Raw genomic sequence first — 52,356 nt, forward strand, 5'->3', positions numbered from 1 at the left:
GTCTTCTGTCAGGAGACACCCAATCAGAACGGAGCCAGCTGGCGTGGTTTGGGATGCCAGAGGAACCGACAGGCAGGTTACAGGATGGTCCTCCTTCCCCCTGTGTCCGTGAGTGTGTGCATGCTTATATTAGCATATCCCACGTGTGTGTGCATGTGTTTGTGTGGATTCTCATATAGGACAATCTGGTTTATTTTACAGTCATATCTTAAAGGATTTTTCTCCTTCTTGCTAGAGAAATTAGAAATTAGAATTAGAACTAGAAGTCACTGTAAACACCACACCTTTAAGGAACCAATGATTAAACTTTCAAAGTTGGCCTTTCTTTACATTTTCCAACTGTAGACCCACCATTGATCCATCCCCTGAATCATAACACTCTTATTCAGACTACACATTATTGTATTGTACCCTAACTTAAAAAAATTGTCACAGCATTCTAAATCTGATTGATGCTGTGTACTGGGGACTGGCAGGAGGATCCAGAGGACGTAGTGAGTTTGTGTGTTTTGTTGAACTTTTTGTTTGGCCAGGCCACGTTGGCCATATGGCTAATAAGGCTGAACCGGGCCAAAGGGATGGTCTCTGTGTGCATTTTGGTTGAATATGAGTTTTATAAAATGATTAACTGTGTTGAGACGTTTCAGGAGGTATGGGGGCTCAGCGGGGCTGTCTGTACGTCTGGAGAGAGTGAATGGTTGTAATGTGGGGCTGGAGGGTGCAGTTAGCCTAGGGGTTAGAGTGTTGGGCCAGTAACTGAAAGGTTGATGGTTCAAATCCCTAATTGCTCCTGTAAGTTGCTCTGGATAAGAGCGTCTGCTAAATGTATTGTACTGTGATTTTGTGGAGGTTGTAGTGGCATGCTATGCGTTTTGATGGGGGTAGTGGTTTCAGTGTAATGAAGACAAGAAGTCAAGTCTCTCTCTCCCTTTCTCTCTGTTGTGGAGGTGAGTTCAGGATGGCAACAAGCCTCCTTCTATCCCAGCTGCACTGAAATGAGGAGCCAAACGGCCCATCAGTTCAGCCACTGTGGGAGACAGAGTTAAAAACAGCGAATGCATCGTTAATTACTTGGGTTTGGTTTGTGGGTTAAAGACTTCAGAGCTCCCCTTTGTGTACCTTGTGTGTGACCTCCCTCTTCTCTCCTCCGTCCTCTTTCCTCCCTGCTCCCTCCTCCATCCATCCATCCCAACCCATCCCCATCATGAAGAGTTCTGCAGCCAGGTGGAGGTGTGTGGGTATGGGGGAAGGAGAGCAGCATGGCTTCTGTCACTCAGACCAGACCGTGTGTGTGTGCGACCGTGTGTGTGGGTCCGGCAGGCCCCGCTAGGACCAAGTGGCAGATGGCTGCTCCAGGATAATGAACCTGTGACATCTGAAGCGCCTTAGGGCCAAGCCGCCAACGGCCCGACAGGCTAACAAACTCACCTGGATCCTCCGGGGAACCAGTCCGCTCTTCTCCTCTCTTCTTCCCCCTCTCCTCTCTTTGCCTCCTCTCCACCTCCTGTTCTCCCCCTCCTCCCACTCCACCAGCTAAAATAACTTAAGAACTAGAAGCAGAAGTGAATTGATTCTCCTCCTCCACTCGCAGGATAAGAAGTTAAAGGTCTGGAGGATAAAAGCATAGACAGAATTTAGGTGGGTGTTTTAGTGGAAGAATAGTGCTGTCTTGGATTGAATTTTCTGTCATTCACTGGAAGAGAGACAAATCAATTCTGGTGATGTCTTTATTTGTTAAGTGCTGCTGAATTGGATTAGGTTAGGTTTTTGTTTTGCGTTGGTTCATGCTATATTCGAAGTTCAGCTGCCTGCCGTAACCAATGGGCAGCATGTGAGGCAGATATAGACATATTCAGGTTCATGTTTATAGCAAGTTATAAAACATGTTAACTGCAAGCTTTAAAGGGAAATTCAGCAGTGGGCTACATCAATTTTTGGACTAAATTAATTATATGTACCCATTTGATTCGTGAAGAATAGAACTTGCCTCATGAGCTTAGTTTAAATGTCGTACCCCATCAGAACCCAATATATAAGTTTGTTTTACTCCAATGTTGTAAACAAAGTAAATGTAAACAAACACTGTATATCCTCAAAATATGGTCTTGCTTTAATGGCCATGTACTCTCTTAATCTCCACCCAGCACAACCAGAAGAGGACTGGCCACCCTTCGAAGCCTAGTTCCTCTCTAGGTTTTTCCTAGGTTCCTACCGTTCTAGAGAGTTTTTTCTAGCCACTGTGCTTCTACATCTACATTGCTTGCTCTTTGGGGGTTTAGGCTGGATATCTGTAGATGCACTTTGTGACAACTGCTGTTGTAAAAAGGACTTTATAAAATAAATGTGATTGATTGATTAAAGCCCCCATGCAGTCTTTGTAATGTTATTTTTAAATCATCACTGTATGGCTGATAGGATGGTTTAGAGCCCACCCCCTTACCCAGATGAACAGTCATTGGTCTATTATAATCAGATCACATTGTAAAAATAATGATAATGCAATTTTTCAAACAGCTCTTACACAAAAAGAGCATTATCATTATTTTCACAATTTCAGAGTGTAATTTCGACCTCATAGTGTGGAAATATCCTAAAAGAATGTTGTTTTTTTTAACCCTTTTTCTCACCAATTTTCGTGGTATCCAATTGGTAGTTACAGTCTTGTCTCATCGTTGCAATTCCCGTACAGACTCGGGAGAGCCGAAGGTCGAGAGCCGTTCGTCCTCCAAAACATAACCCAAAAAAGACGCACTGCTTCTTGACACAATGCTCGCTTAACCCAAAAGCCAGCCACACCAATGTGTCGGGGGAAACACCGTACACCTGGCAACCATGTTAGCGTGTATGCGCCATCACTAAAGCGCGATGGGACAAAGATATCCCTGCCAGCCAAACACTCCCCTAACCCGGACGACGCTGGGCCAATTGTGCGCCGCCCCATAGGTCTCCCGGTCGCGGCCGGCTGCGACAGAGCCTGGACTCAAACCAGGATCTCTAGTGACACAGCTAGCACTGCGATGCAGTGCCTTAGACCACTGCGCCACTCGGGAGGCCAGAAACCACATTTTTAACTGCACTGCCCCTTTATCAAATCAAACGTTATCGATCACATACACACGATTAGCAGATGTTATTGCGAGTGTAGTGAAAACAGTATATCCATATGAGATGAAGAAATGCAAGATATGTATGCATAAATATGCTAATGAGATACTGTAGAATAGTATAAAAAACTGTATATACACATGAGATGGGTAATGCAAGATATGTAAACATCATTAAGTAACTAAGATACCATAGAATAGTATAGAATACAGTATATACATATGAGATGAGTAATGCCAGATATGTAAACATTATTAAAGTGGTAGTGTTCCATTCCTTAAAGTGGCCAGTGATTCCTTTAAACCCCATCCCTCAGCTTTTGACCAAAACATTGTCAGGGACAGAACTTTGGTATTGTTTCAACTGTTGATTGGCCCTTTAAGTAAAGCTTACCAAACTTATTTTAGAGTTTATTTCATGATTTATTAACCTTTATCATTGTTATAGCAACTCTGAATCATCCGAGCCATAAACTGACCCATTTTAACCTTTTTTTAATGATTTTGCTCACAGATTGGCTTTCAATGCTGAGTTGTTTGAGAAGTGAGTGAGTTTTTAGAGGTTTTAACCTAGACTGCACTACATGAGATCTATTCCAAAAAGGGCATTCTCTGACAGCATAGGGATCATTGAAAGGGCAAACTCCCTGTCTGTGCCATTTGGAAGAGAAGCAGACCGATGCCAAACTGTCAATACCCAATCAGCTTTCCTCTTTTCAAGTTGAAACTCAATAACTGCACAAATTATGTATGAATCTCATTTCATTTATTGAGAATTGAATTACTAAACATTGCTAGACTAGAAGAAAACAACCTTTTACTTTTCTCTCGTATAATACATTTAACATGGTGTGAAAACATTTAAACGTCAACTAACAGAGACCATAAAGACACAATCAAGGGTGCATGGTGGGATGTTTGTAGCCTAACAGACTGGAAGGGTGAGGGGAGAAGGTTCAATCATTCAATTCCCGTCAAGATGCTTTGATAAATGTTCAATTTAAATTTGCCATGACAGGACTCCAAATTGACTGGCAAAGGTTAATTTCTATACTCACCAGTATGAAAAGATAATGAGGCAAGCCAGCTGTGAAGGAGCATCACTGTAATTTGTTTCAATGTATTTATATTGTGTTTATATATCTAGTATCCTAAAATGTCAATGTATTATCACATCCGGTTAATTTATATTTTCCAATCAGCTCAGCCTTTACCTGTTTGTTTCAATGTTAGATTGAGTGGAATGTCCCTTTAATTGTTAGAGGGCCACTTTCAAGCATTGCTAAATAGCTGATTGAACACAACTGTGGCCTTCTGCCTCAAGCGCTTCAGTTTGTTTAAATGGAGGATGGTATTCAGTGTGTGAAGGTGACTGCTGGTATGTCATGCAAGTTTTAATAAAAATATTACCTATTTATTATGATATCACCGTCTCATCAATGTGAGATGGCATCGGCCAGCTATCTCACACCCGGCTAGCATACCATCAGCACTGATTCTGTGGGAAGTCAGTGGAAGAGAAGAGAGTCCAGAGATATAAGTTGAATGGACATTTTAATCCAGAGAGGTGGAAATCTGTTGTATTAAAACACTGAATTAGATAAGGAGGCACTGCATCTTTTACCTAACTACTCATACCTACAGTGCATTTGGAAAGTATTGAGACCACTTGATTTTTTTCACATTTTGTTACGTTACAGCCTTATTCTAAAATGTATTAAATAGTTTTCGTCCCTCATCAATCTACACACAATACCCAATAATGACAAAGCAAAAACAGGTTTTTAGAAATTTTAGCAAATGTATCAAATAAAAAAACTGAAATATCACATTTAAATAAGTATTCAGACCCTTTACTCAGTACTTTGTTGAAGCACCTATGGCAGTAATTACAGAATTGAGTCTTCTTGGGTATGACACTACAAGCTTGGCACACTTGTATTTGGATAGTTTCACCCATTCTTCTCTGCAGATCCTCTCAAGCTCTGTCAGGTTAGATGGGGAGTGTTGCTGCACAGCTATTTTCAGGTCTCTCCAGAGATGTTAGATCGGGTTCAAGTCCGGGCTCTGGATGGGCCACATTCAGAGACTTGTCTCGAAGGCACTCCTGCGTTGTCTTGGCTGTGTGCTTAGGGTCGTTGTCCTGTTGGAAGTAGAACCTTCGCCCCAATGATCTCTCTGTACATTGCTCCGTTCATCTTTCCCGTGATCCAGACGAGTCTCGCCGTCCCTGCCACTGAAAAACATCCCCACAGCATGATGCTGCCACCACCATGCTTCACCATAGGGATGGTACCAGGTTTCCTCCAGACATGACGCTTGGCATTCAGGCCCAAGAGTTAAATCTTGGTTTCATCAGATCAGAGAATCTTGTTTCTCATGGTCTGAGAGTCTTTAGGTGCCTTTTGGCAAACTCCAAGTGGGCTGTCATGTGCCTTTTACTGAGGAGTGGCTTCCGTCTGGCCGCTCAACCCAAAAGGCCTGATTGGTGGAGTGCTGCAGAGATGGTTGTCCTTCTGGAAGGTTCTCCCATCTCCACAGAGCAACTCCGGAGCTCTGTCAAGAGTGACCATCAGGTTCTTGATCACCTCCCTGACCAAGGCCCTTCTCCCCAGATTGCTCAGTTTGGCCGGGCAGCCAGCTCTAGGAAGAGTCTTTGTGGTTCCAAACTTCTTCCATTTAAGAATGATGGAGGCCACTGTGTTCTTGGGGACCTTCAATGCAGAAGAAATGTTTTGATCCTGTCTCTAAACTCTGCGGACATTTCCTTCGACCTCACGGCTTCGTGTTTGCTCTGACATGCACTGTCAACTGTGGGACCTTATAGAGACAGGTGTGTGCCTTTCCAAATCAAGTCCAATCAATTGAATTTACCACAGGTGGACTCCAATCAAGTTGTAGAAACATCTCAAGAATTATCAATGGAAATAGGGGCGGCAGGTAGCCTAGTGGTTAGCGTGTTGGGCCAGTATCCGAAAGGTAGCTAGATCGCATCCCCGAGCTGACAAGGTAAAAATCTGCCGTTCTACCCCTGAACAAGGCAGTTATCCCACTGTTCCTAGGCTATCATTGTAAATAAGAATTTGTTCTTAACTGACTTGCCTAGTTAAATAAAAAAAAACAGGATACACCTGAGCTCTAATAGCAAAAGGGTCTGTATACTTATGTAAGTAAGGTATCTGTTTTTTTATATATATATACTGCTCAAAAAAATAAAGGGAACACTTAAACAACACATCCTAGATCTGAATGAAAGAAATAATCTTATTAAATACTTTTTTCTTTACATAGTTCAATGTGCTGACAACAAAATCACACAAAAATAATCAATGGAAATCCAATTTATCAACCCATGGAGGTCTAGATTTGGAGTCACACTCAAAATTAAAGTGGAAAACCACACTACAGGCTGATCCAACTTTGATGTAATGTCTTTAAAACAAGTCAAAATGAGGCTCAGTAGTGTGTGTGGCCTCCACGTGCCTGTATGACCTCCCTACAATGCCTGGGCATGCTCCTGATGAGGTGGCGGATGGTCTCCTGAGGGATCTCCTCCCAGACCTGGACTAAAGCATCCGCTAACTCAACACTGCTAGCTGCTAGCTAGCTAGTCATCACTGCTAGCTAACCAACTTCTACCGACTAGCAGCACTGTAGAAACTATTACATTACAACGTAACGACTTGATTAGTGTGGTGTTAGTGTTAGTTAGCCAGCTACATAGTTGTCTTTGCTGTCTCTGTATCTAAGATAATTGTGTAGTTTGAGTAATTATCGAGGTGAGCTAGCCAGCCGCGACGCGGCGCCAGACTTAGTCAACACACCTAGTCATCATTAACCCACTGCTAGCTAGCCAACCGTTACCGACTAGCAGCGCTGTAGATACTAATACTTTACAACGGAACGATTTGACTAGTGCAGTGTTAGCTAGCTAGCTACTTAGTTGTCTTTGTCATAGCTTGATAATTGTGTAGTCTAGTAATTACCGAGGTTAGCTAGCCAGCCATCGAGGTTAGCTAGCCAGCTATTTCCGTCCCCCGCGACGCCATTTTTCCTAACCCAGCCAACTATTACCGACGAGCAGCATTGTAGAAACTAAATACATTACAAGGAACGTCTTGATTAGTGTTATGTTAGCTAGCTAGCTACAAAGTTGCTTTGTATCATGACAAGGTGTAGTACTGAAACTATCGAGGTTACCTAGCCAGCTACACGTTCAAAGTCAACAACGCAGCCACTGCTAGCTAGCCTACTCCACCAGCCAGCAGTACTGTATCATTTTAGTCAATAAGATTTTTGCAACGTAAGCTTAACTTTCTGAACATTCGAGATGTGTAGTCCACTTGTCATTCCAATCTCCTTTGCATTAGCGTAGCCTCTTCTGTAGCTTGTCTACTATGTGTCTGTCTATCCCTGTTCTCTCCCCTCTGCACAGGCCATACAAACGCTCCACACCGCGTGGCCGCTGCCACTCTAACCTGGTGGTCCCAGTGCGCACGACCCACGTGGAGTTCCAGGTCTCCGGCAGCCTCTGGACCTGCCGGTCTGCGGCCAACAAGGCTGAGTTCATCTCAGCCTATGCTACCCTCCAGTCCCTAGACTTCCTGGCGCTGACGGAAACATGGATTACCACAGATAACACTGCTACTCCTACTGCTCTCTCCTCGTCTGACTACGTGTTCTCGCATACCCCTAGAGCGTCGAGCCAGCGGGGTGGTGGCACTGGAATCCTCATCTCTCCCAAGTGGACATTCTCTCTTTCTCCCCTGACCCATCTGTCTATCTCCTCATTTGAATTCCATGCTGTCACAGTTACCAGACCTTTCAAGCTTAACATCCTTATAATTTATCGCCCTCCAGGTTCCCTTGGAGAGTTCATCAATGAGCTTGACGCCTTGATAAGTTCCTTTCCTGAGGATGGCTCACCTCTCACAGTTCTGGGTGACTTTAACCTCCCCACGTCTACCTTTGACTCATTCCTCTCTGCCTCCTTCTTTCCACTCCTCTCCTCTTTCGACCTCACCCTCTCACCTTCCCCCCCTACTCACAAGGCAGGCAATACGCTTGACCTCATCTTTACTAGATGCTGTTCTTCCACTAATCTCATTGCAACTCCCCTCCAAGTCTCCGACCACTACCTTGTATCCTTTTCCCTCTCGCTCTCATCCAACACTTCTCACTCTGCCCCTACTCGGATGGTATTGCGCCGTCCCAACCTTCGCTCTCTCTCTCTCCCGCTACTCTCTCCTCTTCCATCCTATCATCTCTTCCCTCTGCTCAAACCTTCTCCAACCTATCTCCTGATTCTGCCTCCTCAACCCTCCTCTCCTCCCTCTCTGCATCCTTTGATTTCCTCTGTCCCCTATCCTCCAGGCCGGCTCGGTCCTCCCCTCCTGCTCCGTGGCTCGACGACTCACTGTGAGCTCACAGAACAGGGCTCCGGGCAGCCGAGCGGAAATGGAGGAAAACTCGCCTCCCTGCGGACCTGGCATCCTTTCACTCCCTCCTCTCTACATTTTCCTCTTCTGTCTCTGCTGCTAAAGCCACTTTCTACCACTCTAAACTCCAAGCATCTGCCTCTAACCCTAGGAAGCTCTTTGCTACCTTCTCCTCCCTCCTGAATCCTCCTCCCCCTCCCCCCCCCCTCCTCCCTCTCTGCGGATGACTTCGTCAACCATTTTGAAAAGAAGGTTGACGACATCCGATCCTCGTTTGCTAAGTCAAACGACACCGCTGGTCCTGCTCACACTGCCCTACCCTGTGCGTTGACCTCTTTCTCCCCTCTCTCTCCAGATGAAATCTCGCGTCTTGTGACGGCCGGCCGCCCAACAACCTGCCCACTTGACCCTATCCCCTCCTCTCTTCTCCAGACCATTTCCGGAGACCTTCTCCCCTACCTCACCTCGCTCATCAACTCATCCTTGACCGCTGGCTACGTCCCTTCCGTCTTCAAGAGAGCGAGAGTTGCACCCCTTCTGAAAAAACCTACACTCGATCCCTCCGATGTCAACAACTACAGACCAGTATCCCTTCTCTCCTTTCTCTCCAAAACTCTTCAACGTGCCGTCCTTGGCCAGCTCTCTTGCTATCTCTCTCAGAATGACCTTCTTGATCCTAATCAGTCAGGTTTCAAGACTGGGCATTCAACTGAGACTGCTCTTCTCTGTGTCACGGAGGCTCTCCGCACTGCTAAAGCTAACTCTCTCTCCTCTGCTCTCATCCTTCTAGACCTATCTGCTGCCTTTGATACCGTGAACCATCAGATCCTCCTCTCCACCCTCTCCGAGCTGGGCATCTCCGGCGCGGCCCACGCTTGGATTGCGTCCTACCTGACAGGTCGCTCCTACCAGGTGGCGTGGCGAGAATCTGTCTCCGCACCACGTGCTCTCACCACTGGTGTCCCCCAGGGCTCTGTTCTAGGCCCACTCCTATTCTCGCTATACACCAAGTCACTTGGCTCTGTCATATCCTCACATGGTCTCTCATATCATTGCTATGCAGATGACACACAATTAATCTTCTCCTTTCCCCCTTCTGACAACCAGGTGGCGAATCGCATCTCTGCATGTCTGGCAGACATATCAGTGTGGATGACGGATCACCACCTCAAGCTGAACCTCGGCAAGACGGAGCTGCTCTTCCTCCCGGGGAAGGACTGCCCGTTCCATGATCTCGCCATCACGGTTGACAACTCCCTTGTGTCCTCCTCCCAGAGTGCTAAGAGCCTCGGCGTGACCCTGGACAACACCCTGTCGTTCTCCACTAACATCAAGGCGGTGACCCGATCCTGTAGGTTCATGCTCTACAACATTCACAGAGTACGACCCTGCCTCACACAGGAAGTGGCGCAGGTCCTAATCCAGGCACTTGTCATCTCCCGTCTGGATTACTGCAACTCGTTGTTGGCTGGGCTCCCTGCCTGTGCCATTAAACCCCTATAACTCATCCAGAACGCCGCAGCCCGTCTGGTGTTCAACCTTCCCAAGTTCTCTCACGTCACCCCGCTCCTCCGCTCTCTCCACTGGCTTCCAGTCGAAGCTCGCATCCGCTACAAGACCATGGTGCTTGCCTACGGAGCTGTGAGGGGAACGGCACCTCCGTACCTTCAGGCTCTGATCAGGCCCTACACCCAAACAAGGGCTCTGCGTTCATCCACCTCTGGCCTGCTCGCCTCCCTACCTCTGAGGAAGCACAGTTCCCGCTCAGCCCAGTCAAAACTGTTCGCTGCTCTGGCACCCCAATGGTGGAACAAGCTCCCTCACGACGCCAGGACAGCGGAGTCAATCACCACCTTCCGGAGACACCTGAAACCCCACCTCTTTAAGGAATACCTGGGATAGGATAAAGTAATCCTTCTAACCCCCCCGTAAAAGATTTAGATGCACTATTGTAAAGTGGTTGTTCCACTGGATATTATAAGGTGAATGCACCAATTTGTAAGTCGCTCTGGATAAGAGCGTCTGCTAAATGACTTAAATGTAAATGTAAATGTAACTCCTGGACAGTCTGTGGTGCAACGTGGCGTTGGTGGATGGAGCGAGACATGATGTCCCAGATGTGCTCAATTGGATTCAGGTCTGGGGAACGGGCGGGCCAGTCCATAGCATCAATGCCTTCCTCTTGCAGGAACTGCTGACACACTCCAGCCACATGAGGTCTAGCATTGTCTTGCATTAGGAGGAACCCAGGGCCAACCGCACCAGCATATGGTCTCACAAGGGGTCTGAGGATCTCATCTCGGTCAGGCTACCTCTGGCGAGCACATGGAGGGCTGTGCGGCCCCCCAAAGAAATGCCACTCCACACCATGACTGACCCACCGCCAAACCGGTCATGCTGGAGGATGTTGCAGGCAGCAGAACGTTCTCCACGGCGTCTCCAGACTCTGTCACGTCTGTCACGTGCTCAGTGTGAACCTGCTTTCATTTGTGAAGAGCACAGGGCGCCAGTGGCGAATTTGCCAATCTTGGTGTTCTCTGGCAAATGCCAAACGTCCTGCACGGTGTTGGGCTGTAAGCACAACCCCCGCCTGTAGACGTCGGGCCCTCATACCACCCTCATGGAGTCTGTTTCTGACCGTTTGAGCAGACACATGCACATTTGTGGCCTGCTGGAGGTAATTTTGCAGGGCTCTGGCAGTGCTTCTCCTGCTCCTCCTTGCACAAAGGCGGAGGTAGCGGTCCTGCTGCTCCTCCACGTCTCCTGATGTACTGGCCTGTCTCCTGGTAGCGCCTCCATGCTCTGGACACTACACTGACAGACACAGCAAACCTTCTTGCCACAGCTCGCATTGATGTGCCGTCCTGGATGAGCTGCACTACCTGTGCCACTTGTGTGGGTTGTAGACTCCGTCTCATGCTACCACTAGAGTGAAAGCACCGCCAGCATTCAAAAGTGACCAAAACATCAGCCAGGAAGCATAGGAACTGAGAAGTGGTCTGTGGTTACCACCTGCAGAACCACTCCTTTATTGGGGGTGTCTTGCTAATTGCCTATAATTTCCACCTGTTGTCTATTCCATTTGCACAACAGCATGTGAAATGTATTGTCAATCAGTGTTGCTTCCTAAGTGGACAGTTTGATTTCACAGAAGTGTGATTGACTTGGAGTTACATTGTGTTGTTTAAGTGTTCCCTTTATTTTTTTGAGCAGTGTATATATATATATTTAAACAGTGCCTTGCGAAAGTATTCGGCCCCCTTGAACTTTTCGACCTTTTGCCACATTTCAGGCTTCAAACATAAAGATATAAAACTATATTTTTTTGTGAAGAATCAACAACAAGTGGGACACAATTATGAAGTGGAACGAAATTTATTGGATATTTCAAACTCTTTTAACATATAAAAAACTGAAATATTGGCCGTGCAAAATTATTCAGCCCCTTTACTTTCAGTGCAGCAAACTCTCTCCAGAAGTTCAGTGAGGATCTCTGAATGATCCAATGTTGACCTAATGACTAATGATGATAAATAGAATCCACCTGTGTGTAATCAAGTCTCCGTATAAATGCACCTGCTCTGTGATAGTCTCAGAGGTCCGTTTAAAGCGCAGAGAGCATCATGAAGAACAAGGAACACACCAGGCAGGTCCGAGATACTGTTGTGGAGAAGTTTAAAGCCGGATTTGGATACAAAAAGATTTCCCAAGCTTTAAACATCCCAAGGAGCACTGTGCAAGCGATAATATTGAAATGGAAGGAGTATCAGACCACTGCAAATCTACGAAGACCCGGCCGTCCCTCTAAACTTTCAGCTCATACAAGGAGAAGACTGATCAGAGATGCAGCCAAGAGGCTCATGATCACTCTGGATGAACTGCAGAGATCTACAGCTGAGGTGGGAGACTCTGTCCATAGGACAACAATCAGTCGTATACTGCACAAATCTGGCCTTTATGGAAGAGTGGCAAGAAGAAAGCCATTTCTTAAAGATATCCATAAAAAGTGTTGTTTAAAGTTTGCCACTAGCCACCTGGGAGACACACCAAACATGTGGAAGAAGGTGCTCTGGTCAGATGAAACCAAAATTGAACTTTTTGGCAACAATGCAAAACGTTATGTATGGCGTAAAAGCAACACAGCACATCACCCTGAACACACCATCCCCACTGTCAAACATGGTGGTGGCAGCATCATGGTTTGGGCCTGCTTTTCTTCAGCAGGGGCAGGGAAGATGGTTAAAATTGATGGGAAGATGGATGGAGCCAAATACAGGACCATTCTGGAAGAAAACCTGATGGAGTCTGCAAAAGACCTAAGACTGGGACGGAGATTTGTCTTCCAACAAGACAATGTTCAAAAACATAAAGCAAAATCTACAATGGAATGGTTCACAAATAAACATATCCAGGTGTTAGAATGGCCAAGTCAAAGTCCAGACCTGAATCCAATCGAGAATCTGTGGAAAGAACTGAAAACTGCTGTTCACAAACGCTCTCCATCCAACCTCACTGAGCTCGAGCTGTTTAGCAAGGAGGAATGGGCAAAAATTTCAGTCTCTCGATGTGCAAAACTGATAGAGACATACCCCAAGCGACTTACAGCTGTAATCGCAGCAAAAGGTGGCGCTACAAAGTATTAACTTAAGGGGGCTGAATAATTTTGCACGCCCAATTTTTCAGTTTTTTATTTGTTAAAAAAGTTTGAAATATCCAATAAATTTCGTTCCACTTCATGATTGTGTCCCACTTGTTGTTGATTCTTCACAAACAATTACAATTTTATATCTTTATGTTTGAAGCCTGAAATGTGGCAAAAGGTCGAAAAGTTCAAGGGGGCCGAATACTTTCGCAAGGCACTGTATATATTAGCAAAAATGTCAAAATAATTATTTTTTCGCTTTGTCATTATGGGGTATAGTGTGTAGATTAATGAGGGAAACAAATATAGAATCAATTTTGGAATAAGGCTGTAATGTAACAAAATGTGGAAAAGTGAAGGGGTCTGATTACTTTCCAAATGCACTGTAATTGAATATAGCCTCTGCAGTTTTATAATACTGTATGCTATTAAATGTAAATAGAAAAACGGACAAAAAAATCTAACCATATTGATAAGGCATTGCTGCTGGTCAGTCGATAACCAGGGACGGGTGGAGAAGAGGGAGACAATGTGGGACTACCTGGAGATGAACTGCACCTACCTGTATAATATATGTATTGTACATACTTCAGTAAAGTTTCTTCTCTGCATTATACAGGCCTCTTCTTTTGTCTCCTTTGACCACTGGAGACTTGGCTGGAGGAAAGGATCTTGGGTTGTGTCCTAGGATGGGGGTTGAACGTGGGCATTGACCACAGGGAGAGGACAAGGCCGGGAAAAGTAGAAACATAAGCCTAGACTTAATCAGCTCAAGCGTTAACCCGGAATAGCCGACACCGGCATAGCTGGTGTTTTGGTGGCGTCAGAGTTGTAACTGCATTCGAGCTGTCAAATCGGTGAGAGGTTGCTTGTGAAGCCACACCCATCCCACTCACATTAGAAGTTCAGAATGAGAACATGTAGGCTATATAGAAATAACGACACTTGAATTGAAATCATAAAACAAAATAATAAGGATTTATATCAGCCTAATCGAGGTGTAAATTACAACACACACTCCAACTTGTAACAATGCTGCATGGGATTATTACTAATGTGAGTCGGCGCATCCAATGGCCAGGTTCTTGATGGGTATAATGCCGGGAGACATTTACTGATTTCAAGGCTCTAACACCTCCGACGCTGTCTAAATAAAAACAATGGAACTGCTCTACAGTTGTCAGTTATCCCCAAAGCCATTTGCTGATTTGACAGCTCTAACGCAGTTCAAATCAAACCAAATAAAATGTTATTTGTCACATGCGACAAATACAAGAGGTGTAGACTTTATGGTGAAATGCTTACTTAGGAGCGCTGTCCCAACAATGCAGAGTTAAAAACTAATAAAAGATTAGCAAAAAAATTATTAAAATAGTAACAAGATAAAAACAATAACAAGGCTTTAAACAAGGAGTACTGGAACTGAGTCAATGTGCAGTAGTATGAGGTAGTTGAGGTGATTGAGGTAATATGTACATGTAGATAGGGGTAAAAGTCACTAGGCAATCAGGATTAACAGAGTGTGAAAGGGTCTGTGTGAATGTGTGTGTGACGTCAATGTGTGTGTGTGTGTGTGTTGGAATGTGAATGTAGTATGTGTGAGAGTTTGGGTGAGTCCAGTGAAAGAATGTCAGTGCAAAAAAAAGGGGGGTCAATGCAAATAGCCATTTTAATGAGCTTCTGGTTATCATAGTTCGTGTGTGTGTGTGTGTGTGTGTGTGTGTGTGTGTGTGTGTGTGTGTGTGTGTGTGTGTGTGTGTGTGTGTGTGTGTGTGTGTGTGTCAGGGCCCACTGAGATGGAAACTCCCAGTCACGCCAACTAGGGCTATATGCCAATACATTTGGTCATGACTATCATGCTCTTTGTGGGTGTATGCATAAGAGGTTTTTAGAAATATCTAATCGTTTGGGTGTTGAGTCAATTATTCTCTAATTGGACGGCAATACCAAACAGTTCTCTTCTGCTATTATATGAAACTGTTCCATTAATGGTACAATCATACTGTGATTCCATAGACACGTGGTTTAATTATAAAATAATTAGAAGAAATTAGAAGAAAGAAATATATATACACACAAAGGCATATAAAAGAAGTCCTAAATGTATTGAATCTCCTTGATGCATGTATGGTTGGAGCATGTTCACATTTTCCAGACAGCACGTGTAACTCTATGGTTAAATGGGCAAATGTCAAATGTAGTACACTATAGTGAACAAGGTGCCATTTGAGACACAGTCGATAAGTCCCACACACACACACACACACACACACACACACACACACACACACACACACACACACACACACACACACACACACACACACACACACACACACACACACACACACACACACACACACACACAGCAGACTCCAGTAGTTTTAATTAGGTGCACCTTCTCAGTGAAGAAGTCATAAAGCTGTCTCGGCCTCAGTGGTGCAGAACAGACAGAATAGGAAAAAGATTCAGACTCCATTTCGACTCCCTTTTGTTCTCTGAAAACCCCTTTTTTGTAGTGTTGTTACCTCGTCCACAGGTTAATTACTACCACATATAAAGAGAGGTGGTTGGTGGACAAGACTACATCTATATCCCTAGTTAACTTATTCTCTCAGGTCCACTGTTTTACTATACTGAACAAAAATATAAAACGCAACACGCTGTACAAGACTGTGTGTGTGTGTGTGTGTGTGTGTGTGTGTGTGTGTGTGTGTGTGTGTGTGTGTGTGTGTGTGTGTGTGTGTGTGTGTGTGTGTGTGTGTGTGTGTGTGTGTGTGTGTGTGTGTGTGTGTGTGTGAAGGCCCTCTGAGATGGATACTCCCAGCCACGCCAACTAGGCCTTTATCTGAATACATTTGACTATGACCATCATGCTCTGTGTGGGTGTATGCATACAGTAAGAAGTGTTTAAAAATATCTTATTGTGTGGGTGTTGTTGAGTCAATTACTCTCTATTTGTACAGAAATAACAAACTATTCTCTTCCCCCTATAATATCAAACTGTTGCATTAACGATAAAATCATATTGTGATTCAAGTAAAACCATACACGTGGCTTAATTCGAAAATAATGATACAAAAGTACAACTATACACTGGAGGCATTATGAAGAAATCTGAGATGCAATCAAATTAATTAAATCACATTGATGTAGCCCATGTATGAATGACTCATATGTACCAAATCACATGTTTCACCCTACGCACGCACACACACACACACACACACGCACACACTTTTGTCTATATTTTTCTTGTCTAATTAAAAGGTATTAGTTATGCATGGTCAAAGGCAAGGAGCTCAGATCCACACACACTCCAGTCATTTTAATTAGGTGCAGCTTCTCATTGGCTCAATGAAGAAGACAGAAAGCTGTCTCGGCCTCAGTGGTGCAGAACAGACAGAACAGGAAAAAGAATCAGACTCCATTTCGACTCCCTTTTGTTCTCTGAAAACCCCTTTTTTGTAGTGTTGTTACCTCGTCCACAGGTTAATTACTACCACATATAAAGAGAGGTGGTTGGTGGACAAGACTACATCTATATCCCTAGTTAACTTATTCTCTCAGGTCCACTGTTTTACTATACTGAACAAAAATATAAAACGCAACACGCAACAATTTCAAAGATTTTACTGAGTTACAGTTCATATGAGGAAATCTATCAGTTGAAATAACTTAATTGGGCCCTAATCTATGAATTTCACATGACTGGAAATACAGACATGCGTCTGTTAGTTAATTACTACCACATATAAAGAGAGACAGCATCTATATTCCATAGTTAACTAAAGTTTCTCAGGTCCACTGTTTTACTATATTAATGTATCCATTTACTCTTTGTCTAGAGGTGTATTAGGTTTTTATCTTTCTCTCTTTTTTATTTATTTATGTACACTTTATAGAACAAATTCACTCTATTAATGAATTGCATCCATATAATTTATGAGTTAGCCCAACATATTTATGAATGGCCGAGCCTGATGTCCTTTGCCTCACAAGTCCTCAACTGGCAGCTTCATTAAATAGTACCCCGCAAAGCACCAGTCTCAACATCAACAGTGAAGAGGCGACTCCGGGATGCTGGCCTTCTAGGCAGAGTTCCTCTGTCCAGTGTCTGTGTTCTTTTGCCCATCTTAATATTTTATTTTTATTGGCCAGTCTGAGATATGACTTTTTCTTTGCAACTCTGCCTGGAAGTCCAGCATCCCGGAGTCACCTCTTCACTGTTGACATTGAGACTGGTGTTTTGCAGGTACTATTTAATGAAGCTGCAAGTTGAGGACTTGTGAGGCGTCTGTTTCTCAAACTAGACACTCTAATGTACTTGTCCTCTTGCTCAGTTGTGCACCAGGGCCTCCCACTCCTCTTTCTATTCTGGTTAGAGCCAGCTTGCGCTGTTGTGTGAAGGGAGTAGTACAATATCAGCCTTGCACAATATCTTCAGTTTCTTGGCAATTTCTCACATGGAATAGCCTTCATTTCTCAGAACAAGAATAGACTGACGAGTTTCAGAAGAAAGTTATTTATTTCTGGCCATTTTGAGCCTGTAATCGAACCCACAAATTCTGATGCTCCAGATACTCAACTAGTCTAAAGGAGGCCAGTTTTTAGCTGTGCTAACATAATTGCAAAAGGGTTTTCTAATGATCAATTAGGCTTTTAAAATTATGAACTTGCATTAGCGAACACAATGTGCCATTGGAACACAGGAGTGATGGTTGCTGATAATGGGCCTCTGTACGCCTATGTAGATATTCCATTTTTTTGTAATTTTCTTTTTAAATCAGCCGTTTCCAGCTACAATAGTCAATTACAACATTAACAATGTCTACGCTGTATTTCTGATCAATTTGATCTTATTTTAATGGACAAAAAATGTGCTTTTCTTTCAAAAACAAGGACATTTATAAGTGGCCTCAAACTTTTGAACGGTGGTGTATAATGAATATATATATTGGGGTCAATGGAGGGCGGATTAGGGGGAGTGCAGAAAGTTTACATTCTGTCAGAACATGTTATTGTTAAATCTCATGGCTCCTAATGAGAGAGGCAAAGGGCAACAGTCTGGTTTCAGTCACTGATAAGGTTGGATAGCCGTGGATTAGGCAGGAGTGAGGAATTCAACCCGAGATCAGGTCAGATGAAGTGAGAAGGAACAGTCCTAAGACATACACACATAGGAGGCAGGGCCATGACAACACCAATGAGAGGAACCAATTAAGTTCCTGCCTAGCAACAGAGATGTATTGGCTGTCTAGATGTGCAAGGAGGAAACTCCGCCTAGAAGGAGGGTATAGTATATGTGCTTGTGCAAACATGTCTTGCCTTCTCAGCTGTTTGACCCAGTGGGTGAATAAAGTTGTTTTGAGCTTTGACAAGTTTGTCCGTTAGTTTTTCACTCTGTTTGTCAGAACCTAACATCATAAAACAAATAATCATCCTCCCTCATCATAAACAGCACCGACCGCCACTGTTTTAGAAATAAGTCAAATCCCAAAGGCACTTGATGTGTCTGAGTTGAATTGAGGAGAAACCTCTCTAAAGAGAGAGAGAGTGACATTTCATTTTCCAGCATATTGGATGGTCATGGCTCTGAGTTTATAACAGCATTTAAAACTTTTTGTTCTACAATGACTTCCGTTCGCTGACATCACCACACCAATCCACACAGCACTTCTAACAATTCACTTTCTGCACTGGAAACACTGAACGACTTTCACTCTCTCTGAAAATTCTCTCCATCCTCCCTAAGCTCTTCCAGCTTATGCACACTGCTTAGGCTGCATTTTCAAGGCGGTTAACCCACTTTCCATTCTAGTTTAAAGACAAAATGTACTTCTGGGGGTTTCAGCAATTTTTCACTCAAGTGCAGCTATTCAAGGAGTTTGTTCATAGTTCCCTGAAACAGCCTATATAGCCTCAGTGGAATGCAATATATAACCTACAACACTTATGTACCTAAATGGGGAACACATTCCAAGAGTGTGTTCTGTTCTTTATTTGAGTTCTAATTCTAACTAAATTTGTAAAACATAAGTCCTCTAGAAATTACCAGAAAAGTTGAACGTGTGAGAGCAAGATATTTCTTGATGAGTGTTTTCTACCTAGTTCCAATTGTATTAAGTATCAAGGGAGGCAAGCCTGGAACCTCAGTAGCGCAGTCTGCCTAGAAAAAAAAAGGAAATGCCTATAGGCCTAAAATGACTATAAGCTACTCAATTTAACATGAAATTGCAGACATAGCAACACTATAGCCAAAGTGTGTGTGTCTTGATTTTCATCAAGGGTGGCCCAAATAGACTGGATGACAAAGGCAGGTTTCTGGAGAAACACGCACACGCACACACTACTCCTCCCACTCATGTAATTATAAAGACCTTAGAGGTTTACATGGTGGGGTTGACAAGACTCAATGTCCTCACGTTGCATCATCTCCTCTGTGGGTGGTGTCTGAGTCAGTCTCAGCAGTATTGGTGTTCCCACTCGGCTGACCCCGCCCCCCTCTACTTTTTCTGGTAGGTTACTTAGGCTCTCTGTACAGAAGCAACCACTTAGCCCCTAGCCCTGACTCCCCTTCCCCTCTAGCACCTTCCCTCCTAGCCCCTAGTCCTTCCCTCCTAGTTCCTAATCCTTCCCCCCTAGCCCCTTCCCCTCCTAGCCCCTAGTCCGTCTTCCCTAGCGCCTAGCCCTTCCCCCTGGTGCCCTAGCACATAGCCCCTTAGCCTTTCCCCCCTGGTGCCCTAGCACATAGCCCCCTAGCCCTTCCCCCCTGGTGCCCTAGATAGCCCCTTAGCCTTTCCCCCCTGGTGCCCTAGCACATAGCCCCCTAGCCCTTCCCCCCTGGTGCCCTAGCACATAGCACATTGCCCCCTAGCCCTTCCCCCTGGTGCCCTAGCACATAGCCCCCTAGCCCTTCCCCCCTGGTGCCCTAGCACATAGCACATAGCCCCCTAGCCCTTCCCCCAGGTGCCCTAGCACATAGCCCCCTAGCCCTTCCCCCTGGTGCCCTAGCACATAGCCCCCTAGCCCTTGCCCCCTGGTGCCCTAGCACATAGCCCCCTAGCCCTTCCCCCCTGGTGCCCTAGCACATAGCCCCCTAGCCCTTCCCCCTGGTGCCCTAGCACATAGCCCCCTAGCCCTTCCCCCCTGGTGCCCTAGCACATAGCCCCCTAGCCCTTCCCCCCTGGTGCCCTAGCACATAGCCCCCTAGCCCTTCCCCCCTGGTGCCCTAGCACATAGCCACCTAGCCCTTCCCCCTGGTGCCCTAGCACATAGCCACCTAGCCCTTCCCCTGGAGCCCTAGCACATAGCCCCCTAGCCACGACTCTTAGATCAGTATATCTGAAAAGATAAGCAATATGCAAAATGTCCACCTTGCCTATCAGGTGACAATATCAAACTACTAGATTGCTTATACCTAGGGGGAAGGGGCTAGAGATTGTTTCTGAGTCAGTTTTAGAAACAAAAGCTTCTCTCGGTAGAGGTGTGTAAAGTCACTACAGTACAGTATTACACACACACACGCACACACACAGTAGCCTAGCTCTATCGCTGATCAGGCTGGTGAAGTTTCTCTCTGTTAAACCCTCCAGCTCTCATCGCTTTCATGTCTCACAGTTCAACTGATTGGTTTTGTTGCTTGACGTCTGATGTTGTTTAAGAATGAACTGGTTCATTGACTTTGTGGTTTCAGACAGACTCATTTGCAATATGGTGGAGTGTGGTTAAGCTAACAGGTGCTTGAGTTACGGTAACAAATGTGTAGTTTCATAGCTGTTGTTCAAGGTGCAGTTGTAAATTACATGATGAAGAAAGATTAAATTGCAATGCTGGGGATTCTCTTTCAGAATGTGGTGGTTAAGTGAAACAACAGGTGGTTGAGTTAACAAAGGTGTGGTTCCATAGCTTCATGAAGAAAGGGTTTGTGAAAATAGGATTTTGAGATACATGAATCGTGTAACATGACATGGTTTGTGCATCTCAGTATTCTAAGCTTGATGAAGCTTTGTAAGTGTATGCTACTGATTGCTTTGAATTAAGTGTATCTTTGTTGGCATGATGCAATTTTATATTAATTGGAAGCTAGTGGAGTGCCAGACAGCCATACAATTGATCTCAATGTTTAACTTCTAATTTATTTCCATCTTGTGCAGGAGGGATTCAATCAGCCTATCTCTCTGAGGAACAGAAAAACATTATCCCTTTCCACCCACTTTATCTGCACACTCACACGCCTACACACACAGAGAGAGAGAGACACAGACACACACACAGACAGACACACACAAATAGATACACAGAGACAGACACACACACAGACACACAAACTTTATCTACTCAAGAGAAAATGTGGGAACTGCCTGAGATTTCTAAACAAAATCTAATAAATGTCTGTGTTTTGAGCAGTGTGCTGGTTTCTCTTTTCTTTGAAGTAATCACATTCCCACGCACTGGAAACAAGATTACTCAGATGTGCGTGTGCTTAAAAAATTATAATTATAAACAAAATCAAGAAAATTAATTATGTGACATCTCATCACTCTGCATGGTGGAATATGGGCACAGTTACTATGGAAACATGGAATAAGAAACATAATATAATTGCTTACTGTAAGTCTCCAAAATAAAGGAAGGTACTTGAGTATAAATAGAAGACACTAAAGCAATAAAGGTACAAAAAATAAATGATCCGGTTTCTGTTGATTGGAGTTGACGTGCCTGTGTGTGAGTGTGTGTGTGTGAGTGTGTGTGTGTGTGTGTGTGTGTGTGAGTGTGTGTGTGTGTGTGTGTGTGTGTGAGTGTGTTTGTTTGCTATATGGTTCACGACTTCAAGAAAAGAGGAAAAAGAACAGTGAACAATGTGAGTGAGACAGAAATAGAGAGGGAGCATCCAGGATGGGAGTAGGAGTGTGTGGGTGAGTAGCATGGAGACATGCTACGTGTATGTATGCGAGGGAGGGAGGGAGGGAGGGAGGGAGGGAGGGAGGGAGGGAGGGAGGGAGGGAGGGAGGGAGGGAGGGAGGGAGGGAGGGAGGGAGGGAAAAGACTGTTCCTCTCTCTATATGTATCCTACCCTGTTCCTCCTTATCCCTTTCTCATCCTAAGCCTCTCACTCTTTGTCTCTAAATCTCTGCTGTAATCTCTCCTCTCCTGCCTCCTGTTCTCTCTCTTTCCCTCTTCCTCCCTTTCTCCTTCCATCCCTTTCTCAGCCATGTCAACAGCTCCACCAAGAGGTAGAGAAAGCTTCCTCACATGCATCTCTCTCTCCATCATAACCCTCAATCTGCCCACTGACATCTCCCAACATAAAAGACTGTTTCTCTAAGATAGCTAATTGGGCTTTCCCCCCCCCATATAAATACATATACAGAATAAATCTTAAATGCATGCAAATACTATCCAATAAGTACTTTCTTCAGGTTTTAAATATATAAAATTGGTTAGCAATAGACAAACAAACAATTAAGACATACTGATGATCATGTAAGCTGTGGAAAAGTTTGTTTGACTTCCTGATCTTGTCTGTATTTACAGTATGTGTTCTGTCTTCCAGTCAATGCGTCCATTTATAGTAAATACTCCCTTTCCTGTGGGTTCGTCCCAAATGGCATCACATTCCCAACATAGTGCCCTCGTTTTGACCAGAGCACTATGGCCCTGGTCAAAAGTAGTGCACTATGTAGTGAATAGGGTGCCATTTGGGACACATTATCTGCCTCCTCCTTGGCTCATCTCTGACATTTATCTCTTGCTCTGGAAGGGCCGAGCCAGAAGATGCTGACCAAGCAGAATATGAACGACATGAATAGCTGCACAATTGAGAAAACAAGGACGGTAATAAATGCCTATAGAGATGTGAAATATGATATGATCTTACAGCAGCCATGCAGATAGTCTCTCTGTCGGTGCAGTTTTTGTGTGGCTGAGATTAGATCTTCTGTTTGTAATGATGTGTCCCAAATGGCACCCTATTCTCTATATAGTAGACTAATTTTGACCAGATCCCATACAGCTCTGGTCAAAAGTAGTGCACTAAATAGGAAATAAGGTGCCATTTGGGAAGTACTCTAAGTTGCTGCTCTGGCTACACAATTGATATTGGCTGCAGCGCCACTCAACGCCTCAATCTGCTGTTCTAAAAAATATCCACTGGGGGGAGAGTTGAGGCATAGTCTAGCAAGGTATTGTGCCTGAAGGTGTGTCCATTCTCCACAAGACAAATGATGCAGGAGGACACACTCAAAAAAACACCTCAAGCAGAAAGTGGACTGCACAGAATGTTTTATAAAAAAGGCAGAAGAGTAAGTATTTATTTGTCTGATAAACATTCTTTCAGGATTTTAGTAAGAAGGGTAGAATGATATGTACAAAATATAATCTTGTCTGTAACACTGGTTTTCTGTATCTATTTTTAATAAGTAGTTCACTAAAAGTATTTATACTATAACTTAACTTCAATATGATCTTATTCTTTGAGGCCTACATTTTTTGATAAAGCAATAGCCTAAGAGGCTGGATGGCAAATCACTAAAAGAGGCCTATGTCCCACATATAGATGATGCCTTTCCAACATCATTAAATACATCCAATGTCAAAGCAGACCAGACCAGAAAAAGTAGTTGAACAACAGCAGGATTGAGGAACTTCAGCCATTGAGAACAGCCATTTAAATGAGCCCTCACTTACCTCTACCTTCTCCTCTTCTCCCCTCTGCTCAGTCTTTATTCGAGCAGGATTTTTCCAATTTACAGTAAGAGCTTGTGGAGGAGACCGACCCATTCCTCTGTGGCTGTCGTAACATGAATGTGTCCTGTCCCCTAGAGACACATACACACTCAGAGAGCGAAACACACACACTTTCCCCATCCCCCAGAGACAGGACCATCAGAGTACGTCGTCTGTGTGTCTGGGGAACTGAGAACCTGCCTGCCTGCTGGGGGAAGAGGAATCCTAATGAGCACAGTGCACCTGCCTGGCTGGAGTCTCTCGCTCTCTCTCAGCATGAATGACAAAGCCACTGTTGCTAAAGGGAAGTGAGATAATGACTCTCTCTCTATCACTCTCTCTGTGTTTTAGAATTAAACTGACATTGCACAGATGGTTCCACCACCTTCAATTAAAATGTTGTTAATATAACGGCAAATTGTTTTTCACACACATATATACAGTATACGTTCATGCTACACACACATCACAACTGCTGCTACCAGACTTGCAAAAATACTGCACAATTTAAACACTTGCCCCCCAATCCCCCCTTCCCCACAACATGTGTAAATATTGGACAATAAATTGTACCTTCCTGTATTATACGTATGCTAATAAATTTATTCTATTCTACTGAGCCATTTACTTTACGTTCGTATTTGTATATTTTATTATTTCTTATTGCTGTTGCATTTTCGAGAAGGAACTTGCAAGTAAGCATTTCATTGGACGGTGTACTGTGTACCATGTGTATCCTGTGCATATGACTAATAAAACTTGAAACAGTTTTCTGCACACCAAGTTCAAGTCAAATGCAGGTACAAAAGCATGTTATTTTCCATAAAATATTTTGGAGAAATTGTACAATTCATTACTTTTCTTCACAGTATGCAGCTGCCAAATATCAATATTTGCATTAACATTTTCCATTTTGTGAATATTAGAAAGGTTGCTAGAAAAAAAGCCAGTTTAGAGAAAACCCTGAGTTTCCAAATGGTGTCACCAGGGTGCACTCTTCTGCTTGACATAGACTGACCAGGTGAATCCAGGTGAAAGCTATGATCCCTTATTGATGTCACTTATTAAATCCTCTTCAATCAGTGTAGATGAAGGACAGGAGACAGGTTAAATAATGATTTTTAAGCCTTGAGATATTTGGTACATGGATTGTGTATGTGTGCCATTCAGAGGTGAATTGGCAAGACAAAAGATTTAAGTGCCTTTGAACGGGGTATGATAGTAGGTGCCAGGCGGACCGATGTGTGTCAAGAACGGCAACGCTGCTCAACAGTTTCCCGTGTGTATTAAGAATGGTCCACCACCCAAAGGACATCCAGACAATTTGACGCAACTGTGGGACAATACACAAATATACATTTCTGTGTCACCAGATGATTTTAGCTCCACAAATAAATGATTACTGTATTAGTGATTTAAATACCTGGATGGCTCACAACGTCCTCCAGCTAAATTAAGACAAGACTGAGGTACTTATTGTTGGAGCCAAAGCACAGAGGGAATCTGTCCGCATATTTTAATTCACAGGCAATATAGATAAAACACCAGGTAAAAAACCTAGGTATTATTTTTGATTCTGAACTCTATTTCAAATCACATTAGGAATGTGACCAAAATAGCTTTTTACCACCTGAGGAACATCCCACGGTGCATCAATTTCTCACTCAGGCTGATACAGAGAGGCTCATCCATGCTTTTAATACAAGCAGGCTTGACTTCTGTAATGCTCTCCTGTCTGGTCTACCCAAGAAAGCCATTTGCAAAACATACAGAATGCTGCAGCATGCGTACTGACCAAGACCAGATGGAGAGCACACATTACACAGGTTTTAAGGTCTCTGCACTGTCTTCCTGTACGTTTAAGAATTGATTTTAAGGTTATTCTATTTGTTTTTAAATCAATCCACGATTGTACACCCCAATACATGTCAGACATGCTTTTCAGTTATGTACCCAGTAGGTCCCTCTGACACTGGCCTTTTAACTATCCCAAATCCTAGGACCAAGAGGCATTGAGAGGCAGCCTTTAGTTACTATGCCCCCAGCCTCTGGAATAGCCTGCCAGAGAACCTGAGGGGGGCTGAAACTGTGGACATATTAAAAAGATTTTAAAACCAATCCTTTTAGCTTCGCTTTTCCATAGCGTGTTTTTTTAGCAGTGGTGTAAAGTACTTAAGTAAAAAATAGTACTACTTAAGTAGTTTTTTGTGGTATCTGTACTTTGCTTTATTATTTATATTTTGACAACTTTTACTTCACTACATCCCTAAAGAAAATAGTGTACTTTTTACTCCATACATTTTCCCTGACACCCAAAAGTACTTGTTACATTTTGAATGCTTAGCAGGACAGGAAAATTGTCCAATTCACACACTTATCAAGAGAACAACCCTGGTCATCCCTAATGCCTCTGATCTGGCAGACTCACTAAACACACATTATTTGTTTGGTGTGTCCCCCTGGCTATCGATATATAAAAAACTAAAATTGTGCAGTCTGGTTTGCTTACATTGAAATAGTAATTAGAAATAGTTTACTTTTGATAGTTAAGTATATTTTGGCAATTACATTTACTTTTAATACTTTTAGACAGTATTATTTCACTGGGTGACTTTCACTTGAGTCATTTTCTATTAAGGGGTACTTTTACACAAGTGTGACAATTAGCTACTTTTTCCACCAGTTTTTTAGTCGTTCAGCTGGCAGACACAGTGAGGTTAGGCTGTGCATGAAGGTTAGTCTATGTTTTATTTTATTTAACTAGGCAAGTCAGTTAAGAACAAATTCTTATTTTCAATGACAGCCTAGGAACAGTGGGTTAACTGCCTTGTTCAGGGGCAGAACGACAGGTTTTTACCTTGTCGGCTCCTTTCCATCTAGCAACCTTTCGGTTACTGGCTCAACACTCTACCACTAGGCTACCTGCCGCCCAAATAATGAGATCATGGATAAAAACCATTTGTCAAACAGCAGTCACATCACCAGAATATGACCCTCGATATTTATTGGAAAGGAGCATCAAATTTATAGCGTGCACTTTCAACACCCTGTGAAGTTAATTCTTCATCAATTACTTAATATGTATCCTAAAGAACTGCATGGTTTCCCGAGTCATCGTGGGAGGAACACACTATATTATCGCGTGACTCAAAGTTTGCTTCGATATGATGGTTATTATATCAGTATTTGCGCATAAAGGCGTTTCCACCGCCATTTCTCGCATAATACACTTTACCCACACAATGTCGAATGAACAAATTATATGTAGAATGTTTTACAATTTACCGACACTTCCTGTTTCCGTCACAACGGTCGTGACATGTTTGTATACGGTTAGACTTTACAAGCATGGAAACGTGGTTAGTGAAGCCGATATGTCAGATGTGCTTCAAACTGAACTATAACCAGAGAACTGGGTAATATATTTAGACTTTTCAGTTTCAGTAAATGCTAACACGGATGTACCGGAAATACACGTGGCAAGCGACGAGCTACTTCCTGGTTGCTGTGTTGACAAACGAAAGAGACAGCCAGATGGATTCATAATTGTACAATTACCCGGAAACTAAACCAGTTTTAACTGTGGTTAGCTTTCTTACGCATTGACAGGCACCATAGAAGGTAGTTAGCGAACCAGCCTTGCAGAGGCAATGGACTGGACTAGGCTGCTGTTCGTGTTGTTTGGGGGTTTGTTGGAGTTGTGTTTTCATGTGTCGGCTAACAGAGGGGGATCTCCTTCGTTTACTGATGAAATCCCATTCAAAATCAACTGGCCCGGGGACGAATTCACCTTGGTGAGTGTTGTCTGTCTGTCTCTCGCTCTCTCTCTCTCTCTCTCTCTCTCTCTCGTGTGTGTGTGTGTGTGTGTGTGTGTGTGTGTGTGTGTGTGTGTGTGTGTGTGTGTTAAATCATGGCTTTTAAAAAGAAAATGATTTATTGACAAACGTTTGTTGTTTTAAATGGTGATAAAGCATGATTCCTTGTTATGGCTGTTGACATATGATTGTCAATAGTCTCTGTCATTGCCTGTTATGACTCCTGTAAAGGGTTGCACCTCCACAACATTTACAATCTGAGATGATGTAGCCAGTAAACATGCATGATTTCAGTACAGTATTATTAACTGACCCAAAATATGTCCTTCCATAGCCAACCTCCGGTGCCCTCTACAAAGATGATGACTTTGTCATCATGACAACAACAGAGAAGGAGACATACAAATGTCTCCTGCCTTCCTTGTCAAATGGAGACGACGTGAGTATAAAGATTAGACTAGTTAGATAAAGAATTATGTTTCGCTCCTTTTTTCAATTATTGCTTCTCACTTATCCTCCTTCTCTCCTGGTCTCCGTCTCTTTCACTCTCTCCCCCCCTTCTCACTGTCTCTCCTCTCCCTCTCTCCATCTCTCTCTTGCTGTCTCTCCTCTCTCTATCTCCCCTCTGTCTCTCTTCTCCCTCTATTTCTGTCTCTCAGGATGATGTCAAGGAGTACGCTGGTCCCACTCCAGGTGATCTACTGGAACCACTGTTCAAACAGAGCAGCTGCTCCTACAGAGTGAGAACCGCCCAGTTTCACTTCTACTTCTGTCTAAATATAGGCTATCTTGAGTACCACTGCAATACTAGCAACACCAATGTCATGGGTTTAACCCCCTTAGGTAGTGTTGCACGGTACACTGGTACAATGGTAATATCACGGTACCAAAAGGTCATGATACTTATGATACCAACATTTTAGCGTACCGTTTCATATGATACTACCAGGTTTTTCGGCTGGCTCCTGTTATAAAATGTTTATGAAATCAGTGTTGTTCATAAATTCAGTTGAATTTAAGCAACAGCCATTAGTATGCACTGGTCCAATGATATCAACATCACTTTCATGTGCATATCACGCGTGGCAGCTGTAATCAATCAGCCTCATCCTCTACCAGCCCTCACTCACCTACTTCTCTCAGCATCCCCTACCAGCCCTCACTCACCTGCTTCTCTCAGCATCCCCTACCAGCCCTCACTCACCTACTTCTCTCAGCACCCTCTACCAGCCCTCACTCACCTGCTTCTCTCAGCATTCCCTACCAGCCCTTACTCACCTGCTTCTCTCAGCATCCCCTACCCGCCCTCACTCACCTGCTTCTTTCAGCATCCCCTACAAGCCCTCTCACCTGCTTCTCTCAGCATCCCCTACCAGCCCTCACTCACCTGCTTCTCTCAGCATCCCCTACCAGCCCTCACTCGCCTGCATCTCTCAGCGTCCCCTACCACCCCTCATTCACCTGTTTCTCTCAGCATCCCCTACCAGCCCTCACTCGCCTGCTTCTCTCAGCGTCCCCTACCACCCCTCATTTACCTGTTTCTCTCAGCATCCCCTACCAGCCCTCACTCACCTGCTTCTCTCAGTATCCCCTACCAGCCCTCACTCACATGCTTCTCTCAGTATCCCCTACCAGCCCTCACTCACATGCTTCTCTCTGTGAGCGTCTATTCCTCCATCAGCTTTTAAAATATAATTTAGCAGTGATGGTGAGCGGGATTGCAGACCCTGATGAGTCTTCTGTTATAATTGTATATATATATATTTTTTTACATTGGAGCAGAGCGAGCAAAGTTGATACATTGTATAATTTCATCGCCTGTTATAAACATGGGCACAGGCCAGTCTGAGTAGACTGCAAGTTCGCTGTCACACAGCCTCTGAGTGCCAGAAACCGAAAATTGAGCAGAGCTTCACGACAGCCATGCTTGCAGCTTTACAGCAGAGAAAACGGCTTGTCTCTAGCCTAAACGGTTGAAAATACAGTATATGACCCATATTACCAATATACCTTTTTCTTTCTATCGGGATTTGTGCTCATTTGATATAATTTCACAATCCATGTCGCAGGCTGTTTTGAACTAATCCCTGGTCGCTTATTATTGGTTTGATAACAAACAACGTTGTTCAGTCATGCTACCTCGCTAGCTAACAACCCAGTAAATTGACAGTAGGTTTAGGCAAATTCGATTGGCACAGGAAGAAAGAAAGCGAGTCTGCTACTCATGAGATGTGCTTCAGAGGTAGGATTCATGTAGGACTAATTGAAACCTAAACTATATCATAGATACAATTTCTTTCTGGTGATCCTTGAATTCTGTTTGGTGCCTAACATTTTAAAAGTTGGTAGCAGTGTGTGTTTGTGGGAGAGAGGGAGGGAGTGAAAGAGAGAGGGGTGTGTGTGTGTGTGTGTGTTTATAAGAGGGAGGGAGACAGTGTGTGTGTGAGGAAGGGAGGGAGGTATGTGTCTGTGTTAACTGAAGAGTAAAGGCAGTGTTTTCCCTTACTGCCACAATGACATGCAGATCATTATGCATGTATACTCCTTCCTCCCATTCCTCCAGCCAAATCACAGCTAGGCATTTGAAAATATGAGCAAATCGGCCATTCTATTATACGCTGAACCGTGTGAAGTTACAGTCAGTGTGTTGTATTGAGTAGAAGTGTGAATTTCAGTGACAGGTTTTTGCGTAAATGGGGAAAAACATCCGGGGGACGGGGCAAAAAGGACGCTAGGCCACTCTGAATTGTTTCCCCCTTGGTATCGTGATACTAGGCATCATATCGTTAGTAACGTTTTGGCATGGTGACAACACTACCCTTAATGTACTCACTGTGCTGTCAGTCACTTTGGATAGGCTAACCACTCTCTTCTGGCATGTGTTGTGGTGTTAATTGTAGATCGAGTCATACTGGACGTATGAGGTGTGTCATGGGAAGCATGTGAGACAATACCATGAAGAGAAGGAGACGGGACAGGTCAGTGGGAAATTGTTACTTTCACCATAATTAAATTGTCTACCATTTAAGTATGTTGCAACACATAGAAAAAAGCTATCAATGTGAAAGGTGAAATTATATTTTTCTGTTTTATCTAGCAGATCAAACTTCAGGAGTACATCTTGGGAAGCATGACCAAGAAGACTGAGTCTTCAACCACTTCAGGAACAGAGACTGCAGAGGCAGAGAAAGTTGAGGAGACGGATCCTAAGTCAGAACCGGAGAAAGAGGTTTGTTGTTTGACAGCGACCCAGCAGTTTGGCTCATATACATTTGAAAAAACACCTGATAAGACTTCTTGGAATCTTTTGTCTTATTTTCGTTTAATTTCTCTTTCTAATCATTGGTCTCTACCTTACTTGCTGTGATCTGGTTCGTTTATCTACCTAAGTTGAATACACCGATTATCTCTGTTAAAAGACACAAATATAAATGTCTTTAGGTTCCCACTAAGAACGTGGAGGGCCAGCTCGCTCCATACTACCCGGTGTTGATGGGCCACGGGACGGCCTGCGTCCTGAAACAGAACACGCCACGCTCAATCAACGTGCTGTATGTCTGCCACCCCGAAGCAAAGCATGAGATCCTCTCTATCGCTGAGGTCACTACCTGCGAGTACGAAGTAGTGGTGCTGACCCATCTGATCTGTGCACACCCCAAATACAGGGGGGGGGGGGGTGTGTGTGTGTGTGTGTGTGTGTGTGTGTGTGTACAAGTATGAGGTGCACACCCCAAATACAGGTAGCAGCAGATCTACCCAATCAGTTTCCCTTGTTTGATCTATTTCAGAACTAGCATAGCTGATTTAACTCATTTACAGAATGACATAGTGAATAGTCTCGTAGTTAGTATAAGTTACGGCAGTGGTATTCAAACTTTTGGGACCCCATGTTTTCCACTGGAATTTCTGGGGAACCCGTTTTTGTTCGCAATAATTTCTCGAGACCCCAATATGACAACCTTAAAATCTGTATATTTATTTGCATCAACAAATAACCTAAAATGTAATGAATTTTCTTATCTAAAATGAAAATACACCAATAAATAATTGTGCTCAATTTTTTTTTTTTTACAATTATCTTTCTCAAAAACATTAGTATATTGTCCCATGTTTGAGATGTAATGGAGTCATATCTTTATCCCATGGTGTGTTAGGTTCAAGTCGTCCCCAGTGAATGCCATCTTCTGCCAGGCCCTGTCTGGTTCTCCCCTGCAGCCTCACAGTCTCTCTCAGATGAACCGGGAGCAGGAACAGCTACTGAAACCTCCCTTCACTGCTCCTACTGCCCCGGAGATGGAGAGAGAGGGGGGAGGAGGGAGGGAGAGGGGAAGAGGCAGTGGTAGTGGAGGACTAGTAGGCCACACCATGGTAAAGCGTTTTGCATTCCTCCCTACTCTACTGAATAAGACTCAGGTTTAGAAGCCAACCACCTCCTCTCCCTTTTTTCCTTCAGGAGGAGAGTATGTCCCCGGTGAGAGAGGAGGCCTCCTCTACCCATAAGCCCCTGGTGGTGGGCGGGCAGACTCATATTACAGTGGGAACCACCCATATCTCCCGCCTGACGGACGAGCAGCTGATCAAAGAGTTCCTGAGTGGCTCCTACTGTCTCCATGGGGTTAGTATGAGGCATGCTGATTGGCTGGCTGTTGAAGAAGACACCCGCTCATTAGCTATAGCCCCATATTGGCTACTGCTCATTGGCTGCTGTTGTTTATTCAATTCAATTGAATAGAACGTTATTGTTCCCTGATGTATTACATGTATACATACCAAAAGGGGAACTGACAGAGGAGGTTAGAAGAGGTGCTCAAGTAACACACACCTCTTCTGTAGCTCATACTGTAGCATCTGTCTGATGTCTGGAGTCTGTGTGTTCCAGGGAGTGGGATGGTGGAAGTATGAGTTCTGCTATGGGAAGCATGTGCATCAGTACCATGAGGTAAGGGTTCTCTATCGTGTATCAAACTTATGGAAACAATGTGTTTGACTCCATTCCATTGATTCCATCCCAGCCCTTACAATGAGCCTGTCCTCCTATAGCCCCCCCCAACAGCCTCCCCTGTTCTCTACTTAGTAGCTTGGTAATGTTAAAATGCTTAAAGCTAAATATTTCCTGTACTTTGGGTGCATCGTGTATTTTTTGGTACGTTCAAAATATCTACACTGAACAAAAATAAACACAATATGCAACAATTTAAAAGATTTTACTAAGTTACAGTTCATATTAGGGCTCTCGAGTGGCACCTCAGTGCTGGAGGCGTCACTACAGACCCTGGTTCGATTCCAGGCTGTATCACAATTGACCCAGCATCGTCCGGGTTAGGGTTTGGTCATCATTGTAAATAAGAATTTGTTCTTAACTGGCTTGCCTAGTTAAATAAAGGTTAAATAAAAATAAGGAAATGGATCAGACAACCAGTCAGTATCTGGTGTGACCACCATTTGTCTCACGCAGCCCGACACATCTCCTTCACATGGAGTTGATTGTGGCCTGTGGAATGTTGTTTCACTCCTCTTCAATGGCTGTGCGAAGTTGCTGGATATTGACTGGAGCTGGAACACTGTCATACACGTCGATCCAGAGCATCCCAAACATGCTCAATGGGTGACATGTCTGGTGAGTATGCAGGCCATGGAAGAACTGGGACATTTTCAGCTTCCAGGAATTGTGTACAGATCCTTGCGACATGGGGCTGTGCATTATCATGCTGAAACATGAGGTGATGGCGGCAGATTAATGGCACGACAATGGGCCTCAGGATCTCGTCACGGCATCTCTGTGCAACTCAAATTGCCATCGATAAAATTCAATTGTGTTCAATGTCCGTACCTCATACCATAACCCCACAACCACCATGGGGCACTCTGTTCACAACGTTGACATCCGCAAACTGCTCGCCCACACGACGCCATCTGCCCAGTACAGTTGAAACCGGGATTCATCCATGAAGAGCACACTTCTCCAGCGTGCCAGTGGTCATCGAAGGTGAGCATTTACCCACTGAAGTCAGTTATGACACCGAACTGCAGTCAGGTTAAGCCCCTGGTGGGGATGACGAGCATGCAGATGAGCTTCCCTGACATGGTTTCTGACAGGTTGTGCAATCCGGGTGGCTGGTCTCAGATGATCCCGCAGGTGAAGAAGCTGGATGTTGAGGTCCTCGACTGGCGTAGTTACATGTGGTCTGTGAGGCCGGTTGGACGTACTGCCAAATTCTTTAAAAAAAAATTATGTTGGGGGTGGCTTATGGTAGAGAAATGAATGTTCAATTATTTGGCAACAGCTCTGGTGGACATTCCTGCAATCAGCATGCCAATTGCACACTTCCTCAAAACTTAACACATCTGTGGCATTGTGTTATGTGTGACAACTGCACATTTTAGTGTGGCCTTTTACTGTCCCCAGCACAAGGTGCACCTGTGTATTGACCATGCTATTTAATCAGCTTCTTGATATGCCACACCTGTCAGGTGGATGGATTATCTTGGCGAAGGAGAAATAATCACTAATAGAGATGTAAACAAATTTGTGCACATTTGAGAGAAATAAGCTTTTTGGGCTTATGGAACATTTCTGGGATCTTTTATTTCAGTTCATGAAACATGGGATTAACACTTGCGTTTTAAATTTTGGTTCAGTATAATATAGGATGGTTGATTTATGTATGTGTTCTCTCCCAGGATAAGGAGCAGGGTAAGAACATGGTGGTAGTGGGCAGTTGGAACACTGAGGAACACCTGGAGTGGGCCCAGAAGAACGTGGCCCGGTCCTACCAGCTCAAAAACGATGGGGTGCAGAAAGTCAAGTATGTCAGCCAGCTCTACAATCAGTTTATTAAAAGATCACACTGACCTGCAGTATGTTGATAATGAATGTACCACTATTTTAGAAATAGGGCATTAGAGGCTGGTTTCCGGGACAAAGATTAAGCCTACCTCTGGACTTAAAAGCATGCTCGATGGAGAATATCGATTGAAAGGGCCTTTTAATTCAGTAATAGAATTCACTTGTTTCCAGGAAACCTAAACATGTTTAATGAGAAGAACACATTTGTGATTGATAATGACGATTTCATGCTTGTTGTACTTTCTTCTCCCCAGACTGGTGTCTCACTTCTACGGCCACGGGGATGTGTGTGACATGACCGGGAAACCCAGACAGGTCATCGTCAAGCTCAAGTGGGTCATCATTAGTCTTTCCACTCTCTTCCTGAGAGAGGCCTGGTCTAGTATTGACACACTTAAAGCTGCAACATGTCATTTTTGGGGGCGACCCGACCAAATTCACATAGAAATCTAAGTTATAGATCTGTCATTCTCATTGAAAGCGGGATATTTATTCTATGTGCATATTTCTATGCCTTCCTGTCTAAAAGTTTTGTTATTGCGTCTTTTACTTTCAGCTTTGTACACCAGATTCAAACAGCTGAAAATAAAAGATTTTTGGTTATGGAAAATATATTTCACAGCGGTTTAGATGGTACAATGATTCTCTACACTATACTTGCTTGTTTTGTCACAAACTGAAATTAGAACTATTAGAATTTTAGCAACCAGGAAATGGCGAAGTGATTGCTGCATAGTGCATCTTCAATATACACTACATGTATATTGTGGACACCTGCTCATCGAACATCTCATTCAAAAGTCATGGGGATTAATATGGAGTTGGAACATTACTGCGGGGACTTGCTTCCATTCAGCCACGAGCATTAGTGAGGTCGGGCACTGATGTTGGGCAATTAGGCATGGCTCCAATTAATCCCAAAGGTGTTCGATGGGGTTCAGGTCAGGGCTCTGTGCAGGTCAGTCAAGTTCTTCCACACCGACCTCGCTTTGTGCACGGGGGCATTGTCATACTGAAACAGGAAAGGGCCTTCCCCAAACTGTTGCCACAACATTGGAAGCACTGAATCATCTAGAATGTCATTGTATGCTGTAGCGTTAAGATTTCCTTTCACTGGAACTAAGGGGCCTTGCCCGAACCATGAAAAACAGGCCCATTCCCCCTCCACCAAACTTTAGAGTTGGCACTATGCTTTGGGCAGGTAGCGTTCTCCTGGCATCCGCCAAACCCAGATTTGTCCGTCAGACTGCCAGATGGGGAAGCGTCATTTATCACTCCAGAGAACACGTTTCCACTGCTCCAGAGTCTAGTGGCTGCGAGCTTTACACCACTCCAGCCGACGCTTGGCATTGCGATCTTAGGCACGTGCGCGACTGCTCAGTCATGGAAACCCATTTCATGAAGCTTCCAACGAACAGTTCTTGTGCTGACGTTGCCCGGTAGTGAGTGTTTTAACCGAGGACAGACTATTTTTTTTGCGTTTCAGCTGTCCCGTTCTATGAGCTAGTGTGTCCTACCACTTCTTGGCTGAGCTGTTGTTGCTCCTAGACGTTTCCATTTCATAATAACAGCACTTACAGTTGACCGGGGCAGCTTTAGCAGGGTAGAAATTTGACGAACTGACTTGTTGGAAAGGTGGCAACCTATGACGGTGACTCACTGAGCTCTTCAGTAAGGCCATTCTACTGCCAATGTTTGTCTATGGAGATTGTATGGCTGCTTGCTCAAATTCATATCCAGGTTAGCAACGGGTGTGGCTGAAATAGCCAAATACACTAATTTGAAGGGGTGTCCACATACTTTTATATATGCCATTTAGCAGACGCTTTTATCCAAAGCAACTTAGTCATGCGTGCATACATTTTACGTACGGCTGGTCGCGGGAATCAAACCCACTATCCTGGCATTGCAAGCGCCATGCTCTACCAACTGAGCTACAGAGTACCACTTCTCCATTGGAGTGACATGCGGAGCTTTTACGCTCATCAGATAGAAATGTATGGTGTAGAACAGGGAATCTTGTCAGCTCTACTGATTCTATTTCTATCTGCAACGTTCAGAGCGTTTCACATCACTGAATACACCGCGAGTCATGTCTTTTTCCTCTCCTCTGCCTCAGGTGTAAGGAGTCTGAGTCTCCCCATGCCGTCACTGTGTACATGCTGGAGCCTCAGACCTGTCAGTACGTCCTTGGGGTGAGACTGCATACACACATCACTGTCGCATCGTCTTATGGTTCAACACTTGAACACATTGTTGCAGATTTCCAATGTATTCACTACACATGGCAAATAAACTCAACCCTGTTATTTTTTTCTCAATCAGGTTGAGTCTCCAGTCATATGCCAGATCCTGGACACAGCTGATGAGAAAGGCCTTCTATCTGTCTCCAGCTAACAGAACAGAAGGCCAGAGAGACGGCGAAGAGGAGGGATGAGCAGAGGGGAATAAGAAGCGCAATAGAAAAGGACATGGATTTAGGCTGCATAAAATGGACAACTGAAGAATGGATGCACCAAGGCCCATGGCACTGCTCAGGATGTTCAGACAGACATGGAGAAAGTGTTGATCCTGGAACGGCCCCTGGAAGCCAGGACCACAGTCCCTAGCTAATGCCCTGGCTTAGACCTCCTCTATGGACTGTACCAGACCCATTCTGCTTCAAAAGCCTTATGATAAAAGCATGGAAATCCTATTCTAAATGGGACAGAGACTCACAAAATGTGACCCTGCTCACTCCACAAGGCAGTGGATCTATGGCCTGGACTTCATATCTTCCTTGTATGCTTTATCTTTGGCACATTAGTTCTAGTGTCTTTTCTGGCCATATGCCAGGACAGAGAACCACCAATCATTCAGATAACCTCATCAGGAGAACCAGCTTCCATGTTGTAGTTGGTTTTATTGTCAACACTCTAAATTATCTTAATTTATTTCAGTTTGATTTGATGCTTATCTGTGACACTTTGGTTTTGTAGATATCTTTGAGCAAGGAAGGTTTGAATTTTTAAATGTGCAGACAAACTAACTGTGGGTATAGTAAGATTGGGGTTCTGGTGTCATGGTTGGGATCAATTCCATTTCAATTCAGTCGATTCAGGAAGTAAACTGAAATTCCAAATGCTACAGTATTTCCTCATTCAAAAGCAATAAGTTAAATTGGGATTTGAATTTCAGTTTACTTCCTGAATTGACCCCAACCATGGTTGTTATGTTACAGGGTGAGTGAGAGTAACTTAACTTGATGTGCTGTGAATTCAAATCCCCTGATGTAATTGACGAGTTCTGATGAACATTTGTTATGTACTGAATCAGATGTTTCCTGTGGATTTCTCAATCTGGTGTGTTCTATGGTTAAAATGAGGGATACACTGAAATAAGAAATAATTAAATAAAAATATCATAACAAAAATGATTGATAATCATACTCTGTCTGAGAGAGCTAGCCACAATATAATAAAGCTCTTGTTTAACTAGCATTCAGTTTGAACCATTATACATTTAGTAAAAGGCAAACTGAACAGAAAATTCTGTTTGATCACCGGTAGCTTATTTGATGCCACAGACTATATGGTTGTCTGAGAGCATGGGCAGCGCCATTAAGGCTCTCTATTTTGAAGTGGTCCAAAAACGGGTTATTTCTAAGTAGAGAGCTCTATGGATAGACACATGCACTGTGCATAACTGTCATATGACAAAAGCTTGAGATGCAGGTTGATTAGCTGACCACCAGAGGGCTCTGATATTTTCCCTTATAAAAGGTGCTGTTCACCTTTATGGATCTTCAATTTGACCTGAAAATTCCATAACTCCTGCTGCTAATTGTCTAAACTTGAGGAATTTATATGATTATTTACGTTATACAATGTAATATAACACTATAAAACAAAGAATTTCTAATATACTGTATGTTCTTTGGCAGGGGCGCACTGGACACATTGCACTTGCAAAATATTTATTGATATCATAGAAAATGTATGAGACTCACAAATACTGTATTATTATGAAGAGAAAGACATGTCAGTGTAAAAAAAGATTCCAGTCAGTTCAACAATGTCAATAACACTTTGGGATCAGTATGGTGACGTATCTCTCTATTCTTCACGCTTTCCCCTCTGGACTAGGATACCTATCTTTATATTCCAGGGTAAAGTCAATGGGGGTTATTCTATACCTTGACTTTTTTTCCACCTCAAAAAAAAACAGTTCAATACCACATGATATTCAGAAAACGAGCATCTGTTTACTCTCTGGTGTCTTGTAGTAACAGTAATGTTGGTATAACAATATAGTGACCCCCTTAGTATCACTGACCTATATGCCCAAACCCTCTCCAGGTTAGACTGAAGGTGCAGTAGCTGATTAATCAATGAATCTATACATCAAGTTGGTAAGTTAGTCTGAAGGTATGGGGATCTATCTGATGCACTGAGGTGCTCTCAAAGTCTGGCAGAACCGCAAGACTATGTTGGACCACTGAGCTAAAACCTATTAGCATTAGCTTGGGGAGCCAAGCAAAGGTTATTCATCACATTAGACTGAAGGGATGGGTATCTAATCAATCATGGTGGTTGGTTAGACTGAAGGTATGGGCATGTTATGGGCATCTTATGGGCAGAGGTGCTCTCAACATCCTGCAGCATCTCTGGTGGGTGTGACAGTACATGGCAACATAGGACTTAGCTAACCCAAAGGCCTGGGAGGAGGAGGAGTTGGCAGCAGGCTGCAGATTGTTGGTAGTGGAGCCCGGTCCCGCTAAGGGGCTGCTGTTGTAGATACTGTAGTATGGCTCGATACGGGTGTTGATGGAGGTGGAGGTGCTAGGGGGCCGGGGTTTACGTCCACCATGCCAGCCCGTGACTCTCGGACTGGGGGCACAGTCCCGGGAATGACTGGGTCCACAGGCTTGATCCACCAGTCTCTTTTGGAGCTTGGGTGAGAGGACAGAGGCTGAGTTGGTCTCGTGGTGCGAGGACTTGTTACGGTTGACCTCGAGACTGCCTTTGCCCATGGCGTGGAGCCGTGTCGTGTGTTGCAGCAGAGGAACACCAGAGCCACCCATTGGAGGCAGCAGAGGATGCGGCGGCGGAGCCCGGCGCTGTTGCGGGAGTACACGAACGGGTTGATGCACGACTTAAAGAAGATGAGCGCGAAACCGCACAGTTCAAACTGGTAGTGAGCGAAGCTGCTCTCCGGGGGAAAGGATGTCCTGGGCTAAGACGACGCCCATGGGGAGACAACAAAGGAGGACGGAGAATACAATCACCACACAGGTTACTACAACCTTGGAGTCCTTGACTGTGGCCAGGTTGACAGTAGAGACTAGTTGGCAGCAGGTAGCTCCCTGGACAGCCCCAGGTACTAGACCCTGGCTAGTGGATCTGTTAGAGTAGGAGTGAGTCTGAATGAGTTGTAGGTTGTTGTAGGCCTGCTTCAGGTAGAGCGAAGGAACCTGGACAGCACACTGCATGACCTCTAACCCTCTTTCCCTCCCTCTCTCTCTCACCCCTATCGTTCTCTCTCCCTCCTTCCCTCTCCCCCCTCCTCCCACCCTCCCTCTCTCTCCCTCTCCCTCCCACCTGTGCGTTCTTCCTTAGCGTCTGAGCGATCATCAGGTAACAGATAGACACCACTGCCACGCAGAAGGCAAAGTCCACCAGGTAGACATAATAGAACCACCCTAGCACCCCCGTTAGGCTGAAGTGAGGCAGGCAAGGTTCCTCCTTTGTGGGGTAGGCTCACAGGGCTCACAGGGTAGCTATGGTGAAGCTGGAGGTCCAGAGGAGGGCGGAGTACAGGGAAGCGAGGCCATGCCGTTGGGCTGCTGGAGCCTTCGGAGGGTGATCACAGCTAGCGTTTCCAGAGACATGATGATGAAGGCTGAGCCCGTCAGGTGGCAGGTGACACACCGCCCCCCCCCCCCCCCCCCCCCCGTAACAAAAAGTATACTCTTAAGACTTTTGCAAACTTTCAAGAATCAGACCTGGGTTCAAATACTTGTACAAATAATTTCAAAGGGTGTGTTCGAGCAGTAAGGCTAACGAAGCCGACTGTTGGAGACATCCCTCTAGTGGTGTGGGGGCTGTGCTTTGGCAAAGTGGGTGGGGTTATATCCTGCCTGTTTGGCCCTGTCCGGGGGTATCATCGGATGGGGCCACAGTGTCTTCTGATCCCTCCTGTCTCAGCCTCCAGTATTTATGCTGCAGTAGTTTATGTGTCGGGGGGCTAGGGTCAGTCTGTTACATCTGGAGTATTTCTCTTGTCTTATCCGGTGTCCTGTGTGAATTTAAATATGCTCTCTCTAATTCTCTCTTTCTCTCTTTCTGTCTTTCTCTCGGAGGACCTGAGCCCTAGGACCATGCCTCAGGACTACCTGGTATGATGACTCCTTGCTGTCCCCAGTCCACCTGGCCGTGCTGCTGCTCCAGTTTCAACTGTTCTGCCTGCGGCTATGGAACCCTGACCTGTTCACCGGACGTGCTTGTTGCACCCTCGACAACTACTATGATTATTATTATTTGACCATGCTGGTCATTTATGAACATTTTAACATTTTAACATCTTGACCATGTTCTGTTATAATATCCACCCTGCACAGCCAGAAGATGACTGGCCACCCCTCATAGCCTGGTTCCTCTCTAGGTTTCTTCCTAGGTTTTTGGCCTTTCTAGGGAGTTTTTCCTAGGGAGTTTTTCCTAGCCACCGTGCTTCTTTCACATGCTTTGGTTGCTGTTTGGGGTTTTAGGCTGGGTTTCTGTACAGCACTTTGAGATATCAGCTGATGTACGAAGGGCTATATAAAAATAGTAGTTTTCCAACAGCAAGGCTCAGATCAATACGGCAGTGTCAACACAGCTGCTTGTTGTATCTGGGATCTACATGTGTTTATATTAGTTACTATGCTGTTACTAAGCAGTAATGTATTACGGCAGTGTTACTAGGAAATGCACATGCGCACTATTGGGCCGGGGGCTGTAGAGCACGAGAGGTTTTAACTAAACGAAAACTAACTGTACTCCCGTCTCCTGCCTGGTCATTTCTCCACAACACAAATATTACAGTGGCGACGAGGTGATTAAACTTGCTTGAAGGGAAGAATGTTGCGTGAGTAATGAAACTCAAAATAATTATGTAATTCGTCAGTTATTTTGTATTTTCTTTCGCCAGTAGAAAAGGCTAACTGCTAGTAGGTACAGTATTCAGGAGCTGCCAAGTAGCAAGACTATTGGAGTCCAGAATAGCGACACTGCCCTCTGGTGGTTAAATTTAAAAAACTGTCATTGAACCCGATCTCAGTGGAGAAATATTGTCAAGAAAAAAAAAGGAAGAAGAAACGTTACACGGTGTGTAAATGATTACAAATGACTGCAGTGAATGAAGTAATTGCAGAAACTTCTGAAGTGAAGAATTAGACGGAAATTCAGAAAATTAAGGAATACAAGGAATAAGGAAACTGAACAATTAACTGTGAAAATGGCAACCATTAGTCAAGTACCAGAGTTTGAGGCTACGAAAGAGGATTTTGATTCCTGTTTGGAGCGTTTTGAGCGTTGGCTGGCTGCCAATGAAATCAAAGATGAAAAGAAAGCAGACGTATTTCTCAGTGTTTTGGGTCCAACTGAGTATGGATTGCTGAAAGGTCTCATTGAACCAATAAAAGCAGTGGAGTTGAACTATGCAGAACTGACTGAAACTCTTCAAGGCATTTCAAGCCTAAGCCAATTCTCATTGCAGAACATTTCAGATTTTACCAATGTCACCAGAGTCAAGGGGAAACCGTGGCTGACTACATCCTTGCATTGAAAAGGCTGGCAAGTACATGTGATTTCGCACGATTTCTTGATGTTGCTCTTCGAGACAAGTTTGTATGTGGTCTCACAGGTGAAGCATATCACAGAAGGCTTCTGTCAGAGAAGGACCTGACCTTTAAGAAAGCCTGTGATATCGCCCGTGGACTCGAGCTTGCCCACAGGGATACTATTGAGCTATCGGGACATGCAGAACGTCAGAAAGGTGTTCACAAGGTCAGTGATGCACATGGTGAAAAAGGCTCACAAAAGTCACACTTTTCTCAGTCCCGTCCTCAAGGTTACACAAGAACAAAGCAGCCCACATCTCAAAGGTCTAAGCCAAGTTGCTACAGATGTGGGGGAGATAATCATCAGCACAGTGAATGTCGATTCCAAACTGAAAAGTGCCACAATTGTGGAAAGGTTGGACATTTACAGAGAGTGTGTAAAGCTCCAAAACGCACAGCAAGAGCGCACAAAGTGTCAGACGCAGCACAAAAAGATGAAGTTACAACTGAAACAGTATTGGAACTGTTCAGTGTACACAGCTCAACAACAAAAAGATGGAATCTATCTCAGCATGGAGTTAGCGGGAAAACCAGTAAAAATGCAGCTGGACACCGGAGCGTCTGTATCTCTGGTTCCAGAGAGACACTACAAAGAAAAACTGAAAGAGTGTCCTCTTCAGCCAGCGTCCATCTGCCTTTCTTCATACACTGGTGACACTATTCCTGTGTTAGGGCAGATCCAGGTACCAGTCCGGTATGAGGGGAAGGAGTGGACGCTACCGCTTGTCATTGTTAAAGGAGAAAAATCAGCCTTGCTAGGCAGAAACTGGCAACCAAAGATCAAGTTGAACTGGGGAGAAATCTTCAGTCTGAGAAATGACAAACCAGTGAGTCAGGCTACACTCACTAACATGCTGGAGAAGCACAAATAACTTTTCAAAGATGGCTACGGCGAAATACAAGACTTCACAGCAAAAGTCAGAGTGCAAGAAGGAACCACGCCTATCTTTCACAAACCACGTCCAGTTCCCTATGCTCTTAAGGAAGCAGTAGAGAAGGAACTGGACCGCCTACAGAAGAATAACATTTTCATGAAAGTAGCGAGGAGCGACTGGGCCGCTCCGATCGTTGTAGTCCCAAAGAAAGACAAGACCGTCAGAATGTGCGGAGACTACAAGGTCACAGTAAATCGCTGCATACTACCAGAGGAATATCCATTACCAAACGCTAAAGATCTATTTGCCACTCTAGCTGGTGGGAAGGTTTTCAGTAAGCTGGACCTGGCATTCGCTTATCAGCATGTCACGTTCTGACCTGTAAAGGTGTTATTTGTTAGTGTTTAGTATGGTCAGGATGTGGCAGGGGGGATTTTGTTTATGTTTCGGGGATTGTTAGTCTATGTGTATAGACAAGGGGTGTTTGATTAGAGTGGTCTAGAGTTTTGGTATATGTTCTATGTTAGGGCATTTTCTATGTTTATTCTAGTCACTCTGTTTCTATGTGCAGTTTTGTTCTTGACCTTCAATTGGAAGCAGCGGCTCCTCGTTGCTTCTGATTGAAGGTCCTATAATTAGGGGTTTGTTTGTATTGTGTATTGTGGGTAGTTGTATTCTGTTTTGTGCTTATCACCTGACAGAACTGTTAGTGTCGTTTCCGTTAATTGTATACGTGTTTATTTGTTTCTCCTTCTTCAATATTAAAAAAGAAGATGAGTATACACTTCCCTGTTGCGTCTTGGTCCTCCACACACGACACACGTTACACAGCAACTGAAGCTGGATCCGGAGTCAGAACAGTATCTGACCGTCAATACACACAAGGGGCTATTCAGATTCAATCGCTTGGCCTATGGAATCTCGACAGCTCCAGCGATATTCCAACACACAATGGATCAGATCATGGATGGTATAGACAATGTTGTGTGCTTCATGGACGACATCCTCGTGTCAGCACCAACCATTGGAGAGCACCTTATCTCAGAGCTGAGGTCATTTTTGGGGCTCCTGAACTATTACGGAAAGTTTGTGGCAAACTTGTCCACATTGTTGCATCCACTTCACCAACTGCTGCAGGCCGATACCAAGTGGAATTGGTCCCCACAATGCGAAGAAGCAAACAGCGTCTGCTAAAGAGCAAGTGGCTTGCCCACTACAACACAGAGATGAAGCTGAGACTGGCGTGTGATGCATCTCCATACGGAGTAGGAGCCGTCATCTCACATGTTCTACCGTCAGGTGAAGAACACCCTATTTCATTTGCATCACAGACTCTGTCACCAAGTGAGAAAAATTATGCTCAAATTGAGAAGGAAGCCCTGAGCATAATATTCGGAGTGAAGAAGTTTTACAAATACCTCTATGGAAGGAAGTTCCAACTGCTGACAGATCACAAGCCTCTGTTGGCCATCCTTGGACCAAAATCAGCTATACCAACCCTTGCTGCACTTCGAATGCAACGTTGGGCTCTGATATTGCTAGCCTACGACTATGAGATTGAGTACAGACGATCCAGTGATCACGCAAATGCAGATGCACTATCAAGACTACCATGCAATAGTGACTCCGACAGTGAAGATGATAGAGCAGTCCTCCAGATCTCTCTCATTGACGAACTGCCCGTATCTGCTTCAGACATAGCAGAAGAAACGAGGAAAGACCCAGTGCTTTCCAAAGTCTTGGACTTAACATTAGGTGGTTGGCCAACGTTCGTAAATGACGATAACCTTCGTCCATTCATCAACAAGAAAGACTAGTTGTCCACTGATCAAGGATGTGTTCTGTGGGGATCAAGGGTGGTGGTACCTCACAAATCCCAGAGGAGACTGCTATCTGACCTGCATGAGGGACATCCAGGGATCACTCGAATGAAAGCACTCGCCTGCAGTTATCCTCTATGGGCTAGGTGGGACGCTTGCGTCCCACCTACGTAACAGCCACTGGCAGCCTGTGGCGCGATTTTCAAAACGTTAAAAATCCTATTACTTCAATTTCTCAAACATATGACTATTTTACAGCTATTTAAAGACAAGACTCTCGTTAATCTAACCACACTGTCCGATTTCAAAAAGGCTTTACAACGAAAGCAAAACATTAGATTATGTCAGCAGAGTACCCAGCCAGAAATAATCAGACACCCATTTTTCAAGCCAGCATATAATGTCACCAAAACCCAGAAGACAGCTAAATGCAGCACTCACCTTTGATGATCTTCATCAGATGACAACCCTAGGACATTATGTTATACAATACATGCATGTTTTGTTCAATCAAGTTCATATTTATATCAAAAACCAGCTTTTTACATTAGCATGTGACGTTCAGAACTAGCATACCCCCCGCAAACTTCCGGGGAATTCGCTAACATTTTACTAAATTACTCACGATAAACGTTCACAAAAAGCATAACAATTATTTTAAGAATTATAGATACAGACCTCCTCTATGCACTCGATATGTCCGATTTTAAAATAGCTTTTTGGTGAAAGCACATTTTGCAATATTCTAAGTACATAGCCCAGGCATCACGGGCTCGCTATTTAGACACCCGGCAAGTTTAGCACTCACCATAATCATATTTACTATTATAAAAGTTTGATTACCTTTTGTTGTCTTCGTCAGAATGCACACCCAGGACTGCTACTTCAATAACAAATGTTGGTTTGGTCCAAAATAATCCATCGTTATATCCGAATAGCGGCGTTTTGTTCGTGCGTTCCAGACACTATCCGAAATAGTAAAGAAGTGTCGCGCGCATGGCGCAATTCGTGACAATAAAATTCTAAATATTCCATTACCGTACTTCGAAGCATGTCAACCGCTGTTTAAAATCAATTTTTATGACATTTTTCTCGTAGAAAAGCGATAATATTCCGACAGGGAATCTCCTTTTCGGCAAACAGAGGAAAAAATCCCAAAGGCGGGGGCGGTCGGGTCACGCGCATAAGCCCAGTGTCCCTTGATCGGCCACTTGAGAAAGGCGATAATGTGTTTCAGCCTGGGGCTGGAATGACGACATTCTGTTTTTTCCCGGGCTCTGAGCGCCTATGGACGACGTGGGAAGTGTCACGTTAGAGCAGAGATCCTTAGTAAATGATAGAGATGGAAAAGAAGTTCAAGAAATGGTCAGACAGGCCACTTCCTGTAAAGGAATCTCTCAGGTTTTGACCTGCCATTTGAGTTCTGTTATACTCACAGACACCATTCAAACAGTTTTAGAAAATTTAGGGTGTTTTCTATCCATATGTAATAAGTATATGCATATTCTAGTTACTGGGTAGGAGTGGTAACCAGATTAAATCGGGTATGTTTTTTATCCAGCCGTGTCAATACTGCCCCCTAGCCCTAACAGGTTATCTGTGGTGGCCTGGACTGGATCAGGACATTCAACAGCATGTAGGCCACTGCTCACCTTGTGAAGCTGTTCGCAACAAGCCTGCTGCTGCACCTCTGCATCCATGGTCCTGGGCTGCTACACCTTGGGAATGCATCCATTACGCAGAGATTGACAAGCAACATTTCCTTGTTGTCGTCGATGTCCATTCCAAGTGGATGGAAGTGTTCCCTACTCAACTGACCACAGCTGAGAAGACCATCAATCTTCTCAGACACTTGTTCGCATCCTTTGGACTAGTCAAGGAGCTCGTATCGGACAATGGCCCTCCTTTCACGTCAAACGATTTTGAAATGTTTCTCAAGAACAACGGAGTAAGGCACATCCTGTCACCACCTTACCATCCGGCATCAAACGGAGCAGCCGAGAGAGCCGTGCAAACCTTTAACCTCTCGTCCCACACTATTCAACAGCCAGTGACAAATCAGAACGGCAAATTTAAAACCACAAAATGTCATAATTCAAAGTTCTCAAACATAGGACTATTTTACACCATTTTATAGATACACTTCTGAATCGAACCACGTTGTCAGATGTCAAAAAGGCTTTACAGCGAAAGCAAAACATTAGATTATGTTAGGAGAGTACATGGACACAAAAAACCACACAGCCATTTCCAAGCAACTAGCATGCATCACAAATACCCAAAACACAGCTAAATGCAGCACTAACCTTTGATGATCTTCATCAAATGACACTCCTAGAACATCATGTTACACAATACATGCATTTTTTCGTTCGATCAAGTTCATATTTATATCCAAAAACAGCATTTTACAATTGCTCGTGACGTTCAGAAAATATTTTGCCTCCAAAACTGCCGGTGAATCAGCACACCGATTTACAAAAATACTATTCATAAACCTTGATAAAATATTAAATTGTTATTCAAAGAATTATAGATAAACATCTCCTGAATCCAACCACGTTGTCCGATTTCAAAATAACTTTACGTGGAAAGCACACTTTGCAATAATCTGAGTACTGCGGTCAGAAAAAAGACATCAAGCAATACAGATAGCCGCCATTTTTGAGTCATCTAAAAGCATAAATAAAACTAGAAATATTCGCTTACCTTTAGTAATCTTCATCAGAAGGCACTTCCAGGAATCCCAGGTCCACAATAAATTTTGTTTTGTTCAATAAACTCCATAATTTATGTCCAAATAGCTCCTTGTTGTTCGCGCGTTCAGTTCAGCTACTCCAAATGTAGGACGTGCGAGGAAAATGTCACGAAGAAAAGTAAAAAAAAAAAAATCTATTCACGATCATTCAAACATTGTAAAGCATCAATCTTTAGGGCCTTTAGAACGTGAAGATTCAGTAATATTCCAACCGGATGAAACCAGTGTCTTGAAAAACGTTTTGGAACGTGGAGCTACCTTTCGCGTGAACGCGCGTCTCATTCCCGGGGTCACCAAGTTCCCAGCCTTCTCATTCGGTTTCTGTTCATCATAGACGACTCAAAAAACTCTCTGAAGACTGTTGACATCTAGTGGAAGCCTTAGGAAGTGCAAAATGAACCCTAACTCACTGTTAGAAAGGCAAGGACTTGAAAGGACTACAAGCACCAGAATTCTCACTTCCCGGTTAGATTTTTCTCAGGTTTTTGGCCTGCCATATGAGTTCTGTTATACTCACAGACACCATTGAAACAGTTTTAGAAACTTTAGAGTGTTTTCTATGCAAATCTACTAATTATATGCATATTCTAGTTTCTGGGCAGGAGTAGTAACCAGATTAAATCGGGTACGTTTTTTATCCGGCCGTGAAAATACTGCCCCTTATCCCAAAGAAGTTTAAGCTTGGTCACAAATGGGTCTTCCAAATGGACAATGACCCCAAGCATACTTCCAAAGTTGTGGGAAAATGGCTTAAGGACAACAAAGTCAAGGTATTGGAGTGGCCATCACAAAGCCCTGACCTCAATCCTATAGAAACTGTGTGGGCAGAACTGAAAAGGTGCGTGTGTGAGCAAGGAGGCCTACAAACCTGACTCAGTCACACCAGCTCTGTCAGGAGGAATGGGCCAAAATTCACCCAACTTATTGTGGGAAGCTTGTGGAAGGCTACCTGAAACATTTGAGGCAAGTTCAACAATTTAAAGGCAATGCTACCAAATACTAATTGAGTGTATGTAAACTTCTGACCCACTGGGAATGTGATGAAAGAAATAAAAGCTGAAATAAGTCACTCTCTACTATTATTCTGACATTTCACATTCTTAAAATAAAGTGGTGATCCTAACTGACCTAAAACAGGGAATTTTTACTGGGATTAAATGTCAGGAATTGTATAACTGAGATTAAATGTATTTGGCTAAGGTGTATGTAAACGTCCGACTTCAACTGTATACTTAGTTCAAAAATCTGCTGCTGATTTTATTATTTTGTTTGTTATATCATTCTATAGATGATAATGTTCATTTATTTGAATTGAAGAGGTTCATGTTATATTTATTTTAAGTTATTCATTAATGTTAAGAGAATTTTCCATTCAAGTATTGTACCACTAAAATTACATTTAGACTGTAAGATGGCCTTTAGCATAGAGGGTATCAGTCTTGCATCAAATAGTGAATTCCACTGTATGTAGAATGTTGCATGCATGTCTACACAGTGTTATATTTTCACATCTCACCGTCAGTAAATATCATACAGTAAATATTGGACTACAAGAGAGTTGCAAGCCTGCAAAGGTAGTTATTTAAAGCTTTGAATGTGTCGATTGGATTCTGGAGGTGTGTGGTTACAGCAATTACGCAGGGTTGGTGTGGCCTGTGGTGGTGGGGCCCAATGTAATATCTTTTCATGGGGCCCAAAATCCCTGGCGGCACCCCTGCCTACCGCATTTGCATGTATCCATTTGTTCGTGTGAATGCTCTGTGATGTAAAAGCATTTCAATGTCAAGAGAGTAAATGTGTCATCATGGTCATTTAATTACGTATGATGAAAACCAATACAATAGCCTACGGAAGGTTTCCTCTCCATCCCTGCCTCATCCCAGCTACAGGCATTACAAAGGAAAAAGTATTCCTTCACAGATGATGATCAGAAGCAATAATAGACCATATAGCCTATCTATTCTGAATGCAACCTAATATTGCGGGTTACTTGAAAAAGTGCATCTAGAAAAATGATAGACATTGGCATATTGATGTGTAGGCTAGAGAAAACAATATGCGACAATGTACATCGTTGATATATAACCCGTACATTTTCATATTTGGAATTGGAAACTTACCGTCCGCCTCCATAATAACCACATGCATTTTTATTCACACTATATCATAAAAAATGTATGTTTTTTATTTTCTTGTTAATGTGATCCCCCAAAAATATCCTGGAGAAGACGATGGCGGCGCGCTGTACATCGACAAGAGGTGGGAGATGAGTGTGTGAAGTCATGGGAGACGTGCGGCTCGTGAGGGTATCAGGTACCACCTCAGGATGTCCACCTCTCTAGCTTGAACGTCTCACTCTAATGGACAAATCAAAATTTACTGGGGGTGGTAGAATAATTTGTATGTTTAAGATAATGACTAAAGTATTCCACCCTGAAACCATATAATTGTGTGAAATGTATTAGAATCATAAAACTATAATCTGATGTGTGTCGTTTTAGTCAGAATTAGAACCAGGACATTTTGTTCCTGTTTAGCTATATAAGCAGGGTGCAAGTGTGAAACAAAGAATAAGAGGAGCTATCGACAGACAAGTTGTGCTACTGTGAAACCAATAACAGGACATTCTGTCCCCACCCGTGGAGGGGAGAAATTGTTAGGCCTGCAGAAAATTATGAAACATGTTGCAGAATATGATAAATAATGTATATGTGTAGTGGAAAAGTAACTGTCTGAGCAAGGCGTAGCTTAAGATTTGAACTTGTTTGTGTGTGTGTATAAAAGATTCGCTCTGCACTTCAAGGGCAGAGCACTCTCTGAATAAAGTATTGATCTATTGCAGGCTGAGACTGTCTATTTCTTGAATTGGAGATTTACGACCTTCAGGAATTAGACAGATATAAAATAGCTCAGTTAGAACATTGGGATAGAAATTCTCGTGACAGGGTTTCCTAAAAACCACCCAGTGTTTATAAACGTGAATATGGAGTTTGCCAATTAGCATGCTTTTGTGGCACAGCTGATGCCAAGCAGGGCTATCTATGGGGGTTGGCTGACCACCACGAACAAGCCCACTCTCCCTGCTTGTTCCATGAGTCCTACACTCTGATCATAGCCAGCTGCAGACAATGATCAGCTAGGGGGGAAATCAGATTGAACATTTTGATGCTATATTTTTAAGAATATCAAATATATGCAACACATTTTCCACCAACAGCTTTCTGTGCCAATGCAACACACAACCAATAAACAAACCATACCAACTTCAGGCGCTTCGATATTATGGTTTGCGTTTTCATCTCAACAAACAGAAAATACACCCCTCCCTACCTTGTAGGACGACCCAGTACGGAATCCTGGGTTTGACAATCTCCACATCATTAAACTTTTTGGTGTTTTGTAACAGATGTATCTTTATATTTATCAAATGTCAAATGGCCGCTGCAAAGTTTGCGATTGATTTTATTTGTCAGTTAAAAAAAATATACACAGTACAAATATTTGTTTAAGTGACTGGGATTGTACAATAAAGTCGAACATACTATATATCCATTGTTGTCCCTACTTTTTACATAAATACATGGCGTGGCCACATTATTATAGGACGACTTGGGAGAATGATGATCTGCAACAGATTGCGCATATCAGTTCTAGATGTAAAAATAAAGCCAGACTTGCCTGCTACTGTCCCTTTCTAGACCTTAAACTGTCGAGTCGACCCACAACTGATTCAAATGGAGTGAAAAATTCAAATCACAGGGCTTTTGCGCCATTATTTACATTAAACTGCAGCTTAGAGTACAATTTTGTACTCGCTTGAAAACAATAGAATTGTTCATTGCATTGTGATGTTAGTCTAGGTAGGATAATTGTATTGTCCCTTAAGATCCATAGGGGAGCTTTTTGAGCCGCATGTCATGTCTTCACTGTTCCTTCATGAGCAATGATGAGCCTGGCCTCTCCGCTGCCTATCAGCTATTTGTATTTGTTCTTGTGGATTCAAATAGAAAAGTGGTGTAGCTTTGATTGTTTTTGTGTTTTAAGATTGCTAGTTAGCCTATTGCAGATCTGACAAACGATCCACCTACCACTAATGTCACGATGAATGGTGGATAGAGGGCAGGATGGACAGACTATTTTGACCTGTGGTATTGTAAAAGTTAGCACGCGGAAAAGCGTAGTGCATAAGGGAATTACCAAAACACCTTGATATAGAGGTGCATTCAAGCAAATTAGGACATTTGTCAAGGATGGAAGAAATTATATAGGAAAACATGCAAAATAGTGAATGTAAAACAGGGAAAAACACACTACCCTCCCTTGTACCCAATAAAAACAAACACTGCCCTATTTTGGACCCCCCCCCCCCATGTACATTTCCAACTGTCCCTAACGAAATCATAAGAATAACAAACCCATTCTCATGGGAGAATAAGTCACACCATTTAGTCTAGAAATACCTTGGGAACAA

General features: G+C 43.6%; 1 protein-coding gene and 1 pseudogene across 2 annotated transcripts; one reads left to right on the forward strand and one right to left on the reverse strand.

Moving 5' to 3' along the window:
* Positions 1 to 27,321: 27,321 nt before the first annotated feature.
* On the forward strand, positions 27,322 to 37,269 carry LOC106589745 (endoplasmic reticulum lectin 1). 2 transcript variants are annotated; one of them, XM_082970537.1, is made up of 13 exons: positions 27,322 to 27,706; positions 28,062 to 28,166; positions 28,387 to 28,467; positions 30,628 to 30,705; positions 30,828 to 30,956; positions 31,169 to 31,390; positions 31,880 to 32,095; positions 32,181 to 32,342; positions 32,607 to 32,666; positions 34,409 to 34,533; positions 34,829 to 34,906; positions 36,694 to 36,769; positions 36,900 to 37,269. In XM_082970537.1, exons 1-13 carry the CDS (start codon positions 27,563 to 27,565, stop codon positions 36,969 to 36,971), a joined length of 1,548 nt encoding a protein of 515 aa, XP_082826663.1. In that variant the 5' UTR covers positions 27,322 to 27,562; the 3' UTR covers positions 36,972 to 37,269. The 2 variants fall into 2 exon arrangements, with proteins under 2 accessions (XP_082826663.1, XP_082826662.1); XM_082970536.1 differs by having other exon boundaries at positions 27,323 to 27,706; positions 30,825 to 30,956.
* A 1,867-nt stretch (positions 37,270 to 39,136) lies between these two features.
* LOC106589705 (putative G-protein coupled receptor 75) lies at positions 39,137 to 46,827 on the reverse strand (annotated as a pseudogene).
* Between the last annotated feature and the right edge of the window lie 5,529 nt (positions 46,828 to 52,356).

This window comes from Salmo salar, chromosome 28 (genome assembly GCF_965601325.2).
Source record: "Salmo salar chromosome 28, fSalSal1, whole genome shotgun sequence".
In the NCBI taxonomy this organism is placed as follows: domain Eukaryota; kingdom Metazoa; phylum Chordata; class Actinopteri; order Salmoniformes; family Salmonidae; genus Salmo; species Salmo salar.

What these genes read in the sequence shown, in the direction of transcription:
- LOC106589745 (XM_082970536.1), top strand. Translation starts at nt 27,563, where the DNA reads ATGGACTGGACTAGGCTGCTGTTCGTGTTGTTTGGGGGTTTGTTGGAG. An exon ending in CCTTGTCAAATGGAGACGAC is followed by an intron (nt 28,167 to 28,386) that starts GTGAGTATAAAG and finishes TCTGTCTCTCAG; the next exon opens with GATGATGTCAAGGAGTACGC. An exon ending in TCTGTGCACACCCCAAATAC is followed by an intron (nt 31,391 to 31,879) that starts AGGGGGGGGGGG and finishes CCATGGTGTGTT; the next exon opens with AGGTTCAAGTCGTCCCCAGT.